The 61,269-nt window shown below is 42.2% G+C and overlaps 1 protein-coding gene across 3 annotated transcripts; it reads left to right on the forward strand.

Annotated features, from left to right (window-relative positions):
- The first annotated feature begins 572 nt into the window (after positions 1–572).
- On the forward strand, positions 573–32,992 carry Rnf138 (ring finger protein 138). 3 transcript variants are annotated; one of them, XM_039097200.2, is made up of 8 exons: positions 573–8,912; positions 9,329–9,526; positions 16,593–16,758; positions 17,486–17,601; positions 23,092–23,148; positions 26,179–26,290; positions 29,015–29,122; positions 30,867–31,053. In XM_039097200.2, exons 2-8 carry the CDS (start codon positions 9,417–9,419, stop codon positions 30,933–30,935), a joined length of 738 nt encoding a protein of 245 aa, XP_038953128.1. In that variant the 5' UTR covers positions 573–8,912; positions 9,329–9,416; the 3' UTR covers positions 30,936–31,053. The 3 variants fall into 3 exon arrangements, with proteins under 3 accessions (XP_038953128.1, XP_038953129.1, NP_446040.1); XM_039097201.2 differs by lacking the exon at positions 29,015–29,122; NM_053588.3 differs by lacking the exons at positions 573–8,912; positions 29,015–29,122 and having other exon boundaries at positions 9,367–9,526; positions 30,867–32,992.
- Positions 32,993–61,269: the final 28,277 nt, after the last annotated feature.

Raw genomic sequence — 61,269 nt, forward strand, 5'->3', positions numbered from 1 at the left:
CAGCGGTTAAGAGCACTGACTGCTCTTCCAGTGGTCCTGAGTTGAATTCCCAGCAACCATATGGTGGTTCGCAACCATTTTTAACAGGATCAAATGCCCTTTTCTGATGTGTCTGTAGACAATGACAGTGTGCTCACACACATAAATAAGTTAATTAAACAAAAACAAACAAACAGGGGCTGGGGATTTAGCTCAGTGGTAGAGCGCTTACCTAGGAAGCGCAAGGCCCTGGGTTCGGTCCCCAGCTCCAAAAAAAAAAAAAAAACAAACAAAAAACAACAACAAAACAGAACAAAAAACAATTCAGGCAGCTGATCTTTGTGATACTAAAGGTTAATGTCTTAGTTAGGGTTTACTGCTGTGAACAGACACCATGACCAAGGTAACTCTTACAAGGACAATATTTAATTGGGGCTGGTCTACAGGTTCAGATGTTCAGTCCATTATCATCAAGGCAAGAACATGGCAGCATCCAGACAGGCATGGTGCAGGAGGAGCTGAGAGCTCTACATCTTCATCTGAGGCTGCTAACAGAATACTGGCTTCCAGGCAGCTAGGATGAGGGTCTTTTTTTTTTTTTTTTTTTTTTTTGGTTCTTTTTTTCGGAGCTGGGGACCGAACCCAGGGCCTTGCGCTTCCTAGGTAAGCGCTCTACCACTGAGCTAAATCCCCAGCCCCTAGGATGAGGGTCTTAAAGCCCAAACCCACAGTGACACACCCACTCCAACAAGGCCACACCCATTCCATCAGGGCCACACCCTCTAATAGTGCCCATCCCTGGGCTGAGCATATAAAAATCACTACAGTTAATATAACTATCGATTTGACAGGATCAAGTCCCCTAGGAGACTAATCTGGGATAGTTTCTAGACTAGGTTGAAGTGGGAAGACTCACCCTAAACATGGGTGGCAACAACTCATGTTACCCATGGTTACCAGGGTCTCCGACTGAAGAGGAGGAGGCAGTAAACAGAGAGCAGAGTCTCATTTGTCTTACACAGTCCTGGCTGCAGATGTAATGGGAATGGCTGCCTCATGCTCCTGCCACCATGCTAGACTGTCCTCTCAGACTGTGAGCCAAGATAAACCCGAGGTGGGGAGGGGTCAGAGAGACAGAGACAGAGAGGACATGTGGAGAGGTTGGAGGACAACTTTTGGGAGTCAGTTCTCTCCTTCCATCAAGTGGGTTGCAGGCATAGTTGTCATCAGGCTTGGTGACAAGCTCCTTTACCCACTGGGCCATCCCCTGGTCCTGCTGGATGTACTTAAAGCTATTTCATTCTATTCCTTTGAAAAATATCTTAAAGATTATTATTTTATTTTATGTATATGAATGTTTTAGCTGCATGTATGTATATGTGCTGTGTATGTTTGATGGCCCTGAAGGTCAGAAGAGGGTGCTAGGAACACAACCTGGGACCTCTGTAAGAGCAGTAAATGTTCTCTATCATCTGTTGAAACATTTATGTATATATATGTATATATATGTATATATGTATATATGTATATGTATATTTTGTCTGTGGTGGTTTGAAAGAAAATGGACCCTTAAAGAATGGCACTATAGGAAGTGTGGACCACTTGTTAGAGAAAGTGGTCACTGGGGTGGGCCTTGAGGTCTCAGATGCTCAATTCAAACGTATTGTATGCAGCCTTTTACGTTCACTGCTAGTGTACCCAGACGTAGAACTCGAAGCACCATCTCCAGCCCCATGTCTGCCTGCACTCTGCCACGCTCCCACCATAACAGTAACGGACTGAACCCCGGAACCTGTAAGCCAGCTCCAATTAAATGTTTTGCTTTATAACAAAATATGTCATAGAGTCAAGACAAGGCCAAAGCCTAATATGCAATATTACATTATCTTTTGCTGGGATTTCAAGGTTGTGTACTACAGAAAGTTTAAAGGGGGAATAACAATCTCCCACCCCACTATTGGGGATTGAAACTAGATCTGAGCAAGATGCTCAAGTATTTTACTGTTGATGTTGGTACCCCCAACCATCCCAGTTAAAAATAGTTAATACAGCAATACAATTCATAGGAACAGGAAACAGAATGGTTTCCAGTGGCCAGAAGGAAGAAATGGGGAATTATTGCTTAATGGGGACAGGGTTTCCGTTCAGCAATGTGAAAAAGTTCTAAAACCTGTTGTACGAACAAGGTATGTAGTTTATACTTTAATACTTACATTTGAGGTTGTACTTTTAGTGTACTTTTAAAAAGGCTTATTTATTATGTTCACAGTGTTCTGCCTGAATATATGCTGCACACCAGAAGAGGGCGTCAGATCCCATTACAGATGGTTGTGAGCCACCATGTGGGTGCTGAGAATTGATCTCAGGACCTCTGGAAGAACAGTCAGTGCTGTCGACCTCTGAGCCACCTCTCCAGCTCCCTCGTTTAAATATACTTTTAAAAGTATCCTTCTACACTTAAAAGTTGTACTTTTTATTTTACTTTTAAAAGTTTCCTTTGATACTGTACATTCAAAAGCTGGATTAAAAGTCAAAATTGGGGGTGGTTTCAGTGGTTAGAGCACTGGCTGCTCTAGGTTGAATTCCCAGCACCCACCTGGAAACCCTCTTCTGGCTTTTGCAAGTGTGTGTACATGGTATACAGACATACAGACTGGCAAACACACTCAGAGAAATTAAAAGAAATCTTTAAAATATTGTATTAGGTTTCCTCGTATTTTGCCTGCATGTATGTATGTATCAGGTCATGCTGTTGTCCACTGAGGTCAGAAGGAGTCAGAGACCCTGGACTTGTAGTTGTTACAAGTCCTCTTTATAAGTGCCGAGCCATCTCTCTAGTCCCCTATCCCCTCACCCCCACCCCCCAGTAAATCTAGATGTGTTTGTGTGAGTGTACTTGTGTGCACTGGAGGCTGGAGACAGGCGTCTTCACCAATCCTTCTCTACCTTTTTTTAGTTTTGAGGCAAGGGTCACATTGTGTGACTCTGGCTAGCCTGGAACTTGATATTTAGATCAGGCTGGCCTCAAACTCAAAGAGATCGGCCTGCTAATGTCTCAAACGACGTATACCACCGTACTCACTGCCACCTAGTTTTCAAGACAAGGTCCTCGCTAAACTTGGATTTTGCTGATTTGGCTAGACCAGCCCCAAGGATCTTCCTGTTACTGCCTTCCCTGTTCTGGGATTCCGGGTGTGAACTGTCACATTTGGCTTTTTTGGGAGGGATGGGGGTTGGGGGGGTGAGACAAGATTTCTCTGTGTTGCCTTGGATGTCTTGGAACTTGATTTGTAGACTAGACTGGCTTCAAACTCACAGAGATCCCCCTGCCTCTGCCTCCTGAGTGCTGAGATTATATGAGTGTACCCATGTGCGTGCGTGTGTGCGCGTGTGCGTGTGTGTGTGCATGTGTGTGTGTGTGTTGGGATGTCTTGTTATATTATCCGTGTTGACCTTGAACTCCTGGGGTCTAGAGAGCCTTCTGCCCTAGTCTCTCAAATAGCATGGACTATATAGGTGTGTGGCACTGGAAATGGCTAAAATTCTCTCACCATTTTTTTCTAGATACAATTTCATATAATCCAGACAGGCTGATAGCCAATTGGCACTCAGGAGAGGAAGAAGATAACCCTGACTTTCTGACCTTCCTGCTCTTCCCTCTCCAGTACGGAATACAAGAGTATACCTCCACACCTAGTGTTTTTATGGTGCTGGAGTCTAAACCCAGGGCCTCAACACAATCCCAACCTAACCAAATCCTCATTCCCCTTTTTGAGTTTCTTTCTTCTTTCTTTTTTCTCTTCCTTCTTTCCTTTCTTTTTTGATCTCACTCTGTAACACTAGCTGGCCAAGGGGTTCATCCTGCCTCAGCCTCCTAAGTGTTAGATCCCAGAAGTGCACCCCATATTCAGTTTTTCTCTCCTTTATTGACTTTTGGTACTAGAGTTGGACTTGGGCTGAAACAGTCTGGGGGGGGGTCTTTATTGGCTTCATTCTGTCTGCCAAGGAAAGAATAAAAGGGCAGGAACATTTGAGTGCTACAGATAGCATAGGAGAACGGTCAAAGCCCTCAAACAGGAGTAGACAAGAGCTAGCAGTTGAAGAATGGTGCTATTGGGGGTGAGGAGACACCTGCATGCACAGGGAAAAGACCCTCTGCTTTGCAGGGGTCAAGGGATTCTGGCCAGCTGGAGTGGTGAGCACGACTCTGGTAGGCCCTGCTAAAAACTGTTGGACTGCATTCCAAAAGCTGGTCCCCAAGGTCTATTCCCTTTATTTGACCACTTCCTCTTCCTGAGGCTGACTACCAAGGTCCATCTATCAAAGTACTGAAGCCCAGCAATCAAAAGCCCCCTTCGGCTCACCTAATTAACATGCCCAATTAAAATCGAACACCTCATCCCAACACTCCCATTTGCCATTTTCCTGTGTCACCTTTGTCTCAACCTATCAGGAGACAGTCTTTGATCCTCAGGGGACAAATATCCTGCCCTCTCTTCCTTGTTCCCTTCCCCTTCTCCCTAGTTCTCTGTTTCCTAGCTTTGTCTTTTATTCCCTGCCCTCTGTCCCTCTGGAGCAAATCTCTGTGCTAAGAATTTGGTCTCAGATCCTGAGCTGATAGTTTTTCTGTATGAAAGGCCACTTGGGAATGCAAGAAACCCAGTATTTTCTGGAGGGCTGGACATTTTAAAGTCTTTAAATAGTTTTCCTTCCCTAATTTAGAGTTGATCAGTTTAAAGAAAGATCTGATGCCCATGAGTGTTGTGTAAACATGCCCTGTCCCAGCTATAAACTTGTTGAACCAGTCCATCAGCATGGGCTGGCTGGCTGGAGACAGGCCTACAAAGTCTTGGTTTTAAGGGTTTTTGTCTCAGCCCAAGAAGGTGAGAAAGAAGCCAGGCCACCTTGGAAGCTGGGCATCTTTATTACCTAGTCATGGCCCATCTCCCTATCTGTCTGCCTCCTAGGGAGTCTCAGAACCTTACCCATGCCTGCAAAGTGCTATACCACCAGGCCACCTTCCCAGCCTCAGCCCTGGGTCTTCAGTTCAGCAGTCTGACAAAGTTTGCTTGAGCTGAGCCAAGAGCTGCAGCAGGATGCGTGAGCTTCCCAGCTGGGTGTGCATGCATGCGTGCATGCGTGCGTGCGTGTGTGGCTTGAGTACTTCCACCATGATCCCCTCCTTTTACAAGGGAATCATGGGGATTTTCTTCAAGGGCCTGTGTATAGTTCTGTCTATTTAAGGTCTTGGAACAAACAAAGGGTGGAACCTGCACCCCTCTCTCATTCTTGTAGTTTTCCAGTTGCTTCCTCTAAGGCAGTCAATCTAACCAACAAAACAGGCTTTTGAAGTTCTGTAATGAGACAAAGCTAGGTTTCGTCAAGAAGAAAATTATTTTATCAAATTTCTGAGATAAGGTCTCTGGAGGAGCCCATTTTGTAGCTGAGGCTGGCACTGAACATCCTCTTTCTACCTACAGTGTGGAGGTTGGTTCCACATGCCCAGCTCTTACCACCGATTTACTGACGGATTTATATGTGCTACCAGCCCTATGCTTTCAGCTACAGCACATGATTTGTGCGGTACGAGGGGGTAGTATAAATATATCTGAACAGACATGTGGAACGTTAGGGTTGCAGACAATGAAGCGAAATTAAAGTCATTCGATCCGCTTTACTGTTAGGTCCTCTTAAGAATGGCTTTAAAACCCAGCCAGCGCATGCTGACGGACTGATTCGATAACTTCATTCACTGGACAAGCAGCACAGGTGCTTATTTAACATATCGAAGTAGACCTGGCCTCCAGGTTCTCCCACAATCCCTCAGTCCCTATTATTACAAGGTAGGTCTGGCATGATCCCCTTCCCCTCTGTCTCCTGAGCTTCATAGCCTAGGGGCTAGGCTGCCATTTCCCCAAGAGGTTCTTCCCTATTTAATCTAGACATTTTGGTTAGCTGCCTCCCTGCCTATTTTGCTCTCTTTTTGAACCTTTGGCCTCCTGGTTGCTGTACTCGGCTCCCCTCTCTATTTTTCCAACCCCTCTCTCCATGCATGGTTTCAGGATCATGAACATTTGGGAATCACCCAGATGTGTCTACTCCTCCAGCATATATGTAGGAGCAGTCATGTCTTTTCCTTTTATTTTTTTTATTCGTGTGTGTGTGTGTGTGTGTGTGTGTGTGTGTGTGTGTTTCTTGTGCTTTTTTCACTGTATTTGCTTTTTAATCTTTTTTGTTAAAATAATGGTGGCAGGTCTCTAATCCCAAAACTCGGGAGTCAGACAGATCTCTTGAGTTTGAGGCCAGCTTGTGTACAGAGCAAATTCCAGAACATCCAGGGCTACACAGATAGACCCTGGACTCAACGAAACAAAAACCCAGAAATAACTTTGCTACTTTTTTGTTTTTTTTTTTCCGGAGCTGGGGACCGAACCCAGGGCCTTGCGCTTCCTAGGTAAGCGCTCTACCACTGAGCTAAATCCCCAGCCCCCAACTTTGCTACTTTATGTTTTGCCTGCATGTATGTCTGTGTACTGTCAGGTGTGCCTGATGCTCTCAAAATCAAGATGATGTTATTGGATTCCTGAAATTGGAGATACAGATGGTTGTAAGCTACTATGTGGGTGCTGGAATTGAACCTGAGTCCTGTGTAAAAGCAGCAAGTGCTCTTAGCCACTGAGCACTTAATCTCCAGTCCTTTATTCACTCTTCTCCTCTTCCCTTTTCTCCTGTTTGTTTCGTATAGAAAGAGGTTTAGAGTTGGATAGGTGGAGAGGTAGGGATGACCTGGGAGGGGAAAATGTGATCAGAATATACTGTATGAATTTTAAATAGAAAACAGTATCACATAGACAACATATGACCTGTAAGGTATACTACATAGGAGTGACTTAAAAGTGACATCGGGAATGTGAGAAGCTGGTGTGCTCCTTTATTACATGGGCTTTTCCCTCCCAGGAAATCTAAAGCTAATCACTTTCCTGCCCTGCTTCCCCTTCCATTGTACTCCAAGTTAAGGAGAGAAAAGAATAGGAATACAAATGCTTATATTCTGGTAGAGGAATTAAGTGTTCTAGAAACCCTTCCCTTAAGATAGATCTTTCCTGTATTCCAGGTTGGCCTTGAATTCTCCATTCCCCTTCAGCCTCTCACATGCTGACATGGGGAGTTCCTTCCTGCATGATCACAAACATTGAGACTCCTCTCAAGCTTTTCTCTAAACCTATGGGTTCTAATCATTCCATTTTGTACCTTCACAGCCAACTATTAAGATGAAATTTAACACTTCATCACATACCTCCAGTTTTGTTTGTTTGTTTGTTTTTTTTCCCGGAGCTGGGGACCGAACCCAGGGCCTTGCGCTTGCTAGGCAAGTGCTCTACCACTGAGCCAAATCCCCAACCCCTATACCTCCAGTTTTTTAAAGAAAGATTTATTTATTCTATGTATGTGCACAATAGCTGTCTTCAGACACACCAGAAGAGGGCATCATATCTCATTATAGATGGTTGTGAGCCACCATGTGGTTGCTGGGAATTGAACTCAGGACCTCTGGAAGAGCAGTCAGTGCTCTTAACAGCTGAGCCACTTCTCCAGCCCCCAGTTTTGGCTTTTCAAGACAAGGTTTCATTGGTATTCCTGCCTGTTCATGAACTCACTCTGCAGACCAGACTGGCCAGCAACTCAAGGGACCCTCTGGAGTACTGGTATTAAGGATGTGTGCCACCACTGCCTGGCTAGTCTTCTTTTTAAAGAATTTTTTTTGCAATTTTGTTCTTTTGTGTATGTTTTGCCTGTGCATCATGTGTGTTCAGTGCCCAAGGAGGCCAGAAGAGGAAGTCAGATTCTCTAGAACCGGAGTTGCAGAAGGCTGTGAGCTAAGTGGGTGCTAAGACCTGAATCTGGATCCTCTGGAAGAACAGCTAGAGCTCATAACGACTGGGTCATCTCCCAAGCTCCCTAACTAGTGTTTTAAGTGTCATATTTATTGACTGTGTGTAAGGGTTTTAACAAATTGGGGCCTTTCCCCAAAGTTAATTGAAAATACCCTAATATACTCTGAATTTTCCATACTTTCTCTTTTCCACAAACTTTCATTCCTATTTCATGTGGCTTTATCTAGGAATTACGGGCCCATTCGAGAATACCCATTTATTATTTCTGCAATGAGTAAAAAGATATCAAATTAGTGGCTTAGATGGAATGCACAGGTACATGCTCCTACCCCATTTTTCTTTAAACTAGCATTCTCATTATCTCTAAACAAAAAGGTATTATAGAAGACTGCATCTGTCACTTCGTTTAAAACGAAAATTCAAACTCCACAGCAGCTCAGGCTGCCTTTGAACATGAGATCCTCCTGCCTCTATACATAAATTACCGAGTCTAATGAGATTGTGGCGCAGGCAAGCGGATCTAATCTAATTCCAGAGCTCGTTTCAAGACAGCCAAGGCTACAGATAAACTCTCAAAAAACCAAACCAAAACAAACAAACCATCCCCAAAAAACAAAGCAAAGGAGAAAAAGAAGGAAGAAAAAAGAAATTGTACGGAAGAAAAATCTCCGCGAAAAGAGGAACAAGAAACGGAACCCATACTGCGGGGCAGCTTTGGAGGCTACCGGAGACCACCGCCCATTGCTTTCGTCACAATCCGCCGCCGCGCCGGCCCTGGTTGCCATAGCGGCCCGAGCTGGCGACCACCGCCCCCGCCCTGCCGTGGGCGGTGACCCGCCGGCCCGCTGAGAGCCGCGCAATGCCGCGGGACTGCGGCTCCGGGGGTGGGGGCTTCACGGTGCATCACGAGCCTCACTGGGGCCTAGTTCCATGAGGCCTGCGCACCCCGGGACTGATACCAGAAGACGGCGCGGGACCATCGCTCTGCGGCCTAGACGGAGACGGAGTGTGAGGCGCGGCGGGCTCAGGGCATCTGAGGTGAGACCAACGGGCTGAGTGGAAGAGACAGAGGGGCGGGCCAGGGAGGGCGTGGGAAGCCCGAAAGCGCCTGTGAGAGCGACAGAGGAAGACAGGCTCACCGGCGAGCGCCGGTCTGTATAGCGGTGGAGCCTGGCCGCTGGGGGCGGGGCTACAGACCCCATGGCGGCCGGCAGGGGAGGGGCTTCGGCGCGCGCCGTTGATAGACGCTTCGCCGTAGCCAATGAGTGCGTCGGCTACCTCACCTCCCTGCTAAGCCCCGCCCTCACGCTGTGTCCCCTGCGGAGAATGGGCGGGACCTGCTCATGCTGCTGCCTTGTCTCTGCGTTCCGCCCCGCCCCCGAGTCCCGCCCCCTTCCTGACGCAGGCCGCTTCCTGAGCGAGCGGCTTCCTGACACGACTCCCTCCCCCTTCAGGGCTCTCTCCGGGCGTCAGGCTCAGGGCCACCGCCGCCGCCACCTCGGCTCCTGCGGGCGCTGTCGCCTCTCCCGCCCACCCCTCGCCATGTCCGAGGAGCTTTCGGCGGACACGTCCTACACGGAAGATGATTTCTACTGCCCAGTCTGTCAGGAGGTGCTCAAGACGCCGGTGCGGACCGCGGCCTGTCAGCACGTGTGAGTAGACGCCCCTTCCCTCGTGCGGCGCACCGGCCCCGCGGCCCGCAGGAGCCCGTGACCCCCACCGCCCGGCCTTGTCCCGGTCGCCTGCTCTCCGCGCCCGGGGGCGGTGTCCAGGCCCTCTCGGTGGCGTCCCTTGTGGTCCTCGCCAGGCCTGAGAGGAATCACAGAGAACGTAGAGCCTTTTTTGTTTCCTAGCAACCCTTGTGGAGGCCGGGACGTTGAGTGCTCGGCCTGGGCCCGGCAGAGGTGTGTGGGCCCGCTTGGCTACCTGCCTCGTTTTCCGAGCTTTGCTTCGTTTTTTAGACCCTAGCCCTGCCTGTGCGAGAACCACCCTCCCCGCCCCCCTCCGTCTAGCCCTTGAACGCTCCCTCACACCATCCTTGAGCTTATTTAAAAATTCAGTGATAAACGGTCTAAAATGAGGTAGCTTCCTTCTCCCACTCCGAAACTGGCAGGATTTCCGGGGCTTGAGATAGCTCCCTTTGTGCTATCATGTTTATTATTGCTGGGTTATAACAAGTATGGAGGCAAGACATCGTTCAGTTACAGGAGGTGTTTACTCCAGGGCTGAGGTAGAACACAAAGGCGCTGGGCTGGGCAAGGTGACTTGAGGTAGGTTTTATTTGGCAGAGGGAGAATTTCAGTCATTTTCTAGACAACCAGTGTCAGTGGGAGTTGGAAACAGACCTTGAGAAAGTATACTAAGCATCTCACAAACCTGGGTAATGATCAGAGCCCGTGAGGAACTGTGTGAGTGTGTGTGTGTGTGTGTGTGTGTGTGTGTGTGTGAGAGAGAGAGAGAGAGAGAGAGAGAGAGAGAGAGAGAGAGAGAGAGAGAGAGAGAGAGAGAAGGACTCGTGCAGCCCTGACTGGTTTCAACTCAGTGATCCACCTGTCTCTGGGATTGCAGGCATGGGCCGTCGAGCTAGGCTCCCCTGAGGGACTTTTATATACTAAAGATAACCAGTGCCTAGGCTCCCTGCCAAACTTAGAAATGAATTTTTGGCAGGTGGAGCCTGAAAAAGTTCTGTGTTTTCAAGCAGCTGAAAAGAATTCAAATTTCTAGATAAGTTCCTCCCTCCCCCCCCCCCCCTCTCTGTTATTTTTGTTTTGTTTTCGTTTTTTCAAGACAAGAGTTTTTTCCTGTAGCCTTGGATATCCTAAAACTAGTTCTGTAGACCAGACTGGCCTGGGATTAAAGGGGAGCACTGCTCCCCCTCCCACTGGCCCCAGACACACTTTTTTTAAAGTGATGGGTCTCTAATTTGTCAAGGCATAGGTAGAAGCCAGGTGAGGTGGTGCTTGGGAACCTTAGGCAGAAAGATTTTGACTTCGAGGTTAGCCTGGTTATCTAATGTTCCAATCCACTCTGGACTACACACCAAGCAAGACCTTGTCTCAAACACAACCAACCAATAGTACCAATATTCCAACACTCTCCCTTCTAAAAGAAAAAGGAGTGATGGATAGAATTTTGGTGTCTTAAAAGTGTAATATTTTTGACATTGATAATCTTAATTTGTACAATATATTCTGGTGATGGTCCCCCTCCAACCTGTCTTTTTTTTAAACATAACATTTTTATTGATTCTCTGGAATTTCGCATCATGCACCCCAAATCATACTCACTCCCCAGACCTTCCATGTCCGCCTCCAACCTTTGTGACCCCCCCTAGAAAAAACTAAAAATAAACAAAATATCAAATGTAATTTGTTATTCATATACTCATTGGAGCATGGTCAAACTCTTAAATGGTCCGCCTGCCTCTTAAATAGAACTGAGTCCTTTCCCTCCCACACCACCACCAGATGCCTTCAGTTGTAAAGAGCTAGTTTTCGTGTCCATATCACATTTTTTTAGTTCTCTGACTAGCTTTCTGTCTAGGCTGCCACCTGTCTCTTTAGCAAACAAACCCCAATAAAACCAGAATAAAAATAAACACAAACAAAACCACAAAAATCAGAAAATAGAATATGTAAGGAAATGGATAAAAAAGTGCTCAAAGTAATATCACTCAAAAAAAAAATCTATATAGAAGTACCATTGAATGAACTCTTGTGTTGACTGTCTACTTCTGGGTATGGGTTAATTCTTTATTGTTCTTTTATCTTCACTAATTCTATTCTGTGGTTCTCATGTGAGTTAGCTGTTAATGATGAAATAGGTAAATTGTCTTTGCTCATCAAGAAAGATTAAAGAGGGTTGGGGATTTAGCTCAGTGGTAGAGCGCTTGCCTAGGAAGCACAAGGCCTTGGGTTCGGTCCCCAGCTCCGAAAAAAAGAACCAAAAAAAAAAAAAATAAATAAATAAAATAAAGAAAGATTAAAGAGGACTGAAGAAGTGATTCTGAAGTTAAGAACAATCATTGTTCTTCCCCAGGACCTGAGTTCAGTTTCTGCCACCCAGATCAGGCAGATAACTATTAACTCTAGTTTCAGGGGATCCAACATCTTTGCCCTCTGGACTCATATCCACATCCATACACAAAAACACATTTAAAATTGTAAAAAAAGAATTCTTTACAAAAAAGATTAATAACAGCCTGACATTCCTTTATTTGGTGCTGATGAAGTGAGCAGAAGCTACAGTAGCTGTTATTTGTGTATGTGGTAAGTCTTTTATGTACAGAATCAGTTCAGATACTCTGAGGTCAATGATCTCGTAAATTCCATTGTCGTTTTTAGCCCCCTCAAAATTCTGTGTGTGAGATTCTGTTATATTTAAAATGAAGGACTATAATTTAGCTCCACTAAAAGGGATGTTTTTTTTTTAACTTAGTGTGGCCTTTCTTCAGATTAACTTAATAATCTTCGACATGAGCAGAATAGCTCTCTACCTTTTCCTACAGTTGCTTTGTTCTTATGAATAGTGAATTTGAAAAAAAGAGTGAGGAAAAAAGTTTTATGTAGATGAAAAGGTAGGTAATGTTGGAATGGGTCTAGATTGGATTGAATGGGGTATAGAAATTGATTTGTTTTTATATCTAGAATTTAAAGTGTACTGTATTAGTTTACGACATTTTTTTTTCTCAGAGTTATAGACAAGTTTATTTTTCTGTAAAATCAGGTTGTGTGTTTGAGATGGGACTTACATTTAAGCTTAGTGCCTTAATGTATGTATGTACTCCAGTATACTAAATTCCTTTTCTCCCATTATTAAAAACGGGTTCTCCCCCAGCCCCTCAGGTAATATATTCTAATATTGTTCTCTTTCTCTACTACTCAGTTCCTTCTACTTCCCAACCCATCCAGATCCATTTCCTTTCTTACAAGAAAACAAACAGGTGGTGGGCATGGTGGAGCACTCAAGAGTCAGAGGCAAGTAGATATCTGAGTGCAAGGACAGCCTAATCTACAGAGTGAGTTCCAAGGATAGCCAGGACTATACAGGGAAACGCTTGTCTTGAAAAACAAAACAAAACAAAGAAAGTAGGCTTCTAAGAGATAATGATAAAGTCATATATAATAAAACAAAACTAACATCAGAATTGGACAAAGCAAACATACAGAAGGAAAATACCAGTTTATGTTAGGCAGTGGCAGCCCGTACCTCTAATCCCACCACTCAGGAAGGAGGTAGAGGTAGGTGGATCTCTGAGTCTGAGGCCATTTTTGTTTACAGAGTAAGTTCTAGGATAGCCAAGGCTACACAGAGAAACCCTGTCTTGAAAAAGCAAAAAAGAGTACCAAATTACTTTCTGATTCATAGAGAGGGATGAGGTTAAGGATTTGGGGTCACTGCCGATTTTGTAGACACTAAAAATAAGTTCTCATTTCAATGACAGGAAGGAGCAAAATCATTACAATTACTTTACCAAAAATATAAATGTCCCTTTAATCTCCATTTATTTCTTCAAATAGGAATTGTCTAAGGCTTTCTATTTGGCTGGGACAAGGAGTACTCAGTGCACTTTCTTGGGGAAGTGTTAATGTCTAGTGGAGAAAACCTATAAATGAATGTTAACTGATACAAGCTTTTGGATAGAAAGTTTTATGTTGGTACTCACAAGCAAGTGTCTAAAATCAGTTTAGGAATATAAACATAAATGCTGATTTCCTTGATGAAATTACTAGTCTGAATTTGTATTTTGGGCATAGTGGTATATACCTTCATATACTGTGGCAAGAAGAAACCAAAGAATATGTGTAGTGGAGCTGGAGTTTACACACACACACACACACACACACACACACACACACACACCCCATTGAATGTTTTCCTAGAAGTTAGAGACCTATTTTGGCAGGAGAGTAGTATTGGGAGGTTTCTTTCACTTATAGAAAGTTTATATTAGTGTCAAGTTTCAGATTGTCAGTTGAGATTAGTGATATTGACATGACATGTCAGGGAAGAAAATGATAGAACCTTAAATTAATAGTGGTAAGAGACTCCTGACATTTTAAGGATTTTGTATAAGATTTGATGACTTATACAGTACTTATTTCAGTACTTATATGTATATACTGTATATAGATTTGGAATAAATAGATATAAAGTTGTTTTGTGTGTGTATTCATCAGAAAGTATACTGAAAACAAGAAGAGGTCTTAGACCCAAATGCATAACTAGAAGTAGAGAAAGCTGTACCTGAGGAGGAGTAGACAGAATAGGAAAAAAAACGAGACAAGACAAAAACAAAGCAACAACAAAAAATCCAAACTACAGCAGTAACCTTAGAGTAGTCAGAAAAAATGCCTAAAAATAAGTAAAACAAAGTGAGGGATGAGGATATTAGTGCTAAAGTGCTTGCCTAGCAATGCTTAAGGGTCTGGGTTCAATCCCCAGCACCCAGAAATAAAGTAGGCCTTGGGTGGGTCAGGCCTGCAACAGCATCTGGGAAGACAGAAAGGAAAATTGGAATTTTAAGGCTGGGCTATTGCAACTGAGCTCCTGCCTCAAAACACCGAAATGAACTGGAAATAGAGCCCAGTATTGACATAGTTATCTAGCCTATATGAGTTCTGTTGATCTGTCTCTCCCAAGATTATTGAAGTTGAGCCAGGCATAGGGGCACATATATAAAAACAGCACTTAGAAGGTTAGGTAGGAGGACTGCCATGAATTTGAAGCCAGTGTGGGCTACATAGCAATATTGTTTCTGAAAAGGTCATAAAGTGTGTGTGTATGAAGCAAGTATCCAAAAAAATACTTCAGGAGAAAATAGAGTGGGTATTGATAAGGTTATTTCTCTTATTTTACTTTGTAATCTTTAAAATCTTAGTTTCTTTTTTATTTTTGTTTTGGTAAAATTTTGACAAAAAGCAACAGGTGAGAAGGGGGTTTATTTGATTTACAATCACAGTCTTATTTTGGAAATATCAAGGCAGGAACTCAAAGCGTTATATCCACAGTCAAGAGCAGAGACATAAATGTACAAAACCTTGCTTGCTCCTCAGCTAGCTGATTATATAAATTTGCTTGTCAGGTGTTTAGTTCAGGGCTGCAATCCTGGGAATGTTGCTGTCTGTTATATCAATAACTATCAAGATAGTCCTAAATATACCCACAGATCCAGTCAACCTAATCCAGTACCTCTATTGACTTTTTTTACCCAGGTGATTTTGTGTTGTTTCAGGTGATTTGTAAAATGTCAAGTAATATTTGTAAACTGCTGGAAGTAAGTTCTCATCCAAGTGAAAGTTTACATTTAGTAACAATTCTGATTTTCCTGTCTCAAGTTCTGAGATGATAAGCACGTGTACCAAAATACCAGGCTTTTCTATTTTGAAATGAAGTTTGAGCTATGTGGCTCTAGTTTATTGGAAACTCACTATGATTTTTAAAAAATCTATTGACAGTCCAGTACATATAATAGTTTTGTTCATTTTCATCTTCAGTTACCTTCTCTCATTTCATTCTCGGTTCCTCCAAATCTCTTGCCAACAAATTCCCCTTCTATATGTACTGTTCTGAAGTTATAGGTTCTTTTTTTTTTTGGTTCTTTTTTTCGGAGCTGGGGACCGAACCCAGGGCCTTGCGCTTCCTAGGCAAGCGCTCTACCACTGAGCTAAATCCCCAACCCTCTTTTTTTTTTTTTTTTTTTTTTTTTAAAAAAAAAGACATTCATTATATATAAGTACACTGTAGCTGTCTTCAGACACACCAGAAGAGGGCATCAGATCTCATTACAGATGGTTGTGAGCCACCATGTGGTTGCTGGGATTTGAACTCAGGACCTCTGGAAGAGCAGTCATTGATCTTAATCACTAAGCCATCTCTCCAGCCCCAATAGGTTCTTTTGATATATTGAAATAGTTTAGAAATTTTTTTATTTGCACCTTTTCCTTCTCTTCCTATCAGGCTTTCTTTTGAAGTAAGTTCTGTTTAGATTTATCTAGCCTAGGACAAAGGGAGATAATAAGTTTATATCTGAAGAGGCATGTTTGTGGTTTAGAAGGAACAGTAAGATTGGAAATAAAATTTTTTTATTTATTGGGTGTTTTTTGTTTGTTTGAATCAGGGTCTTTTTTTTTATGTTAATGTAGTTCTGTCAGTCCTTGAGCTCACTGAGATTTTCTGCTTCACCCTCCTGAGTGCTGGGATTAAAGGCCTGTGGCACAACACCTGTCTTTTGTTTTACAGTTTTCAAACACAAATGCAGCTGGGTGTGGTGACACATACCAGCACTCAGGAAATTAAAGTAGGATTGCTTGAGCTTAGAGTGAGATCCTTAAAAAAAAAAAAGGCTGGAGAGACCGCTCAGAGGTTAAGAGTACTGACTGCTCTTCCAGAGGTTCTGAGTTCAAATCCCAGCAACCATATGGTGGCTCACAATCATCTGTAATGAGATCTGATGCCCTCTTTTGGTGTGTCTGAAGACAGCTACAGTGTACTTATATAATAAATAAATCTTTTAAAAAGAAAGAAAATTTAAAATGTGTATAAGTATAATTTCATTTTGTTACTGTCTAAATCAGTTATTAGTCTTATTGCCAGAAAAACATATATAATTTAAAACTGAGCTGTACATTTTCAATAGCTTGACTATGTATCCATAATCACTTGTTGTGTTTCATAACTTTTTTTCTGTAATTAACCTGTCACAAATGTTTGGCTTAGTTTCTGTAGAAAATGTTTCCTGACTGCAATGAGAGAGAGTGGAATACATTGTCCCCTATGTCGCGGAAGTGTGACTAGAAGAGAAAGAGCATGTCCGGAACGGGCCATAGATCTTGAAAATATCATGAGGAGGGTTTCTGGTAGCTGCAGATGCTGTTCAAAAAAGGTAGGGTTATATTATGTAATTGTTGTAATTTTCCAGTGAATATGGCGTTGAAAAGAAAGGCGTTTCCAGAGCATTTTGTACACTATAATCTCTGCTCAGGAGAGTTGCAAGTTCACAGCCAGTTTGGGCTATAAAAACAAAATAAACAAGATGTTATTTCAGTTGAGAATTATGTAGAAAAGACCAGAAAGTTTTATATATCAAAAACCTTGTTGAATTTAGAGTTTTATCTTTAAAATTAAAATTTTACTTTTTCAATAAGCTCACAGTCTTTAAAGATCTATATACAAAGCTTTTTTAAAAGTTCTACCTAACTCTTAAATGTTAATAATTTAGTCAAATAGATTTAGGTACTGATAGAAGTCTCTAGCCCACTTAAATATTTAAGAAATACATAAGTTAATGGAAGCTGTATTCTGTGGATATGATAAACAACAATGTATTACCTATAATTATTTTTCTTTTTGTTGTTGTTGTTTTTGGAGACAAGGTCTCCTTATGTAGCCCTGGTTGATCTGATTGTCTAGGCAAGATTGGCCTTGACCTCTCAGAGAACTGCTTTCCAAGTGTTGGGGTTAAAGGTGTGCAATCCTGCCTGATACTCATTTTTTATATCAAACTTTTGGACTTAAATATTTAGTTACCTATCTTCATCTTTTTTCTTATTATTGACAGTATCAAGGTTTTTGCATTCTGTTTTAAAGATATTTTAACCTATAATTTACAGATTAAATTTTATCGCATGAGACATCATTACAAATCTTGTAAGAAGTATCAGGATGAATATGGTGTCTCTTCTGTCATTCCAAATGTTAAGATTTCTCAAGATTCAGTAAGGAGCAGGTAAGCAGCATTTACCTTTAGCTTTAAAAAGCAAAATTTTATTAAGCAAGATGGGGAATTACATGGGGTGTATATGTTTAACAAATTACACTTAGTATCTTAACTAGAATTTGTCTTAAATTTATTAGATATATACAATATTGTATCTTGGCGACCAAGTTCATGATAACCTAAGCTTCCTGAGAGTTTTTCTTGGGACAAAAATTATAACTGGGAGTTGAAGACTCAACTGATTTTTCTGATGAAATAAATAATTTGGAAATTAGGAAAATCACTTTAATGTATTTAAATATTGGAATTTTTTTCATTGCTCTCTAAGGAATAGACTTAGTATTTGAAGGTAATTCTGATAATAACATTTAAGTTCTTTTTTAGCTACAATTTTTTAAAGCTTTTTGTATCTTCTCTCAGATATGTTCTGCCATTACTCCTGCCACTTTTACTTACTATTATTTTGAGACTGGGTATAATGTATCCAAAGGTGGTCCTGAACTTCATACATAGCCCATGATGGTTTTGAACTCCTGTTTCTCTGGGTACTTGGCTTACAAATAGGCAATCTCAAACCTGGCATCAATATATGGCTTTTTTTAAGTGATTTTTTTTTTGTTACATCATTTTAAAACATTTATTACATTTATTTTTGTGTGTGTGTGTGTGTGTGTGTGTGTGTGCGTGAGAGAGAGAGATATCAGAGGATAACTTGGAGGAGTTAGTGTTCTTTTAAGTTTGTTTAATTTGTTTAATGTATATCTGCATGTACACCTGCACACCAGAAAAGGGCATCAGATCTCATTACAGATGGTTGTGAGCGACTATGTGGTTGCTGGGAATTGAACTCAGGACCTGTGGAAGGGCAGCCAGTGCTCTTAACCACTGAGCCATCTCACTAGCCCCCTAGTTTTCTTATTCTATGTGGGTCTTAGTGATTAAATTCAGGTCTTCTGGCCTTTTTATTTTGTTTTTTTAACAAAATAAAAACAAAACAGGGTCTTGGACTATATATAGTCCTGGCTGTGTTGGAACTCAGGCCAGCCTGGCCTTGGAGGACTGACAGTCAGAGACTCAAAAAGATCAGGCTATTTTTGCTGGGATTATAGGAATGCCGTCACTCCTGGTGGTCATCAGGTTTAGTAAGTAGCAAGTGTTTATACCTGCTGAGCAAACTCCTAGCTCTTCTGTGAGCATCCTTTAAAATTCAATTTAGATACCTGTACTACTTGTTAAGTGACAGCTGTCTACCCTAGGAGACAGAGCTTGCTCATTTGGTTCCTTAGATTCATTTGGTCAGACAGTGTTTAGTCCTAATAATTCCTTATTTAGTCCCAATATTCCTTATCTGCTTTTTTCTTTCCTGTTGTTACTTCTCTCAGTTCCTCATATTTCTCTGAATTTACTTGGTAGCTCTTGAATCTGCCAGATGGCACTCTAATCTGTGTAATCTCTCTGTGTGTTATGTTCATGTGAGTGCAGAGGCCAGAAGGTGTCAGATGCCCCTGGAATTGGGGTTACAGGTAGTCAGGAGCTAATTGATGAGGTTGCTGCAGCCAAACGGGTCCTCTTTTTTTTTTTTTTTTTTTTTCACTTGGATGATTAACTACTAAAACCTTCTTCCAGCCTTGCCCCATATATTTCCTTTAGTGTTTAGGAAAAGATTTTAAATCTCCAAGCTCTAATATCTGACCAATAGCACAAAGTACTATTCCAGTCTCCTTCACTTGACCCTTTTGTATATGTGTATGTTCAGTGGTGGTAGTGGCGATGGTGGCAGCAGCAGTGGCAGCCGTGACGGTGCAAGGAGCTAGTGTTGAGTTCCATCTTCAGTAGGTTTTTTATTGTATACTGTACACTGTAGCTGTCTTCAGACACACCAGAAGAGGGCATCAGATCTCATTATAGATTGGTGGTGAGCCACCATGTGGTTGCTGGGATTTGAACTCAGGACTTCTGGAAGAGCAGTTAGTGCTCTTAACCACTGAGTCATCTTTCCAGCTCTTCAGTAGCTTTTTACCATAGCTTTTGAGATAGTCTTTGAACCTGGAACTTAATGATGTACCCTGAGGGTCCAGGGTCTGTTTGTCCATGTCTCCCCTCAGAACTAGCTTTCATGAGTGCTTTACTTAAAAGTAAGTGAATGAATACAATAAAATACAGGCCTGGTGATATAGGGCTGTAATCCCAGCTACTCAGGAGGTTGAAGGAGGGTCACAAGATCCCCCTAGGCTTTCAAGGCCAGACAAGTCAACTGTAGCAAGATACCCCCAGTGCTGTAGGATAGGGTTGGGGCTATAGTGTGATGCCCTAGATTAGATCTCCAGTACCTCAAAGATGAATGAATGAACAAAGGAACATGCACTGCTTCCATGCACACTAGATTTAAGAGTGCCCTGGCTCAGATTGAAGCTGTTATTTCATAATCGTTTGACTTGGTCAAAATTTTGTGCCTTGGTTTTCTCACCTCTTTAAGATTGGGGTTGACGTGTGTTAGTGTAGGGAAGGTTAACTTGAATAATGTCTTGCATGATGTTCACACTTGACCTACATCCTTTATAAGTGATACTGTTTTTCTTTAGCACCCAAACATACCTTGCCAGCTCAGCTGGTAGACTCTTTTTTTCTCCCTTGAGACAAGGTTTCTCAGTTTAGCTCTGGCTGTCCTGGAATTTGCTTTGTTTCCCAGACTGGCCTTGAACTCAGAGATCCATTTGCCTCTGCCTCCCTCATGCTGGGAATAAAGGTGTGCATCACCACCATGACCAGTTTAAAAAAAATTTTTTTACAGTCCATCCGTTGCCACCCTCCTGGTCCTCCCTCCCATAGTTCTCATCCCACTCTTTCCCCCTATCTTCAAGAGGATGTTCCCCCTACCCCCAGGCCTCCTCCCCACTCCAACCAGCAAAATTTTGATGTATCTTTGTTTTATGTGATTTGGTGTTTGCCTGCATGTGTGTGTGCTGGGAGTGCACTTAACCACCTCTGCGCCTAACCAGCTCTGCAGGTAGACCTTTTACCTGTCTATCTAGCCAGTCTTCTTGCTCCCTCCCTCCCTCCTTCCTTCCTTCCTTCCTTCCTTCCTTCCTTCCATCCATCCATCCATCCATCCATCCCTTCCAAGGCTTTTTCTTTTTTTAGACTGTTAGCTACCCTGTGAAAAATGTCCTTACCTAGAATTTCTTCCTATTGATAGAAATGTATGTTCCGATTAGACCCTTTTAGCTTTATTGCATTTATTTACTGCAAAATCTTATCTGGGGTCTAGTTTTTTGTTTTGTTTTGTTTTAATATATTTCCTATGAATTTTGGAATAGAAGGCTTAGTGAATTTTCAGTATGGACATGGGCTAGATTTTAAAAGGTGATTTTTGTTTGTTTTGTTTTTTTGAGACAGGGTTTCTCTGTGTAGCAGAGCCCTGGCTGTCCTGGTATTGCTTTGTAGACCAGGCTGGCCTCAAACTCAGAGCTCTGCCTGCCTCTGTCTCTGCCTCCTGCATGCTGGGATCAAAGATGTGTGCCACCATTCCCGTCAAAAAGGTGGGTTTTTTTGTTCTATTTGTTTTATTATATTTAGGGATCAGATAGGGCCCCATAGCTTTACCTATCTACATCCTCAGAACTTAGGGGTTTTATTTTGTTTTGTTTTGTTTTTGAGACAGGATTTTGCCATGTGATTTTTAGGTAGTTTTGAGCAATCTTCCAACTGGTGAACTGGCTTCTGAATACTGGGATTATAGGAATCATGATGCCTGGCAAGAGAAATGTTTTTTTGTTTTTGTTGGTGTTGCTTCAGGGGTTGGTTAGGGAGGTATGGTTTGCTCTTCAGAGGACCTGTATCGTTCCTAGCACCTACACTAGGTGGCTCTCAGAACCATCCATAACTCCAGCTAGAATCGATGGGGAGAGGGGAGAGATGTCTCTGGACTCTAAGATCACCTGCACTGAAACACATCATGTAATGAAATCTTTAAAAAAAAGAGAAAAAGAAAAAAGGTGTTCCCCCATGGTAGAAGTAGGCTAGTGAACGGGAAAAGAAATCCCAGTGCTTGTAAGTACTTGTTTTTGTAATACGGACAATATACTTATCACTTTCTGTGGCCTGTTACTTACAGTTTTTGTATGCAGTGCCCCTTCTAATACTTCATATGCCTCTGACTTTCTGGCATAGGGTACAAGTAAATATGTCAGGATAGTCAGTGTATTAGAGAAGTGTGCTAATGAAGCCTAGTTTCTTTTTTCATTTTTTAAGGAATAATCAGCATTTAAAAATTCTTATGTTTTGTGAAATTGCCACTTTGGAAGCCACAATCTTCTACCATATCCTAGCTACATGACAAAAGTTCACAAATATTTTACTTCAACTCCAGGGTTTAAGAATTTTAACAAAGAGAGCTGGAGAGATGGCTTAATAGTTAGGAGCATTGGCTGTTAAGTAGTTAAGAACACAGGACCTAGGTTTGAATCTCAGTACCCACAAGAGGGATCACAACCATTTGTAACTTCAGAAACAGTGGATGCCACACCCTTTCTTGGCCTCTGTACTACATGCATGTACTGCATAGACCTACATGCGGGCAAAACACCCATACACAGTTTTAAAAAAATTAGCAAGGGCCAAGTATGATAGCATATGCCTATAATGCTAGCACTATATTTCTAGACCCTATCCCTAGCCCTCATTTCCCCTCATCACCCCCAAAAGAACATCACTGAGGCAAAAGATCTTAAAATTTTGTTTTCTTTAAGATGTATTTATTTTATGTATATGAGAGCTCTATCTGCAGGTACACCTGCACACCAGAAGAAGGCATCAGATCATACTATAGGTAGTTGTGACCCACCATGTAGTTGCTGGGGACTGAACTCAGGACCCCTAGAAGAACAGACTGCTCTTAAACACTAAGCCATTTCTTCAGCCCCGCAAAATTGTTTTTCAATTTACACCTTTGAATCTGAATATTGTAGAAATTGTTTTTGTTTTTTGAGGTAAGGTCTCATTATGCAGGTATTGGCTGACCTGGAATTTTCTGTAGTCTAGGCTGGCCTCAAACCTATGACTTTCCTCCCTCAGCCTTCTGAGTGGTGCTACTGCTCTGCTGTAATCTCTCTTAAAAAGCATGAATGAATAGGAATTCAAACGGTCTTTCTTGATTTGGAAAGCAGTGCCATGAATATTTAGTATTTTATGACTACTTGAAGTTTAGACTTTATTTTAAAAATATGAATGTATGTTTTTCCTGCATGTGTACCCAAATGTGTGCCTGATGTCTGTAGAGAGCAGAAGGGATCCATCAGATCCTCCGAAACTGGAGGTAAATAGAGTTGTGTGCTGGTAACTGAGGCTGGGTCCTCTGCAAGAGCAGCAAACGTTCTAAGTGCTGAGCCGTCTCCAGCCCTGGAAGTGCAGGCTGGTCGTTTTCATTAAACAGCTCACATTAATGACTCTGATGTGTTTTGTTATGTGGAGTACTAATTATTTCCCTCTGTGCTTCTTAAGTAATAGGAGTGAAACATCTGCATCTGATAACACAGAAACTTATCAAGAGGATACAAGGTAAAGTTTTTTAAAAATTCTACTTTAGTAAGTAATATTGAGTAATATAGAAGATGATTATTATTTGTGGTGGTTAAGAGTTTAACTCTGGGGCTGGAGAGATGGCTCAGTGGTTAAGAGCACTGACTGTTCTTTCCAAGGTCCTGAGTTTAAATCCCAGCAACCACATGGTGGCTCACAACCATCTGTAATGAGATCTGATGTCACCTTCTGGTGTGTCTGATACATGAAGTAAATAAAATAAAACTTAAAAAAAAAAACAAACCAAGAATTTAACTCAGGATTGAGCATGCATTATACATTAAGGATTCACGATGCTGTTGAGCTATAACCCTGGATCCTCAATAAGAGATTTTTCTTTTTTCTGAGACAGGGTTTTGCTCTACTTCTTAGGCTGGCCTTAAACTCTTGCTAGCCTTCAGAGTGCTTTGAATTTCATGCCTGTAGGTTATAACAATAGATTAGTTACTAGATTTATATTTAAACATTTAAAAAATTATTTGGTGTGTGTGTGTGTGTGTGTGTGTGTGTGTGTGTGTGTGTGTGTGTGTGTGTTTGTATTATAAACACATATAGAGATCTAGAGGACAGCTTGCAGGAATTGGTTTCCTTTTCCCACTATGTTGGTCGTGGTGGACTCAGGTGGCAAATGTCTTTAGCTGCTGAGCTCCTCTCTAACCTAGGTATTGTATTTTTAAAACAAACATTTATTCAGTTAAATCACTAACAGTAATGCTTAGAAGTTAATGCTTCAGAAGTAAATAGCTTAAATTGTTGCTTTCAAGAACATATAAGAACTTACCTATTTTCTTGGTTAGATTTCTTCCATGTATGATTCAGACAAAAGTGTTAATATTGAGCTGACCCTTGCTTGACGTTTAGAGGTATTAAATCCAGTGATGCTTGATTCTTAGATTGTTTTGAAGTACTCTTGTCTTAGGGTTTCTATTGTTACGGTAAAACACCATGACAAATGCAACTTATAGAAGATAGAGTTTATTTGGGGCTTACAGTTCTAGAGGACCAGAACCTGAGGTGGGGTGATGAGGCCTGGCATTTGGCCGCTGGAGCAGCTCTCCTCTTCATACACAAGGAGGAAGCAGAAAGAAAGCACACTGTCAGTCTTTTGAAATTCAAACCCTGCCCAGTGACACACTTTCAACAAGGCAGCACTTGCTAATCCTTTCCTAAAAGTACTAACTAACAAATAGGAACCAAGTATCCAAACATGGGAGCCTTTGTGGGCGGTTGTTATTTAAAGCACCACATTCTTGCTATCAGTGTCTTTGGTTTTTTTGCTTTTGCTTTTTTTAGTGAATTTTGTTTTAGGTTCTTAATCTGGAGTAAAGTTAGGATTTGATGGAAATCCTTTTTAAAAATTACATTATTGCGCTGGAGAGAGATGGCTCAGTAGTTAAGAGCACTGAGTGTTCTTCCAGAGGTCCTGAGTTCATTTCCCAGCAACAACACGGTAGCTCACCATCTGTAATAGGATCTGATGTCCTCTTCTGGTGTGTCATATACATAAAATAAATAAAATCTTTTTAAAAAACTACATTTTGTGTGCTTTGGGGAGGGAAGTAAAGCACATTTCACTGTGCATTTGTTTAGGTCAGATAACTACTTGTCCCTTCACTTAATTCAGCCACTGAGAAGTGGTTTCTGGAATCTGTAAAACTTTTTTTCTTTTAAACTTTTTTTTTTAAAGATTTATTTTATATATAGGTACACTGTAGCCTACTTCAGACACACCAGAAGAGGGCATCAGATCTCATTACAGATGGTTGTGAGCCACCACGTGGTTGCTGGGAATTAAACTCAAGAGTATTGGTATAAGGAACTGCGTTTGCCTTCAACAGTGATGTCACCTGCAGGCCACAGGGACCTGTGCATCTGTTGCCATGGCAATGGCTATACATTCCCAGCATACATTTGGTTCAGCTCCTACCTTCACCTGGGAGCAGTTTAAATAAAAGGCAGACCTTTCCTGCCCCCCAACCCCCATACACCTTTGTCTCTGACTTCCTCAAACCTCTCCATGTGGGACTGTATTAGCCTGGTGTGGAATGTCTGGACACAAGTTGTGATTATATCACAACACAGATCATCTCCGGAAGAGCAGCCAGTGCTCTTAACCGTCATCTCTCCAGCCCCTGAGTCTGGAAACTTAAGTTCCTACATAGGAACTTTGTAAAATGTTAGGAGACATTTAGAAACTTGAATGAACACCAGTGACTTGACATCACATGAATGATTACAATTAAATTTGGATTTAACTTCTTAACCATGGTCCTGTATTTTGTTTGTAATTGTTTGGAGATAGGTTTCATTAGGTCGGTGAGGCTGGTCTTGAACTCATGATCATGCTGCTTCATATTACAGGGGCTTTGGGGGGACCTTAATAAAGACATCTGTATAGTATAAGGCTGTTGGCCTGTTTGTTGGGGCAGTTCTTCAGCTAGCCTATCTAAACTTAATGTGGCTTCTGCTACTGTGTCTCTGCCACATAGCTTGCTGTCTTTGCTCTCTACCTTCTCCAGGTATGTCTCAGTATGGGTTATTTTCTTGGTCCAAGCCACCAGTTCTTTATTAAGCAAAAACCACACCTCTTCCAGTTGGCATTGGAGGTGACCTTATCTAGGGCAGCTTGCCTTTCTTTTTGGGCAGGTAAAGAAGCAAACATTTGTGTTTCCTGGCCACCTGCCCAGCAATTAACAGTTAATAACACAGGGATACACTGTCATAGCTTGTTGATACAATGTGTGGGTTATCCCAACAACTTCAGCCTGTGATACTGGGAGTTATAGGCATGGACTATTGGTGCTAAGGGGAAAAAACAGACTTAAATGACAAATACAAGTACTGTATAAAGTGAGAGAAATTCTACTCTGAATTACTTGTTGAATAATTTCATAACTGACTTAAAACACAATAGTGAGTTTACAACAATGGGTCAAAACACAGGAGTATTTTTTTAAAAAATGTTGATGGCTTTGAATTTCAATATGTCTCATTTGAATTACTTTGTAGTTCTTCTGGGCATCCCACCTTTAAGTGTCCCTTATGTCAAGAGTCAAATTTCACCAGACAACGTTTATTGGATCACTGTAATAGTAACCACCTGTTTCAGATAGTTCCTGTGGTGAGTATATATATTCAAAAGAATCTTTTGTTTAAAACATGTTGTTCCATTATTTCTTTATGTATACAAAAAGGGGAAGGTTCTTTCTATAAATTTGTATTTAAATAATGAACATGGTAGATTTTTGCTAATAATTGTAATGCAAAAATGAGTTGTAAAATTTGATTATCTCATGTAATCAAGATAGTTATTGAGAGGAAATGTAGACTAGTGTAGGAAAAAACGAAAGGTGAACTAGATACTGCTATGTGGTGGTGGTGGAACCAGTTCTGTTGGGTACTTTATTCTGCTGGATGCAGAGGACTGGGTCTATTCATGGGGATCTGCTGCAGAAGACAGTATATGTGTGTATAAGAACTGGGCTGAGCATGGTGGCATGTATTTAATCTTTGCACTGGGGGGACAGGTAGTTGACACCAGCCTGATCTTCAAACTGTTCCAGTGAGACTTTGTCTCAAAAACCAAAGAATAAATTAAAACCAGTAGATAGTTTTATTTGTATCTTTGAAGAAGTCAGAGTTTTTGTTTTGATGAAAACTTGTCTTTTTTATGTCATTTTTAGGGTAGATTTATGTAGATTACAGGGTTCCAACATTAAGGTCCCTGAAGAATTCATATTGAGTATATATTTTATAGATAAGTGATTTTTAAATCTATACAATGGAAGAGGAGCTATTAAGCTGGAAAATACTTTTTATTTCCTTTCCCTTGGACTTGCCCCAGAAGCATCCTATTATTCCAGCCCCGCCCACCTTTGAAGATTTATTTATTACCTGTATACAGTGTTCTGCCTGCATAGATGTCTGCAGGCCAGCAGAGGGCACCTGAGATACAAGCCACCGTGTGGTTGCTGGGAATTTAACTAAGGACTTCTGGAAAAGCAGCCAGCATTCTTTTTTTCTTCTTTTCTTTTTCTTTTTTATGGTTAATAATCTTATTTATTTATTCACTTTACATCCTACTCACTGCCCCCCTCACCTCCTCCCACAAACCTTCCCCCATCCTCCTCTCCACTTCTCCTCTGAGAGGATATCTCCTCATCCTGCAGTCAGTGCTCTTAGCCTCTGACAAACTCTATAGCCCTTTACATTTTTTTCTGATAAGTATTTGTGATGAAGTCTCACTTAGTTGCCCAAGCAGACCTTGCAGTTGTATTATTCTTCCTGCCTCAGCCTCAGGAGGAAGTGGTCTCTGTATTTCTCTACATATACATTGACAGAGAAAGGTTGTTGATTAAAATTTGGATTTAAGTTATTAATACAGCATATTTTTGCTAATGATCAATGACAGAATGAGACATTAAATTTTTATTACCTCATATAAGGGGAAATATTACTGTGAGGTAAAGGTAATGTAGACCAGTCTACAATAGGGCTAGGGAGTACAGGTTTGTGCAGTAATAACCAGCTTCTTCAAAAACGAGGAGTAAATTGTATTGATAACATTACCAGTCACTCCTATTTTTAGTGAATATACTAGAAAAATATATGAAAAAAAATGCCTGGATAACTTTGATTTTTTTTTTCACTTACTGCAGCCATTCATCAGAATGGGAAGGGTTTAATAAACAAATATAGTTTGTTTTATTTTGTTATAAATACATTTAAGACAGCATGCTTAATTTTATATTGAATTGTATAATTTGTAATTTTTTTCTGCATAAATATTTTGTGTATTGTCAGCTTTGGTTAGAATCCAGTTATTAAAGTTTCTTTTTGTCAGTCAGCTTTTAAAAATGTACTTTATTAAAACTTTGAGGATACAGTTTAAACTTTATAATTCAGTCCATTTTTATATATAAATGACCCCAAACTAGTAATAATTCTGTAATTGTTACTAATTAGATCAAATAATATTCTATGTTATACATATGGTAGGTAGTTAATAAAAACTCATTACATTGATGTTAGTACAGGCTAAGTAATAGAATGTCCATAGTCTCTCTTATGATGTGATCATGGTATTTGACTTTTAGAAATGATTTTAAGAGACACATGGTGGCATGTGTCTGCACTCCCAGGCTTGAGAGGCTTATAGAAGGATTATAAGTACAAGGCCAGCTTGGGCTATATATAGCGAGACCCTGTTTCAATCTCTGTATACCATCCAGTGCTTTTTGATTTTAGTCATATCTTAGAAACATTGTAGGTTTGAGTATAGATCATAGTATTAAAGTAATTATTGATGCCAAGAGTGGTGGTGAATGCCTTTAATCTCAGCACGTGGAAGGCAGAGGCAGAAGGATCTCAGTGAGTTTGAGCCAGCTTGGTCTACATAGCAAGCTCCAGGATAGCTGGAACTACATGAAAGACCCTGTCTCAAAAAAAAAAAAAAAAAAAAAGTAAAAATTTGATGTGAATTTAGCTATACCTTTTTTGAGTTTTTAGTGAATATAAATGTTACAATTAGACTGTATGTACTGTGTCTGTTAAGTATGCAGTAGTATTATGCCTAAAGTATATATATTATCTGATTCAAATGCTTCATTGCTAAATAATGTTAATGGTTGTTTGAGCTATTGGAACAATGGTGTCAAATAGACACACTGGGTAGACACAAATTTTCAGTTTTCAAATAAATATAATATCTGCAAAATGCAGCAGACTGAAGCACAATAAAGTATGTTTTCAGTAACATGAGCTTGTATTTTAATGCTCTCAACAATTATATAATGTTTCATTATTTTTGTTATTTTTGTTATTTAAAACAATCTGTTTCTCATAGACATGTCCTATTTGTGTGTCTCTTCCTTGGGGAGATCCTAGCCAGATTACTAGAAATTTCGTTAGTCATCTAAATCAAAGACATCAGTTTGATTATGGAGAATTTGTGGTAAGTGAGTTCTTCAAGATTAAGAAAGTTAATTTAACTCTTTCAATCTGGATTTGAGTTTTCAGGCAAGTTGTGGAATCAGACTTCTTGGATAAAGAGCAAGTTGCTGTATTTTTAGTAGTAACATCGTTAAGCTTTAGAGGTTCTGGTGATTGAATTTATTGTTTATACTAGAGAGATAATTATTGGAAAAATAAACCCCTTATTGTAAAATGAAGGTTTAAGTAAAAAATTATCTAGAATTAAGAGAAATTATATCTTCTTGAAAAGTAAAATTGGTAAAACCTGTGTGGGAAGATGTGTTTCAAATATAGAGTAAAATAGAGTAAGTTGTTAGCCATGGGCTGGGAGATGGCCCAGTGGTTAAGAGCGCTGACTGCTCTTCCAGAGGTCTTGAGTTCAATTCCCAGTAACCACATGGTGGCTCCCAACCATCTGTTATGGGATCCGATGCCCTCTTCTGGTGTGTCTGAGATACATGAAGTAAATAAGTAAATCTGAAAAAACAAACAAACAAACATTGTTAGCATACGAGGCAGAGTTACAAACCAAACCGAAGAAAACCCATCAAAACCCTGGTTGTCCACTTAGGAAGGACAACAAGGACTCAGGCCAAAATGGGCCCGTTTCTTCTTTTCATATTCATGATAATTTCCCATTATTAATTGTAAAATTGTACTTTATTTGGCTTGTGTGTAGTTAAGGTCTTATTATATACACAATTAATTCCAATAAAGAGCAACTTATGCTTGTTTTCCTATTAAGATAAGCGCAGGCATGCATAATTTTTATTTTTATGGAATTTGCAGTTTTAGTCTACTATTTTGGAATAATTTAAATGTTCGTAAAATTTACATGTGCCAGTTTAGTGATTTTAGGGAGTAATTGTATTTTACTCTTAAGTTTTCATTTTAAGAGCAGTTACTGTGTCTAGAGGGCTATATTTGGAAGAGCAAAATAGTTTTTTAACCATATTTTAATCTTAATTTTTGCTTTACTTTGCCATAGAAAACTGTATTTCATTTGTCAAGTCAAAGTCGTGATATCTTTTAAAGTTAACCCATGTGACATAAAATTAACAGTAAATAATGTTTTTTAAAGATAAGGTTTTTGTTGCTGTTGTTTTGCCTGGGGAGTTTGGTTTGGTGCTGAGGATTAGACTCCGGGACTCAGTACCTTCTGAACAGCCATTCTACACTGAGACACTGAGCCCCAAGTCCTAAGAGTCAGTTTATAATTTAAAGCTGTGTTCCATGCTGTGGTTAAGAAGTTGTTATTCAACTGTTAACTCATTAAATGCTTATTTTTCTTAAAATTACTTTCCCTTCAAAATTTAGAAATCTTTTGTGGAAGTGATACATATTTACCATATTATTAGTTTTAATTAAGTATAATTTTGGTTAGTATAACGTATGCTCTGCTGAGCAGAACAGTTATTAGTTATTACTAAATAATTATAGCTAAACTTAAAATTTTTAAAGTCCATGTATTGATTTTTGAGATGGGGTCCCATTATGTCCATGCTGGTTTCAAATTGCTGGCCTCAAGGTATCCTCCTGCCTTAGGTTCCAGAGTGGCTGAGAATATGGCACATACCGTGGTGTTCAGGCTTGCATTTTAAAGCATGCTGTACATATACTCCCTTGTTTGCAAATGTATATGAAGATGTGTAATGCATTAGATAAAATTGAATAGTTGGTGACTTTCTTGTTGACATGTTATTTTATTTATTTATTTTTTTAAGAATCTTCAGCTAGATGAGGAAACCCAATATCAAACTGCTGTGGAAGAGTCTTTCCAAGTTAACATGTGATGTGTGTAGACATCTCTGCCTCCTTGCTACCTACAAGTGCCATCTTTAAGGAGAAGACATGAAGTCACCGTTTTCAGTAATTTGCTGTGCATATTAATAAAAATAATAATTCAGTCTACTGTATTAGGTTTTTAATTGAAAATAAAGGTGGGCCACCCTAATTCCATTCTCTAGACAGTTACTTTAACAGCATGGAAAGGGTCGTATTTCACTTGTATGGTGAAAAGGGAATCTGTTGTCTTTTTCTTTCTTGTATTACATATTCTGAATGTTTAAGTTGTTTTTGATAATTTGGTACAGTTCCTTCTATTTAGTACAGAGATAACTGCAAATTCTGAACGATGTGATTCCTATAAAACTAATAAACCTGAGCCATTTGTCAGAGCTGCAGAGTGGAAACTTGAAGTGCAAAGGGGAGGGGGGTCCAAAGGGGTTTTTCAAAAGAATAGATCCTAGCTGAGGATACAATAAGAAAATTGTATTTATATAATGTTTAGTATTTTTGAAGACTAGTGAGATTTCTTTAATAATTTTGACTCTGAAAGTGTATTGTACAAATGTTTCTTCTTTTGTGGTTAGAAGAAACAAGAGAAAAAGTTTTCGTTGGTGGTGTTTGTTATTTCAATCTAGGTTGAGTAATTTGTAAGCCCAAATATGTTATATGACAGTTCTTTGTAGTCAGTGTTTCTCACTTGCTGATGAAACTTTTTAGTCAGTGAATGATACATTACACTTAAATTAGTTTTTTAAAAATCCAAAGTTGCAGATGTATGTGGATATGTACATAGACTTTTGCATGTATATATACACATATATATCCTTGCCTAGAGTTTGTCAGGTTATGTATAGAATTTCTATTAAAGAGTTTTAATAATGGACAGCAATATAGGATTGAAGTATTTATCTCATTTGTTTAAAACTTTGTATGTTACCACGTTTTTAAAACAGTAAACCAAATACTACGTGGTACAGTTGGCTGTTATTACACCTGAAAAAATGTGTTAAATGGTGCTCATTTGTTCTTTTTGAAAATGATTCATAGCTGATGTGTGGTGAGATTTTACCAGCCTCTGTTTCACTACATTTTAGTCAAAACCGAGTTCTTAATCTTTGGTATAAGGTAATGTAGAGAAGGCCAAGTCACAGAGTGCAGGGTGAAGAGGGAATTCTGACATTCCACGCTAACATAACACTGTTACGCTTTCTTTAAAATAACTAAACGCAAAAGAAAATCTCTGAAGTAGTTTGCTGCTAATATATACATATATTGTAAAAAAGGTATATTTTGATTTTCTTAATACCCTTGTTGACTTTTCTACAATGAACATTTTTTTTAACTTGATTTAATAAAAATGTTAATTTTGGATGTGCAGTTTTGTAAAAACCTTTTTCAGTTAAACAGTAATGACTTTATTTATGTTTAGTAATGTAGACTCACAACAAGCCATACATCTTAATACCTTTTTATTCCCTGTCATTTCTTGAGCGTGACGTTTACTGTGTTCTCTAGCACTTTGAGTTGACATACAAGAGTGTAATCCTAGGAACATCTATATAATGAACTCTTTAAAGGGAGACTTCTCTCCACAGAAGCAATAACCTGGATGCTTTTAAAGTTAAATTTAGCCAGTGCGTTGCTAAATCTCCCTGGGATGTACAAACTTAAAGGGAAACTTGTACTAGAGATCATTTTGGAATCCTGTTTGAAGTCTTGTGGATGAGTTAAATATTAATATATTTATAGCTTTTTCATGAGAATTATCTCTTTTGCATTAGTAACTTATTAAAAATGGAAAAAAGTTTTAAATTCTTTTTTGTCAGTAGATTAAGAACAAGGGTTGACTTTACAGTTTAATTCATGGGGAAGAAGCCTCAGTGGTGGTGGTTAGTAGCCGCCAGCATGAAGGAGGAAGCTGTAGCAGTGTGCTGACGCATCGCTTTCACGGTACCACTTAGGAAAGCCATTTCTCCTTCAACTTAGTTTAGTCTTTGTCCTTCAATACAGTGTTCATTGAGATGTATTGCTTTATTTTTCAATTAAAAATGGTTTTCTCCTACTTGTGTGTCTTAATTAAAATTTGTCCTTAGACAAACATTTTTAGGTCTCATAAGACCCTGCAAAACATGTAGGAGATTTTCCATTATTTTCACTTGAAAAAGTTGTCAGACTGTTAAGTGCTTATCTTACTACTGTACATTGGGCTGAAATTTATATACATTGAATATATATATTTATATATGTTGGGTTTTGTTTTTACGTATTTCCAATGTTAAACATCTGCATAAAACCATTTCATAAAGTATCTGTTCAGCAGGATATTTCAAGTTCTGTTAGCATTCAAGCCAAAACTCAGTCATCTAGTTGACTCCTTTAATATGGAGAAATCAGCTATAGTCAAGATAAGGCTCTAAGAATATTTTGCATACATAGTATCTTTGTGTTAGGTTGCTTTTGGTAAGTATTGCTGTCTTCTGTGAACCATTCCTTTTCTAGGAATTGTAGATTTTATATTCAGTAGACTCCCATCAAAGGAATGCTATTGTAGCTTATGTAAAAAAGATATGTCCCAGAAAACACCCGAAGATCCATGTACAGTTTATGGTGGAGGTGGATATGTTGCATGATTAAACCTGTTTTGTAGTTTCAGTTCTACAGTACGACTGGGGAAAGGAGAATAGAAACAAGGCATAGTAGAGTGTGTATTGAGAGCTAGAAAGATAGGAGTTATGAGCACTTGCTCTTGTAGGGGATCTGGGTTGGTTCCCAGGACTCAAGGTAGTCATAACCATCCATAACTCCAGTTCCAGGGTATCCACAGATGTTACACATACATGCAGGCAAAACACATATAAGTCTATTTTAAAAGGTCATATATTAGAGAGTAAAAGGGATAGGAGGGTCAGGGACGTGTGCCTCAGTGGGAAGTTACAAAGTACTTGCTGATAGCTTCATAGCTTCACAACTAGAGTTTGATCCCTAGAACCATGTGCTAGAAGGAAAGAATTGACTTCCACAAAGTTGTTCCCTGACATCCCCAGTAGTGTGGCAAGCCAACACCCCATAATTTTTTTTAATGGCTGACACAAGGGCCTTGTGAAAAGGGAATGAACAAACCTCAGCAATCAACAGCACTTGCCTGCTATGGGCTTGAGAGAGGCTGTCCACACTATCCTCACTAGTAAAAGACAATTGTATTCCAATCTTGCTATGGTACGAACTGCAATATATTTCTGATCTTTTTTGTTCTGGACACATGCTCTACAGCTAGAGTACACTTTGAGCTCCTGTATAAGGGATCCTTAAGAGTGTGGTAATGAGTTCTGGGGAAGCTCAGGCAAGGGATTGCTGTTGTGTCAGGAACAGCCTGAGCTAGCTCCTATTTTAACCTCTTCTACACGACTATATTTTCTGAGCATAGTGGTGCATGTCTAATTCCATTGTTGGGGAGGTGGAGACCATCCTGTTCTCAAGATCCTGTAAAGGTGTCAGCACTTGGAAGGCAGAGGCAGGAAGATTAGGTCGAAGCCAGTCTAGTTTTTAAAAACTGCATTCTTGTGTGTGGACAAATGGCTGCTTTTCCAGAGGGGTCAGGGTTCAGTTCCCAGCACCCACATGTCAGCTAACAGTCATCTGTAACTCTAGTTTCAGGGCATCTGATGTCCCCACTCACCCCAGCAGGTATCAGACATGAAAATGGTGCAGTCTCTGCACATAAAGGAAAAAATCTTTACAAAATCATGGTCATGGTAGCACTAGAGAGGAGGAGACAGGAGAATCAAGGCCTTCCTCATTTATATGGCAGAGAAAAGATACCATGAAGTTAAAGATGAATAAAGTACAAGGCAAGGAGTGTTTGTACAATATACATGACTAGTTGAATGACTATTAAATGGAAGTGGGTGGAGCAAGGGACACTAGTGAGCAAGGAAATGACAAGTCTATTCACGGGCATTGATGGACGTGACACAAAAGGAACAAAAGCGTAAGTGACATTCACAGCAAGTCTTGGCTCTTTTTGTTTGATTTGCAGTTTTGTATTTGGAGGAGAGTGTGTGCGTTTGTATTTCCCCATAATAACTTGTCTTTTGCTCAGATCAGAAATGTGGAGTCTTACAAAAAAAGTTTCACTAGAATTTGAATCCTGTCTCAACCTCTTGAATACTGGGATTGTAGAGACAGACAATCCATAACACCTAACTAAAGTGTTGGTGTTTGTGGACATTTTATTGCACAGGCAGTCTCTTAGCTTTGGGTATGCCGTATTTAATGAAAAACTAAAAACTGGCTGAAGAAAGGTGCAGATGGCTTGACAATGCTCCGGTGTTTCTACCTGACTGTTTATAGTTTTGTTTACATGCAAACGAGTGGGTGGTGGGAGGATGAAGACTGGGAGTGAGGGCTGGAGAGATGGCTCAGTGGTTAAGAGTACTGACTGCTCTAACAGAGGTCCTGAGTTCAAATCCCAGCAACCACATGGTGGCTCACAACCATCTGCAACAGGGATCTGGTGCCCTCTTCTGGTGTGTATGAAGATGGCAACAGTGTACTCACATAAATACATACATACATACATACATACATACATACATACATACATACATAAATCTTTAAAAAAAAACTGGGAGAGTGAGTGCTGTGGATCTGGAGGGTAAAGGACAACTTTCAGGAGTCCTTTCACTGAGTTCGAGGGATCAAATTCAGGTCATCAGGCTCGCAGGACAAGTGCTTTCTACCAGTTGAAACATCTTAGTAACAAGTCTGAAGTCTTAAAGCCATTTGGTAGGTATGGCTTAAATCTTTGTTTCCTTGTTTTGTTTTACATATTTAATAAAATTTTATAAATATTAAGACTAAAACAAGTTGTACAGCAAACTATTACTGTCTCCCAAACTCAATGGGAACAAAAGGCCTTTCAGTTATTTAACATTTTCACACATAGCTTTTAGACAAACCTCTACCATCCTCCACTCCAACCTACACTTAAAAGTCTTCCACCACTAGTATTCCCTTTTTCTTGAGTGTTTTACTACCCCTCTGAAAGCCTCTTTACCCCTTTCTCCCTCCACACGCCTTCTGGTTCCTTGGTATTTGCATTCACTTCCACATAAACACTCATAAATTAGAAGCTAAATTCTATATATGGAAACGGAACATGCTATGTTTGTCTTTCCTCTGAGCCAGGGCCTGAGATTTTTCACTGGACCTGTATGTTGAGTAGCTGGGGGTCCTGCTTTATAGTGAAGTGTCCAAGTCTTGAGAATGGGACTGCATTGTGGCTCTCTCAGTTTTACATTTTATTTTATTTTTTATGTGAGTACACTGTAACTGTCTTCAAACACATCCAGAAGAGGGTATCAGACCCCATCACAGATGGTTGTGAACCACCGTGTGGTTGCTGGGAATTGAACTCAGGATCTCTAGTCAAGCAATCAGTGCTCTTTTTTTCTTTTTTTTTTTTTTTTTTTTTTTTTTTTTGGTTCTTTTTTTCTTTTTTTCAGAGCTGGGGATCAAACCCAGGGCCTTGCGCTTCCTTTTTTTTTTTTTTTTTTTTGGTTCTTTTTTTCCCCGGAGCTGGGGATCGAACCCAGGGCCTTGCACTTCCTAGGCAAGCGCTCTACCACTGAGCTAAATCCCCAACCCCGGCCTTGCGCTTCCTAAGCAAGCGCTCTACCGCTGAGCTAAATCCCCAACCCCGCAATCAGTGCTCTTAACCATGGAAACGTTCACTGGCCCTGCATTGTGGCTTTTTAGCTCTATGAGAGGTCAGGAAACCTTGGGAATAAGAATTTTCCAATTTCCTGGGAAGGATGTTGGGCTCCTCAGAGGGAGCCACCGACAATGGGTCTTTAGTCTGATGATCCTGAATCAGGGAGGAGAGCTCCAGGGCTGAGTCAGCTTCTGAGGCACCTGGCTAGAGGAGAGAAGGCCGGAACTGAGCTGGTGTCCAAAATTCAAGGACTCGCCAAGTAGAACTAACATAGCAGCAATCAAACTTATACTAATGTCACTGCTTTGTCCCCTACCAGTCATATTAAAAGTCACCTAATCCTTCTGTAAAGTTCCCCTAGTTGCGCAAAAAGGGGGGCCTATGAGCCCCTTGAGCTGTTACCATTTGATGAATGGTTGACCCCACATGCTGGTAATTTCTGCAGAATAAACGCTTTTGCCTTTATACTAATTGAGTCTGAGGCCTTCAGGGATTCTTGGACCCTAACACTCCGAGGTTGAATGCTTTCTGGCATTTGGTGGTTTGAAATGGCACTGAGTCTTAGCTTATGGCAGCTATATAGCCATGATTCTCACTTTAGTGACAAAGCCACATGAAGTCCCTATACTGAGGTTTCTGAGGGTTACAGAAATCTGCAAATTTTTCACTACTGTTCTAGGATTAATTGGGTCTTAAGCTTTTTCCTACTAGAAGTTTGGACCCAGCCAGGCTGAGGAGAAATGGGAGAGGCATGTTTCCTTACCGTCCTGTCTTGGTTTCCTGCACGCCACAAGAATCTTACATATGCTAGTTTCCAACGTACTGCCTCAGGTACTCCAGTTACGATGTATTGGTTCATTGCTGTGTTCTCTGAAGTATGTGTGAGATAAGTGATTTTCTGATGTCACATTGAGAAGCTGATTTTTTAATTGTGTTTACTTTTGGGGTTCATGGAGACTCTATTCAGATTCTTATAAATACCAGGCAAGCAATTCTACCACTGAACCATACCTCCAGCTGTAAGCTAGTCTTCATTTTATCGTTTTGTATGTGAATGTGCCTGTGAATCCCATAGCATGAATATGGAGGTCCGAGAACAACCCCATCTCTCTATTGTTTACTTCTTGTGTGACAAGATTTTCCTGGGTAGACAACACATGTCTGCTCACCCAGATAGGGAACCCTCAACAGACCAAAGTATGGATACTACCAAAGCCCAACTTGGTGAACCAATGAGTTTTATTAGGGTTACTTACAGGAGCACAAATGGCTCAAGGACAGCTGCATTACCAAGATCCACCCCAGCATAGGTGACAGCTCACAAAGCTGGGAATCTGGAGCACACAGCACAGCCTACAGCTCAACAGGTTGGAGAACATCCTTTCCAAGAGACTAATTGCTTCCAGGCAGCCCATCTGGTTTTTCTGCTTCTAGGCAGCTTGTCTGGACTCAGAATCCCTTTGCATCTTTTCTCCTAAGAATGTTTCGGTGTTTTACTAGTCTCTAGTTGCAGGCATTCAAAGCTTTTATTGCTTACTCTGGCAGGGCGTGGCATAGTTAATCTGGTCAGTTTCAGGGACTTCCTGGAGCTATTTTTGGTTTGTTGACCTTCTTGCCTAAAAAGCTTTCACTGAAGGATGGAATATTTCAATTTCAGAGGAAAATACACAACACCACTATCCTGCCATTGCCAGGATAGTTAACCCCCAAGTTTCTGGGAATTCTGCTTCCACCTCCCATCTCACTGTAGGATCATTGGAATTACAGATGTGCCCCTACTGCATATGGCTTTTCCATGAGTTCTGGAAATTTAAACTCAGGTCCTTATCCCTGCACGGCAAATACTTATTTACTCACTGAGCTGTCTCCCCAGCCTAGAACTATTTTAATTTTAATTTTTGTCTCCTGGGATTAAGCTCATGGGCTGTATCACTGAGCTGTGTACTTGCACACTAGGCTACTCTACCACTGAACTATTCTCCCAAGACTGTGTAGACCATTTTTAAGGATTGACAAATATAAAGTTTATAAATCTGACAAGACAATTTATTTATAATATATCCAAATCTACAATTTAGATGCATCAAAAACATTGTTTTGTGGAGTGTCATTTATTAATTACTATAGAAATAATACCTGCCATGGTGTGATCCACATGATGTTCTCTTGGGCTTCTCAAGTTCTCCAGGAATGACTTCTCTCTGAGCTAGGTTGTGGGCATGTATCCAGACCCTTGGGAGAAAAATAGGACCCTTCCCTTCTCTTTGCCTTCCCTGTGAGGCATTAGACATGTATTTCAAGAGTTCCTTGGAGATGTCACTGTAGCTATGTTCACTCCAGTGTCAAGGACAGGTAAACTATAAAAAATGTTGTGTAACTTTACAATTAGTGGTTTTTGAAGGCTGGAGATGTACCTCAGTTGATAGACTGTTGGCTTAGCACACTAGAGCCCCCTGGGTTGATGTTCATCCCCGAATACAGCTGAGTGAGGTGGGCATGTGAGTGTAAGAGAAGAATTCAAGGTTATCCTAGATATAAAGTGATAGAGACTGGCTAGAAATACACTCCTTTTTCAAAAACAGCAAAAACTTAGTAATGAAAAAAATTAGTAATTTTGCAATGGGAGAACTGTATTAAAGAGAACCAATGCTGGGCAATCCTGCCATCGGTCAAGCTTTATCCCAGAAATCCTTTGTGGGTTAATGTAGGTTTTTTTTTAAAGTTTTGTTTTTATTATTTTTAGTTATGGAGGGCTTTGTGTATCTGCAGGTGGGTATGTGAACAGAAGTACAAATTTGGAGGAAGCCAAATGCATTGAATCTCTTGGAGATGGAGTTATAGTTGATCGTGAGCTGCCATGTGGTAGCTGGGAATTGAACCTGGGACCTCTGCATAAGTAGCAGTGCTCTTAACCACCAAGCTACCTCTCTCTAGCCCCCAAATTAAAAAAAAAGTTACCCTTCTTCAAAAGATGTTTTACATTTGTGTGTATGTGGGGAGTGTGGTAATGTCCACATGAGTGCAGGTGCCTGGAGAAGCCAGAAAAAGTCATTAGATGTCACTAGAATTGGAGTTACAGATGGATGTGAGCAAGGTGTTGTGGGTGCCAGGACCCAAACTTGGATGCTCTGAAAGAGCAGCAGATTAACTACTGAACTTTCCAGTCCTGGTACAAGATTTTATTTTGAAGAAAGTAAGAGCAAAAGTGGATCCCCTAAGAACATTTAAATGCATTCTTGAAGTAGCATGGCTATTTGGATTTGTGGTGCTTGGGTCAGGGTTCCAGGAGAGACAGACAGATCGAGGGAGAGGGAGAGGGAGAGGGGGAGGGGGAGGGGGAGGGGGAGGGGGAGGGGGGACAGGGAGAGAGAGAGAGAGAGAGAGAGAGAGAGAGAGAGAGAGAGAGAGAATATGAATTCACTTTTTTCACCAAAATAGTACAACTTTCCCCTCTCACTGAAGATCTACTCTATTCCCATCATTGGCCTGTTGACTTTCTGGTTTGAACCTTGTTTCTAGAGGACAATGCTCTATGATCACATGGTCTGATTTTGAGGTTGGCTCACAGCTAGCTGCTCAGTAGCTGCACATGGCATTGCCCATGGAATAATGAGGCTTTAGAATGCAAATTAAATGGTAATTGGGAAGTTGTATGTGCACCTCTGCCTTGGCTTTGGGAGTTTTGGGGAATTTATTTTCTGGAAAGATATGAAGTATCATAGCCTACTTTCATGATTCTTACAGGAAATCTAGCAGTGCTGCAGAAGGAAACAGCTACTTCTTTTCTTTCTTTCTTTCTTTCTTTCTTTCCTTCTTTTTTTCTTTATTAACTTGAGTATTTCTTATTTACATTTCATTTGTTATTCCCTTTCCTGGTTTCCGGGCCAACATCCCCCAACCCCTCCCCCTCCCCTTCTATATTGGTGTTCCCCTCCCCATCCTTCCCCCCATTACCGCCCCCCCAACAATCTAGTTCACTGGGGGTTCAGTCTTGGCAGGACCAAGGGCTTCCCCTTCCACTGGTGCTCTTACTAGGATATTCATTGCTACCTATGGGGTCAGAGTCCAGGGTCAGTCCATGTATAGTCTTTAGGTAGTGGCTTAGTCCCTGGAAGCTCTGGTTGGTTGGCATTGTTGTTCATATGGGGTCTCAAGCCCCTTCAAGCTCTTCCAGTCCTTTCTCTGATTCCTTCAACGGGGGTCCCGTTCTCAGTTCAGTGGTTTGCTGCTGGCATTCGCCTATGTATTTGCTGTATTGTGGCTGTGTCTCTCAGGAGAGATCTACATCCGGCTCCTGTCAGCCTGCACTTCTTTGCTTCATCCACCTTATCTAGTTTGGTGGCTGTATAAGTATGGGCCACATGTGGGGCAGGCTCTGAATGGGTGTTCCTTCTGCCTCTGTTTTAAACTTTGCCTCCCTATTCCCTGCCAAGGGTATTCATGTTCCCCTTTTAAAGAAGGAGTGAAGCATTCGCATTTTGGAAAACAGCTATTTCTTTTGTTGTATGTGAGGTGCATTGCTCCTAGATTTCAGGGAGCATTGAAGGAGCAATAGAGAGCCAAAGGAACTAGGATCAGACTGAAACTGAGCTTCCCATTGCAGACTGCTTGGAGCAGACATGTAGGAGCCACTAGATGGCAGCTTAGAACTACGACATGACAAGGCATTTAAAGACGCAGCAGTTTTGGAATCTGGCCACTCTACAGTCAGTGGAGAAGGGAGTAAAGACCACAGTTGTATACTTGCTACACCCATCTCCCATTTTGTTTTTCCTGTGGAACAGTCTGTTATACGCACAATACGCTCAAAGCCCCATTCTCTGCAGACCTATCTGATAAACATTTACAGGCTAGTTAGCCCTCCGGTTTTCACCTAAGATACTTGCTGTCAAACTTCAGAGCTGTGCAGTTTTGGAGATTTATCTGTAATTCGTAAAAATACATACTCTCCATTGGGAAGTCAGGGAACCAGTGCTTTCCATCACGACACACACAGTAGGTGCGCAATAGATGTTGGCTGACTGGACTGAAGGGAAATGGAGAAAAGGGGTCTGAAAATGGGAAATGTGGCTGGTATCAGTGAGAATTCAGCACGATGTGGAGGGTCTTGAAGAGGGGAGAGGGAAGAAAAAGAACATGCCTGCATCCTGCCCCCTTCTGAGAGCAGACCTACTGCACGAGGCTCATGGTCCTTTTGCCATCTTTGTATTAGTATTCATTTATCTGTATGAGACAACGGTCTCAAAAAGGCTGGCAACAACTTCTCTGTGTATCCAAGATGATCTAGAGGATCTCTATGGGATCCTCTCGCATCTACTTGCGCAGTACTGGGATTACAGACCTGTACTTCCAGGTGTGTATGTTAGTCAGGAGATAGACGAGTCTTCAGCTACACAGCCAACCAAATGGCAAAGAGAAGTGCAATGGAATCTCAGGGACGAAGCCTTCACAGATTGGCACTGGTCTGGACACTGGCAGGAGAAGCTTATCCAGATGCTAACAGAGGGGTGAAGTATGCCTGGTGTCTGGAGCCGGGAGACAGATTCAGGAAGGAGGTAAGCAGATAGATGTTCATGGGGGGTGTAGAAAGGGACGTTTGGAGATACAGATGGTGCAATCTGAAGATCCCCCAAGAAGCAAGTCCAAAGAGAGTGTCATTTACCTTAGCAGAAGAGGTCTTTAATTGAGGCAGTGACCCAGGAGATATGCAGGGTATAGTGGTCCACACAAGTTTAGAAACAATATTTTGTTTTTAAAAACCATCCAAGAGTGGCTGGAGAGATGGCTCAGTGGTTAAGAGCAATATTAGCTCTTCCAGAGGTCCTGAGTTCAATTCCCAGCAACTACATGGTGACTTGCAACCATTTTAATGGGATCTGATGCCCTCTTCTGGTGTGAAGACAGCTACAGTGTACTCACATACATTAAATCAATTTATCAATTTTATTGAAAAAATCATCTAAGAGACAGGCAGTGGAAGCTCATTGTGGAGGCTCCTGATCCATGCGTCCACTGATTGTGAACAGCAAGGAAGCCATTTTTGCGATGGTACTTTTGCAGATGCACAGTCGATAAAGAGGGACATGGAAGGCTTCTGTGACAACTACTACCCCCACCCCAACCCCACCTCCCAAAAGTATCAGCCTACACAGGAAACCATGGAAAAGGACTCTAAAAAATGTACTAAGGATGCAGAAGTTAGCTCTCTACAATCGATGGCTTATGGCAGGGGTGCAGGGGAAGGACTCAGTTCTGTTTAAGGGGCAAGGCCACTGAGAGTTTGACCATGATCTAGTGAGTATAGACGACACAATTTGAACCTGGTTTTTTCCCCCCTATTTTTAAATTTATTTTTATTTTAATATTTTGGGGGGAGGGAAGTTAAAAAGATGGGAGGTGGACATGGAAGAACTGGGGATTGTGATCAGGGTACATGGTGTGAAATTCCCAAAGAATCAATAAGAATATGTAGAAAAAAAAATCTAGGTATCTTAGTCTCTTTATGTTGCTGTGGTAAGACATTGACGAAAGCAACTTAAGGGAGAAGGGATTTATTCTGGCTTACAGCTGAAGGCAGAGTCCATTATGGTAGGGACTGAAGGCATCGGGAGAATGAGGTAGCTGGTCGTAACACATCCACAGTCAGGAAACAGAAAGGGATAGGCGTGCTATCACTCAGTTCTTTTTCTCCATTTATAGAGTTGTGGATCCTAGCTGGGGAATGATGCTACCCATAGTGGGCAGGTCTTTCTACCTCAATTAGTGTAATCAAGATAATCCTCCAAAGGCATGACTGCAAGGTAGATTCTGAGAAATGAAATCCTGCAAAGACATAAATGCCAAGATCGATTCTGAGAAATGAAAACAAATATCCACATAAAAAATTGTACAAAAAATGCATAAACTAGGTATGGTGGTGCATGCCTTTAACACAGCATTCAGGAAGTTGAGGAGGAGGATTTACACTGTCTCAAAAAAAAAAATCAAAGAAACAAAACCACCAACCAACTAAACAAACAAATACCAGAGCAGAACAAAACCACGAACAACCCAAAATTTCATAGCCTATTATTCAAATGCCATTCACTGATGAAGTGCTTCAGAAAACTCTGTGTAAAGTAATGTTATCTGTCAACAAAAAGAAATGAAGTATCGGTATATCCAACAGCCTGGATGGCTGTTGGAAACACAATAACAGAAATAATCCAGATACAAGATAGCACATATCACATGATTCCATTTATACAAAATGCTCACAGAAGGACTCCACAGAATCAGACCGGAGATTTGGAGTAAGGTCTGGGGACACGGTGCTGAAGTAGACTGTTGATGCTAAAGGCTATAGGTTTTATTGGGGGAGTGGGTAATGAAATTCTAAAATGTATCTGGGCTATGGTTACAAGTTTGTGACTATACTGAGTTACGGTACATTGCACATTTAGAGTGAATTATATGGTATATAAATTTTGTTTTTTTGAGGGGGGCAGAGTTTCTCTGTATAACCTCGGCTGTCCTGGAACTCATGCAAGCTTCAAACTCATAGAGATTCACCTATGTCTGCCTCCCGAGTACTGGTATTAATGTGTGTGCTAACACTGCCCATCAGAATTATACCTTAATGTCAGAGTTATCAGGAAAAAGTCCTCACCTGTCATGGGTATCACAGTACTAGAAAGGACATCAAGAAATCATCAAATATATTTAATCAAATACAGTTCCTCTAGCTGATAGCAACCACATTGTTAAGCACTTCCACAGGCTGAGTACCGAGAGGCATGTTGGCAGCCCTGGGTAATGGCATTTGGCTCAGAGTGGAAGTCAGGAGGAGGTACCTTAAGCCAAGAGATGGTAGGGTGGGGACGCGCGGGGCATGAGGGGTACGAGGGACAGTTTTGCAAGGAGGTCTCAGAGACACAATGGACGGACATGACCTCACAGCTTCCACAATACTTTGCTAGCTACCTTTCTCATTACTGTGACAAACTTCTGTTAGGGTCCAAGAATTTGGGAATAATCCACTATGACAACCAAGTCCTATCCAGAGAAAAGTATCTTTACTCAACCAAGTTGTGCCACCCGAGGGCAGAACAGAACGACTTTTAAGAAAAACACAGTGAGGTAGGGGCATCCAATCAGGGTCATGTGTATATCGGGTATCTCATGCCTGGTATTTAAATGGCTTCCTACACATATCTCAAGCGGCTTCCTTGAGAGCATGGCCTGCATGGAGGCCAGCCAATCAGAGCTCTTTTTGACAGCTGTAGTCTCCATCCCAGCTGGGTGCTAACCATGGATGCGTAGAGTGAGATACCGTGACTTGCAGCATCTGAGACATTGTCAGACGAGAATGTAGACTATAAACAAGACGGAGTCTCTGTAGTTAAGGGAGCTCTGACAAAATCAGCTTAATAAAGGAAAGGTCTTCCTTTGTCTCATGCTTTGAGGGGATACAGTCCTTCATGGGGGAGGAAGGAAGCACGGCGATGTAGGTGTCCATGCACTGGATCTGCCATCAGGATGCAGAGAACCGAGGGCTCACCTTGCCTTCTTCTTCATTCCCATTTTAGTTAGCCTGGGATCCCAGCCAGTGAGATGCCACCTATACGCTGGGTGAGCCTTTCCTACTCAGCCCTATGCGGAAACAGTCCCACAGGCATGCCCAAAGACAGTGAAGATGGACCATCACGGGATCAACACAGCAACGGAAGCTTACTCTGTCGAGATTGAACCCCCCATTTCCTCCCATTCCACCCAAACCATGTGCCCTTCAGGCTTTTTTTTCTTCAAATTTTAACCAATGATAATTCAATGCTTTAAAAATCAGTTCTCGCTTTTGATTTCTTTTCCACTCGTATCTCATATCCTGTGCAAGCTCCACTAACTTCACGTATAAAATATTCACAGGGGACGGGAGAGGTGGCTCAGCTGTTAAGAACAATGATTGCTCTTCTAGAGGTCCTGAGTTCAATTCCCAGCTCACTGTAATGGGATTCAATGCCCTCTTCTGGTGTGTCTGAGGACAGCTACAATGTACTCATTTACATAAAACAAATAAATCTTTAAAAAATATATTCCAAGGACCCCCTTTGCATCATTCCATGGCTACTCTGTCTGTGTGAGCCAGCTCTCCTGGAGATTTTTACAATAACCATTATTTATCTCCATTTGTGGATCTTTCTGTGTAGTTTCCACTACAGCATCCAGAAAAGCCCTTCGTTTGTTGTTCAAGATCGTTCAGTGGGTGTTTATCCTACTGAGTAGAAACCAAAGTCTTGACCATGTCCTCTCCTCACCTCTACTCTGGGCCCCTCCTCACCTCTACGCTGGACCCCTCCTGCCGCCGCCTTGTTCAAACTCTACAGAGACCCACCATCTTTAAGATTCTTTGCCTGTGCTCTCCACAGAGTCATCGTGTACTCTCCCTCTATTCAGAACTCTCTGGCTGTAAAGTCTCCAGTGTTTGTACCTCAACTTCCCTTCCAGTATTCGAAAGTCATCTTTCTTGTTGATGTTTACAAGGACAGAGCTTAATAAAAATAATTTTCTAACTACATATCAAGGAAGTTATCGAAGAGAAAGCAACTAAAAGAAGTGGTGACCATCCCTGGGTCCATGGGAGCAAAAAGGAGAGGCTAGGGTCCCTAAAACTAAAGCATATTTTAAGGGGAGGGGGAGGTGTAGTTGATCCCAGTGTCTCTGCTGGGGCATTGGCAAGTTCTAGAGAAACTGAAAACTGGATTCACCCACAACTGAGGACTAAACTGTCACCACTGAGGAAAACTGGGGCTGCTTGTGTGGCACTGGCACACAAGGCTCCATTTCAGGCAGTCCAGCTTGGCTTCGAGAGCACTGTGTAGCCAAGTATGACCTTGAACTTTTGATCATCCTACTGCTGCCTCCCTGAGACTGGTGTGGGCTACCGTGCCTGGCTAAAATGTCACCTTAATAGTAAATGTTTCCTTGACCATCGCGTTGAAATTTAATTGCATTCCCCCAGGCACTTCTTATCCCTCCTTAACCATGGTGGACCTGTATTGTGTCCGCTGAGCAGAGCTGCAGTTCTATTTGCCAGAGTCTTTTCCCTCCAGAGTTCCAAGGTCACACAGGCACAGAACATACCGCTAAGTCACGGAAGGCAGGAGCGAAGGGTGTTCAGCTGGAACCCCTACTCACCCCTGCACAAGCTGGGAAACCCGGCTTCTCCTTTTCCGCCCAACCCTGCCCGAACTGGGAGGCCTTTGAACAAAGGGAAGATACTTCTTGGCAGCTGCAACCTCCCCCACTGATGCTGCGCAAGTCCCTGCCGAAGTGCTCAGCTCTTGACCGTACTTGAGCACAAACGACCTGGTTATGGCTTACACGTCACCACTGCTTACAGTCTATACCACTTCTCCACCCTAGCCCGGTTGTGCAACTTCCTCATCCCTGTTCTTTGGGACCGATGAACCCTTGTGGGAGCAGCGCCAAATAAAGCTGCCTTTACCTACTTTTAATTTGCCTAATCTGGCCTGTGTCTGTGTCACTGAGGGAGAGAAAAAGCCTATCAAGGGGGCATTACTATTTTTCACATAGGAAGTTCGGAACAGGGCAGAACATGGCAGTGTGACTGTGTGTGTAGCGACTTACCTGTGGGTTCACATCTCACTTCTTGGACTGTTTGGTTGACCTTTGGCAGTGGTTGAACCCACAACTGTAGCTGACCCCTCCCACAGTGTGTCAGCAACCTGGGCCAGGGTGCGTTCAGCTCTGGGATGGAGTGGGCTTCTCCTTCGGGGCTACCTGGGACATCCCAGTGTTTCGGCCAGTCCTTCTGGTCTTCAGCTTAGCTGAGTAGTTTCTCAGATGTGAAGAAGCCCGGGGAAGGGGGAGGGGTACACACTTGTGTACAGAGTCTATGAGTGACTGTTAAGAACTTCTATGGCTGTGGGACCAGAGCCCTGGCTAAAAAAAGCCATTCATTGTCTACTTGTGTGTTTGCGATAACACCTTCCTGACTTTTACAGAAATCATTTTAGAATGTAAGAAGACCCGAGACTTACGCCAGCCCAAAGGCTGAGAATGTCACCAGATGGCATCAAGGCAGAGAGCAGAGTCATCTGCTTTGCTGCGACCCACCTGCCTAGTGTTTTTACCTGAAGGGACTCCGGCCGGCTTGACCGAGGTGAGCATGGCTCTGTCAGGCCTTGCCCTTCTTCCCCATTCCCTCTGCATCCTCTGGGTCTACATTTCTAAAGCTGGCCACGAAAATCTGTTCCCTTATTGACCTCTTCCCCCTGAGGCTGGCTACCGAGGTCCAGCTATTGAAGACCAGCAATCAAAAGCTCCCTTCGGCTCACTTAATTAACATGCCTAATTAAAATTAAACACCTCATCCAAACACAGGGTTACCCCCTTTTCCTTTATAAACCACTGTTTTCCTATGTTCCAGGTCTGTCTCCTCTCTATCCAGAGGCAGTCCTTCACCCTCAGGGGACAAACATCCTGTGCTCTCTCTCCCTTGTTCCCTTTCCCTTCTCCCTAGTCCTGTTTCCTGTCTTTGTCTCTTACTCCTTGTCCTCTGTCTCTCTAGGGTACACAAATCTCCTTTGTGCTGAGAACTTGGTCTTGGGGGTCCTGGGATGATAACGATCTCTGTACGATCAACACATTTGAAGTGGAAACTTGGGGTTGGGAATTTAGCTCAGTGGTAGAGCGCTTGCCTAGCAAGCGCAAGGCCCTGGGTTCAGTCCCCAGCTCTGAAAAAAAAAATGAAGTGGAAACTTAAGGGTTCTTTGGGAAGTCGGTTGGATGGTGTTTTGCTGGGGCAAACATTTTGCTGAAGCAGACACAGGAGAGAGAACCTTTCTTTTTTTTTTTTTTTTTTTTTTTTTTGGTTCTTTTTTTCGGAGCTGGGGACCGAACCCAGGGCCTTGCGCTTCCTAGGTAAGCGCTCTACCATTGAGCTAAATCCCCAGCCCCTAGAGAGAACCTTTCTTTTCTTTCTTTTCTTTCCTTTTTCTTTTTAAGATTTATTTATTTATTTTCTGTATATGAGTACACTGTCGTCGTCTTCAGACACTCCAAAAGAGGTCATCAGATCCCATTACAGATGGTTGTGAGCCACCATGTGGTTGCTGGGAATTGAACTCAGGACCTCTGGAAAAGCAGTCAGAGCTCTTAACCACTGAGCCATCTCTCCAGCCCCAAAGAACCCTTTCTAAACAGGTCCACTTTCCCTGTATCCTTTCTTTTCCTCTACTTCTGGTGGGCGGTGGGCTACAAAGGAGGTTAAAACACTTAAGAACTATTAATAAAAATAAGGTTTGAAACATTAAAGTTACACATGAGGCGTCTTGATTTATGACTATCTTTGTTCTTTTGCTTTAAGAACTTCATGATACTGTTACCAGGACGGAACCTATGTTCCTGGGTCACAGTCATTCCTATTTGGCTCCAGAACAAATTCTCTTTCATCCCCTCTGGTGTGAGAGCTACATGTTTGCATCAATAGTTCCATTCTGCCCCCTTATCTCTCCCTGACTACCCACCGTGCTGACATTAGGCAGCAGCAGAAAGCACTAAGGAAACTCATGCACACTGCTTATCTAGTTTAGAACTTCGTAAACTCCTGGGCATGGGGGTGTATATCTTGGATGGGGATGAGCCCTGGTTGATAATCTTTGGTTTCCTGTACAATGGGTACAGATGTTCCAATTGTAAAACCCTACCAACCCATTTTTGAAGAAACTCCATTTTGTGCAAGACCAAGGGCTAAACTCCAATTCTAGGAAGAAGAAAATCACTCCTGAGCAAACATCCTATGATACCCCAATCCCCTTAGCAACAGCCAGGCTACAAAAGCAGGACAAAGGCACACAGAGATAGCCTAAGACATCTTGCACAGAGTAGATAACCTGACCATCCTGATCATCAGGTGATTCTGCCCTCCTGTTCAGTTTCTACAGATTATCACAGAAATGCAGTTTTTAAAAAAATATTAACTTGCCGACCTGTATATGGAAATTCCCTAAGTTTGCTGTAACTACAATAAAAACCCTGAACCCCTAGACTCAGGCTCTCTCTCTGACCCGTTGCAATGGTAAGAGTCTGAGAGACCTTGCTTGCAAGCTTGTAATAGGACTTTATGTGTTTTACACCGGAATTGGCTCCTTGATGGTCTTTGGGCACTTGCAACTTGAGTGTAACACCATCACAGCCGATTTCGAACCTTTTGTATAATACCCCTGAAGCGGTAGAGGAGAGAGATGTTAAATGGGTCTCAGGCACTGGAAGCTGGCTCCAGCACTGCTCGGTGCACACCTACCAATGGGCTTATTTTAAGTACACTAAATTCAAGTTACCCATCTCCTGCCCTTAGCATGGCACTCGAGAGCTGACCCACAGAATTAATGGAGCAGAGTTAAGTGGAGAACAACTGCACCTGGCTGAGGAGGAGGAACTCGGTCACCTGTAGAATACGTATCCCAGGCTAGGCCTTCTGTTAGCTGCTGAACCCATGAAAAGAACTAGACTTGGTTTTCGGTCTGGCAGAATGCAGCGAGGTATGAGAGAAACCAGTTTCAGGAAAAACAGGGGCAATAAAGATTTATTCAAGATCAGGAAAACATTCCATGATTTGCACTAAGGCCAGTGTAAGGGTCCATGATTCCTCAAAGAATGACGCCGCAGACTCAAACAGTGTGTAAACACAAAGAGTGTTTATTCTGCACAAGTCCAGCACGCTGGGGTCTCCCATGACCAGAATAAGGAGACACACAAGTGAGCTTGCAGTCCTGATTTAAAGCACATTAGGGAATTCCAGGGTAGGTGGCCTCTATGGTAATCTGTTGGGTCCATCTCTAGGGACATTCCATTACCTGGGTGTGGGGGCTGGGAACTTGCTGGGGAGGTCTGGAAACTGCTGCTGGGGAAGTAGCTGAGGAGGTCTGGAAACTGCTGTTGACCCATTGTCCTCGCCTCAGGCCAGGTGGAGGGGCAGCTTCTGAGGCCTGGGCTTGCCTGGACTTGCCCAATTCTTGGAAACAGAGATTTAGGGCTTGCCTTCTCACCAGCCATAATGCATGTTTCCAAGAGGACTGAAAACCAGCCCTCTTTACCAAACAGATCGATTATCAGAGGTTTTGTTTTTTGTTTTTGTTTTTTGTCTGCACACTTTGCTGGCTGTTCCGCTGCCCGAGTATGGTGACTATGGAGGTTGAGCTCTTTCGGAGCCTTGTAATTCATTCATTTTCATTATAGTGACAACACCCCCCACCCCCACAACCCTACCCCCTACCCCCCTCGAGACAGGTCTTTCTGCGCTCAGACTGGCTTTAACATCTCCTGCCTCAGTCTCCCCTTGCTAGGATTATAGGTGTGTGCTACCACACCTGGCAACAGTCATTCTTGTGGGCAAAAATGTAGAAGACAGGGCTGTCATTGATACCCCTTTTCCTTTTGGAAAATATTTGCACATCAATACTCAAAACAGGGTTAATGCAAAAATACACATGGTCCTTGAACAGCTCAGTAGCAAGAAAATAGTCAAAGGATTAGCAAAGTCTCTGGTAGACATCGTTTGAAAGAAGTGTCTGCAGTGGGTTTGACCTAATATTGCTGGATTCTAATGTTAATTTGGGTTCCCAAAATTGCTTGCATGAGAGAGTCTGCATGTAAGACACTGAGGGACCCTGCTCCCAGTTGGTTCTGATTGGTAAATAAAGATGCCAGCAGCCAATAGCTGTGGGGAAGAGACAGAGGAGGGGTTTACATTTTCCAGGCCAGGAACCAGGAGGAAAAGGAGGAAGTAGGAGATCTGCCATACTGAGAGAGTGTGGGGGAGAGCAGAGCTGCCATGCCTGAGAAGAGTGCAGGACAGAGAGGCATGGCCACCATGTGAAGGAGCTGGGAAAGCATGGCACAGAGGGCTGCCCAATGGGGTCCATGGCAGCCAGGATAGAACACAGAGTTTAGTAAGTGGTAACTTGGAATTATTGCTGGGAGGCAGTGGAGGTTAGACAGTGGCCCAGCTATTGTGCTGCTTAAGGCATATTCAAATATACAGGCTGTGTGTGTCTTTCCTTTGGGAGCACAAATCATTGAGGTGGGTAGTGAGCCAGCTGCTGGGCTTGATTTTTTGAATATTTAATTCACCAGGTATCTCCCTTTGCTACTTTTTCCCTTGCTGTAATAAAATACCCAGAGCACATATTGACCCATAGACACGCAAACAAAAAAATTACAAAAGAGGGATCTGGAGAGATGGCTCAGGGGTTAAGAAGGCTGCTCTTCCAGAGGTCCTGAGTTCAATTCCCAGCAACCACATGGTGGTTCATAACCATCTATAATGAAATCTGGTGCCCACTTCTGGTGTGCAGGGACATATCAATGCAGAACACAGTATAGTAAATAAATAAGTCTTTTTAAAATTACGAAAGAAAGCAATTGCAGTTAGAGTGTTGTCTGAGCTTTCCCTTCTCCACTTTTCTACATTCTTCCCAGGCCTCCTTCTCTCTTACCCTCTCCCCATCATGAAGTTATGGTAACATCTCTCTACCAACATTCCTCTAACCAGGCCCCACTTGCTAATAGCCAGTGGAGCTATGAACTCACCAGCAGACTCATCCATCTTTGTGGTTGGCACTTGTGAACCAATGGACTCTCAATAGTGCCAAAGGTTGGGAGCCAAGCCTTCAGTGCACCATTGGGGCCATCCATATTCTATCTCACCCACAGCATGAACATTTTATTAATGCTACATAGGGAGATGTGAGAGTAGGCAGGGAGAAAGCCAGGCAAGTAAGTGGAGGAGGACAGGCACAGCCTTTTATCCCTTCACGTGGGAGGTACTGTGGTGGATTAGTTTGGGAACAAACCACATTTCTGATAGAAAAAGGCCCAAAGGGAGGACATGAAAGGATCCCAACTTGCAGAGGACAGAGTGCTGTCCACCAAAGGGTCAGCAGTCTGGGCAGTGAAGTCTTACTATCTATTTGGTTGTCCATTATAGAAGACTCCGCAGACATGGGTTTAACCAATAGAAAGTCTTTATTAGCCCTCTGGTGTCTATGCTGGGTTTACAGGATCCCAATGTAGCACCAAGTCTTTCTCAGGGTGAGTATTTAAGCACGTGCATGTACGCACATGTACACACACACACACACACACACACACACACACACACACACACACACACCCTGGGTTGACACACTTCAGTTTACAAGAACAGTTAGCCAGAAGCAGGACTACAGCAGCCAGAAAGGAAGGTTAACACATCTAGAGACTTTTCTGTATCTGTGGACTTTGATGGATTAGGTCTTTGTTTCTATTTTGGCTGGTGCTACGGTCAAAATGCTAAGTTTATTTATTGGCTTACATCTGGATTTGACCAGTCTTCTCTAGTGGGTACCCCACAACAGTTCTGGAGATCCTACTGAGATCCCCAGAGATTAGACCTAGAGACACCGGTAGTCTCAGAACCCCTTGAAGTGAGGAAGAGTGGGGTAGTCAGGGGACTCCTAGGGGGTGTGCAACCTCAACCTGAGATGTTCCAGGTTCCCAGGATTCCCTTTGATCAACTGCTGTCTAACAAAAAGAAACACAATAGAAAGTCACCCTGAGGGCACCTCTAGGACAAGCCAGAGACCTGGAATTGGGGAGGCTCCCAAAGGAAGTGACCTTAGCTGAGACGAACAGCAGTGGGGATACGGAACCTAAAAAGGTCTTCTGTAGGCAGGCAGAAGCCTTACTGGAATGACAGGGACACCAACCCACCTATAAAGCTTTCCACCCAAAATGTATTCTGTCTATAAGAAATGGATCAAAAATGGAGCAGAGACTGAAGTAACAGCCAGACAATGACTGGCCCACCTCGAGACCCATCCCATGGGCAAGCACCAATCCCTGACGCTATTAATGACACTGTGTTATGCTTGCAGGCAGGAGCCTAAAACAGATCCAGATACCCACAGCCAGACATCGGATGGAGCTCAGGCACTCTTACGGAAGAGTTGGGGGAAGGACAGAGGGCCTCAAAGAAACTCTATTGGAAGATCAACAGAGTCAACTAACCTGAACATTGGGGGCTCTCAGAGACAGAATCACCAACCAAAGAGCATACATGGGAGGCTGGCCCTAGGCCCCCTGCATATGTGTAGTGGATGTGCAGCTTGAATTTTATGTGGGTTCCCCAACAACTGGAGTGGGCGGGGGCTATCCCTAAAGCTGTTGTGTGTGGAATATGTTTGCATAACTGGGCTACCTTGTCTGGCCTCAGTAGGAGAGGATGTGCTTAGCCCTACAGAGGCTTGATGTGCCAGGGTGGGGGAGGATATTCCACTCTCTCAGAGGAGAGATAGGAGATGGGGGAGGAACTGTATGAGGAGGGGACCAGGAGAGGGGACAGCAATAGGGATATAAAGTGAAATTTTAAAAAGTCATATCGCCCGTCAACCTCTGGATAAGTCTGGTTCAGCCATCTTCTGTTTTGGCAGGTAAGAGAGGTCAGATATGGCCTTTCATCCAATGTCTAGGATCTGTGTGAAATGTCACCGGAGTCCACCTGTCTGTTTCAGGTGTATGGATGTGTGGTGGCCACCTCTGCTTGTCTTTACAGTGTGCCGTCTTCCTACATGTTTCTGTCAGTTCCATTCTCCTGTATTGACCCGTGGCTTTCTCTGATATGAGAACCCCTCACTCCCACCCTAGCTTACGAACTGTGACTCTTGTTGGGGACTTGAATCTTTTTGACTCTCCCAGGTCACCCAAAGAAACCTACAAAACCCTCTGCCTGTCCCATTCTGGAACACTTGCATGGTATTCTTTGCTTGACTCCTGTTCGTGATCCTGGTAGGTCTGGGTCCCTGCGTGGAGATGGGAGTGGGGATGGCATCGGTGGGCAACAAAAACGTTAGTTTTAGTCAAGATCTTATACTCATAGCACCCCATACCATTGAGGCCCTCCTCTGAGGAACACCAAAACGCTGACTGTCTAAGGCCTGTGTGACCCAGTACTCATCTCTACTTCTGGACCACCCTTGAGTCCAGCTTAAGAAACTCATCACCATTAATCTTGCTACCCCTCTTGCTTTCTGAGGACCCGTAGGTGCTCATCCATGACTGTCACGAGAAGAAAGATGAAAGATATAGTAACTTTAACCAAAAAGATTCGGACCTAAACCAGGTACCTCAGCCCAGAGAGCAGAACTGACTCTCAGATGGTGAAGAGCCAAGTCCACCACTATGTACACAGACCATCAGTCGGTACGTTTTTACTTCTGTGCATGTCTGTGGTATGAGCAACAAAGAAAGAGGCCTTTCCTCACAGGAAATGGACATTAAAAACAAAGAGAACATCTTGGCTCAAACATCCTAGTGGCTATTTGGCTTCTCCTATAAATTGCTATATTCTACCGCTCCACTATGAGGATATAACAATGGTAACTTCACTGAGGAAGAGATAGCTGGAGCTTTGACCTGGCTGCCTGACGAATAGCCCTAAGACCAATGAGGCCAATTGATATTCTGAGGACATACCTGACCTGGCATTGCCTGAGACTCCATGGTACAAGAAGAAATAGAGGATGCAAAAAGAAAACGTGGACAGATCAAATCCGCAGGTTGGGTGGAGACTCGAGAGGGAAAGGTCACTCTCCCAGAAACAACGGGCAGGTTGCTTCACCAGGTTGCTCACCTGGGGTCCACAAAACTTTCTCAGTTGCTCAGACCAAAGTATGCTCTACCTAGACTAGACAGCCCGGAGTGGGATGTCTCAGTCAAATGACAGGTTTGTGTTTAAGTGAATTCCAGGAAGGGATCCGAATGAGAGACCAGCACAGGGTCCAGCCCGCACTGTCCTCAGGTCTGGACTGGAGGCTGAGGAAGTTATTAGCTAGCGTGACTACAGACAAGCAACCTACACTCCATCCTGAACGTTACTTACAGATGTCCACTTTAAGTGTCTGGTTCTGTTGAGATAAAGAAGAGATTGGAGTTTATCTTTTGAGATAGGAATATAAAGTTTACAATTCTATGTGTACCCCGTGGCTGGGCCCTCAAGTTGCCAGGAACAAAGGAGTTTCCACTGCAAAAACTGGGATTGTGAAACTGAGGCTTCCTGGAAAATTCCTTAAGAAAGATTCTAGCCTTTGAGAAAGAGGGAGAAACAGTGGAATCAGACTTGTCACTAGGGATAGACTTAAACCATCTCTCAAGGTCCCCAGACACTTGGGTCCTAACAAAGCTCTCCTCCCCATGCCGTCCCTGACCAATTCTCCCCTACAAGGCACCTAACACACCCAGGGCCAGAGTCCTACCTTCCACTGTCCAGGGAACAGGGGAGTCCCCATCCCTAACTTCCACTCCTGACATGGTCCAGCACTTAGTTAATCATTCCCAGCCAGAAACTATCTGGGGCTGCTCGCTACGCTTAGACCTGAATCCCCATACCACACAAGGATAGGAACTAACCAGACTGTTAGCCATTGACAGACAAGCCTTATTGTAACTGGGGACAGCCTGAATTAACATTAAAGGATGTACAAGGGGTTGAAACTTATGTAATATCCAAAACCTTTAGCCTAGGAACTTCCTCCTATTCTCTCGCCTGATACTGTGCCCTACAGGTTAACTCATCTGGACAATAGCAATATTCCTGGGCCTCTGACACTCGATGGGCATCTATTAGTTGATTGACGACAAAGTGCCCCTATAATGTTTTCCAAACTGAGAACCCCTTTTGTGCTTCTTAGTACACGTTCTGCCCCATATTATATATACCTATATATTATGGACTCCAGACTATTTAAAAGAGAGAGGGAGGAGGAGCTATTTGTCTTCACCCACTCATGCTTGGAGCTGGCAACAACCATAGACACACTAGTCTTTATCATGGAAGATAAATATGTTAAAAACTCGGTAGGCAGGTTGGTCAGGACCAAGAGGTATTAAACATTTCCATTTCTGAATTAAAAGAACACTTAAAAGATATACATGAGATAATTGGTGCTGTTCTCTGCTCTCTCTCTCGCTCTCTCTCTCTCTCTTTTTTTTAAGATTTTAATTATTTTTTTTTATATATAAGTACACTGTAGCTGTCTTCAGACGCACCAGAAGAGGGCATCAGATCCCATTACAGATGGTTGTGAGCCACCATGTGGTTGCTGGGATTTGAACTCAGGACCTCTGGAAGAGCAGTCAGTGCTCTTAACCTCCGAGCCATCTCTGCAGCCTGGGTCTCTGCTCTCTTGACCCCTGGCTACTCTGCTATGGGTACTGGCTGGGCCTTTGATTCTCATTCTGATTGATTAGTGGTGGGGCCCTGAACCTGAAACTATCTGACTCTGAGGAGGATGGATCATGACTTGACTCATTCACTAAGGGGATGTGACCTGGAGAATGGAACAGCAGCTCCGACCTTGGCACAAGTGACTCCGTGGTGGCAGTACCACTCAGGTTGTAAAACTCGGTACAAAGCACTGCCCGCCAAAATAAAAACAGGGACCTACGTCATTAAAGTCTGGAGTTCTGGGAAAGCCTTTAAATGGACTAAGCTTGCTTTTTAGCTCCTATAGTTCTGCTTCTGGTGTGTGTGTGTGTGTGTGTGTGTGTGTGTGTGTGTGTGTGTGTGTGCGTGCGTGTGCGTGCATGCTTAAAAGCTCACCCTGAGCAACATGGGATCCAGAAAACTGGCTGATAAAGATTTCCTTTCTTCTTTTTAAAGATTTATTTTTTTTTCTTCTTTCTTTTTTCTTTTTACGGAGCTGGGGACCGAACCCAGGGCCTTGCGCTTGCTAGGCAAGCGCTCTACCACTGAGCTAAATCCCCAGCCCCTTATTTATTTATTATATATGAGTACACTGCAGCTGTCTTCAGACACACCAGAAGACAGCACCAGATCCCATTACAGATGGTTGTGAGCCACCATGTGGTTGCTGGGATTTGAACTCAGGACCTCTGGAAGAGCTGAGCCATCTCTTCAGCCCTGATAAAGATTTTCTATTGGCTTACACTTGTGTCCCAGCAATCTTTTCTGGTTGACACAACAGATTTTGCTCCTTGTAGGGGTATTTTTATGACAGCAACAGAAAGGAAACTATTATCCGAGGATGGCTGTCTTAGTTAGGACTTTATTGCTGTGGAGAGAGAGAGAGACACCGTGACCATGGCAATTCTTATAAAGGACAACATTGGACTTATACAGTTCAGAGGTTCAGTGCATTACCATCCTGGTGGAAAGCAAGGCATTGTGCAGTCAGACTCAGTGCTGCAGAAGGAGCTGAGAGTTCTACGCCTTGATCCTCAGGCAGCAGAAGGGGACTGAGTTCTACACTGGGTGGAGTTTGAGCATAGAAGATCTTAAAGCTCGCCCTCACAGTGACACACTTCCTTCAACGCCACACTTACTCAAACAAGGCCACACCTCCTAATAGTGCTATTCTCCACGAGCCAAGCATTCAAACACAGGAGTCTATGGGGGCCACACCTATTCAAATCACCGCAGTGGCTATGTATGCAGCCCTACAGATTTATAAACCCGGACATCACATCATAATGTCAAAACACCCAGCATCCTTGTCTGACAGCCTTGCTCCGTGTGGCGGGCAAGAACACAGGTTAGAGTTTTGGTCAACAGGGCTTAGAACTTTTGCTGACTGGATCCACCCTTAATTTCTATTCCCATCTCACACCCTCAGCTATTTTTTTTTTAAAATCCTGACATCCACATTATGCAAGTGTAGTTTTCCCCCCCTCATAAAATATTTGATGTGTTTTCATAATTCTGCTTTTGAGACTCTCTGGATGCATTGTTTAAAAAATTTGTTCTGCCTTCCTTCATAAGCATGTTTACTTGCAATTGTCTGAAAAGTGAGAATAAAAATTTGATCTGTGGTTTTTTGAATGCAAAAATATTTATGAGTATTAAATTTGGTGATGAGTCCAGGATATGCTATTTGGTAGAACATTTAATTAGACATTTACTGGTTTCACAACCATAGCTTCGTTTTTAGTTTAAAGTTAGTCATTTTTTGTGCCTGTGTTTATCTTACGTGTTTTTGAGGACACCATTGCTCTGGCTCTTTGGCTCTGTGCTCTGCTTCTATGGAATCTAATGGATCGATCAGCTTGCTTAAGTCCTCTAACTTGATGCCATGGCTGCTCCCTGGAACTGTTAAACAAATGTCGCCTGTGTCCCTGTGAAAACTCAGGGCAGAGCCATACAGGAAAGGAAGTACGGTGGGAGGAAGCAGCTTTCTCCCTAAGATTCTTGGGCCATGAACTTCTTGGTCTACAAAATTCTTAAGTAAAGAGCAAATTGGGAAGGCCGAAAATAGGTCTCGATGCTTAAGATCACTGGCTGCTCTTCCAGAGGACTCAGGTTCAGCTCCTAGCACCAACATGGTGAGGAAACCATGAGGAATTCCATTTCAGCAGTCTGACACCTTTTTCTGTCCTCTGTGGGCACTGCATGAAAACAGCTCACATACTACATACATACAGGCATGCATACATACATGCTTACATACATATATGTTTACATGCATACATACATGTAGGGCAAGCACTCATACATATAAAATGAAGATCAATAAACCTACTTTTTAAATTATATTTCTTTATTTTCTTTATTTTATTAGACTTTTAATTTTTTTTTACTTTTAAATTTATTTACATAGTTTCCCATCCATAAATCTCCTATCCCCTCCCCACTCCCCATTCTTCTATGAAGGTGTTCCCCCACCCATCCACCCACCCCTTCCCACCTCCCCACCCTGACATTCCCCTACACTGTGGCATTGAGCCTTGACAGGACCAAGGGCTTCTCCTCCCATTGATTCCCAACAAGGCTGTCCTCTGCTACCTATACATCTGGAGCCATGGGTGTGTCCATGTGTACTCTTTGGATGGTGGTTTAGTCCCTGGGAGCTCTGGTTGGTTGGTTTTGTTGTTCTTTTTTTTTTTTTTTTTGGTTCTTTTTTTCGGAGCTGGGGACCGAACCCAGGGCCTTGCGCTTCCTAGGTAAGCGCTCTACCACTGAGCTAAATCCCCAGCCCCGGTTTTGTTGTTCTTATGGGGTTGCAAACCCCATCAGCTCCTTCAGTCCTTTCTCTATGTTCTCAGTTCAATGGTTGGTTGCGAGCATCTGCCTCTGTATTTGTCATGCTCTGACAGAGACTCTCAGGAGACAGTTATATCAGGCTTCTATCAGTATGCACTTCTTGGCATCAGCAATATTGTTTGGGTTTGGTGGCTGTATGTATGTGGATTGGATCCCAGGTGGGGCAGTCTCTGGATGGCCTTTTCTTCAGTCTCTGTTCCAAACTTTGTCTCCATATCTCCTCCTACGAATATTTTTGTTCCCCCTTCTAAGAAGGACTGAAGCATTTGCACTTTGGTCATCCTTCTTCTTGAGCTTCATGTGGTCTGTGGATTGCATCTTGGGTAATTTGAGCTTTTGGCCTAATATCCACTTATCAGTGAGTGCATACCATGTGTGTTTTTCTGGAATTGGATTACCTCACTCAGGATGATATTTTCTAGTTCCATCCATTTGCCCATGAATTTCATGAAGTCATTGTTTTTAACAGCTGAGTAGTACTCCATTGTGTAGATGTACCACATTTTCTGTATCCATTCCTCTGTTGAGGGATATCCGGGTTCTTTCCAGCTTCTGGCTATTATAAATAAGGCTGCTATGAACATAGTGGAGCATATGTCTTTGTTGTATGTTCGATCATCTTTTGGGTATATGCCCAGGAATGGTATAGCTGGGTCCTCAGGTAGTACTATGTCCAAATTTCTGAGGAACCTCCAGACTGATTTCCAGAGTGGTTGTACCAGCTTGCAATCCCACCAACAATGGAGGAATGTTCCTCTTTCTCTACATTCTTGTCAGTATCTGTTGTCACCTGAGTTTTTGATCTTAGCCATTCTGACTGGTGTGAGGTGGAATCTCAGGGTTGTTTTGATTTGCATTTCCCTGATGACTAAGGATGTCGAACATTTCTTTAGGTGCTTCTCTGCCATTCAATATTCCTCGGCTAAAAATTCTTTGTTTAGCTCTGTATCCATTTTTAAATAGGGCTTTTGATTCTCTGGGGTCTAACTTCTTGAGTTCTTTGTATATATTGGATGTAGGACTGGTAAAGATCTTTTCTCAATCTGTTGGTTGATGCTTTGTCCTAATGACAGTGTCCTTTGCCTTACAGAAGCTTTGCAATTTTATGAAGTTTCATTTGTTGATTCTTGATCTTAGAGCATAAGCCATTGGTGTTTTGTTCAGGAAATTTTCCCCAGTGCCCATGTGTTCGAGGCTCTTGCCCACTTTCTCTTCTATTAGTATGAGTGTATCTGGTTTTATATAGAGGTCCTTGATCCACTTGAACTTGAGCTTTGTACAGGACAATAAGAATGAGTCAATTTGCATTCTTCTACATGCTGACAACCAGTTGAACTGACACCATTTGCTGAAAATGCTATCTTTTTTCCATTGGATGGTTTTAGTTCCTTTGTCAAGATCAAGTGACCATAGGTGTGTGGGTTCATTTCCGGGTCTTCAATTCTATTCCATTGATCTACTCGCCTGTCTCTGTACCAATACCATACAGTTTTTATCACTATTGCTCTATAATACTGCTTGAGGTCAGGAA

The sequence above is a fragment of the Rattus norvegicus genome, chromosome 18 (genome assembly GCF_036323735.1).
Source record: "Rattus norvegicus strain BN/NHsdMcwi chromosome 18, GRCr8, whole genome shotgun sequence".
NCBI lineage: Eukaryota > Metazoa > Chordata > Mammalia > Rodentia > Muridae > Rattus > Rattus norvegicus.

Excerpts from the sequence above, each read along its gene's own strand:
- Rnf138 (XM_039097200.2), top strand. The coding sequence starts at position 9,417 with ATGTCCGAGGAGCTTTCGGCGGACACGTCCTACACGGAAGATGATTTC. Across the intron at positions 9,527-16,592 it reads ACCGCGGCCTGTCAGCACGT|TTTCTGTAGAAAATGTTTCC; the intron begins GTGAGTAGACGC and ends TGTTTGGCTTAG. Across the intron at positions 26,291-29,014 it reads TGTTTCAGATAGTTCCTGTG|ACATGTCCTATTTGTGTGTC; the intron begins GTGAGTATATAT and ends TGTTTCTCATAG.